Source organism: Centruroides sculpturatus, unplaced genomic scaffold (assembly GCF_000671375.1).
Source record: "Centruroides sculpturatus isolate CEXI.00-Female unplaced genomic scaffold, Cexi_2.0 scaffold1601, whole genome shotgun sequence".
Classification (NCBI taxonomy): Eukaryota; Metazoa; Arthropoda; class Arachnida; order Scorpiones; family Buthidae; genus Centruroides; species Centruroides sculpturatus.
The window spans coordinates 50,217-122,305 of NW_019385956.1; the positions used below are offsets into that span (position 1 = coordinate 50,217).

The 72,089-nt window shown below is 29.5% G+C and overlaps 3 protein-coding genes across 5 annotated transcripts; 1 reads left to right on the plus strand and 2 right to left on the minus strand.

Moving 5' to 3' along the window:
- Nucleotides 1–5,879: 5,879 nt before the first annotated feature.
- LOC111612799 (probable GPI-anchored adhesin-like protein PGA55) lies at nt 5,880–10,205 on the minus strand. Its single transcript, XM_023354059.1, has 6 exons — nt 10,202–10,205; nt 7,181–9,931; nt 6,923–7,111; nt 6,708–6,838; nt 6,426–6,647; nt 5,880–6,122 (listed from the first exon to the last, which is right to left on the minus strand). The coding sequence occupies exons 1-6, from the start codon at nt 10,203–10,205 to the stop codon at nt 6,063–6,065; spliced, it is 3,357 nt and encodes a 1,118-aa protein (XP_023209827.1). The 3' UTR covers nt 5,880–6,062.
- LOC111612796 (transcription factor Sox-8-like) lies at nt 9,998–31,572 on the minus strand. Of its 3 annotated transcripts, none has more exons than XM_023354054.1 (5): nt 13,700–14,170; nt 13,083–13,192; nt 12,755–12,813; nt 12,512–12,681; nt 9,998–12,443 (listed from the first exon to the last, which is right to left on the minus strand). In XM_023354054.1, exons 1-5 carry the CDS (start codon nt 14,007–14,009, stop codon nt 10,213–10,215), a joined length of 2,880 nt encoding a protein of 959 aa, XP_023209822.1. In that variant the 5' UTR covers nt 14,010–14,170; the 3' UTR covers nt 9,998–10,212. The 3 variants fall into 3 exon arrangements, with proteins under 3 accessions (XP_023209822.1, XP_023209823.1, XP_023209824.1); XM_023354055.1 differs by lacking the exons at nt 9,998–12,443; nt 12,512–12,681; nt 12,755–12,813 and adding exons at nt 15,029–15,402; nt 18,711–19,092; nt 31,391–31,572 and having other exon boundaries at nt 13,700–14,763; XM_023354056.1 differs by lacking the exons at nt 9,998–12,443; nt 12,512–12,681; nt 12,755–12,813 and adding exons at nt 15,029–15,402; nt 18,711–19,092; nt 31,293–31,324 and having other exon boundaries at nt 13,700–14,763.
- Nucleotides 31,573–34,292: 2,720 nt separating this feature from the next.
- Nucleotides 34,293–44,769, plus strand: LOC111612801 (transcription factor Sox-9-A-like). Its single transcript, XM_023354061.1, has 4 exons — nt 34,293–34,926; nt 43,641–43,817; nt 43,903–44,030; nt 44,106–44,769. Exons 1-4 carry the CDS (start codon nt 34,679–34,681, stop codon nt 44,516–44,518), a joined length of 966 nt encoding a protein of 321 aa, XP_023209829.1. The 5' UTR covers nt 34,293–34,678; the 3' UTR covers nt 44,519–44,769.
- Nucleotides 44,770–72,089: the final 27,320 nt, after the last annotated feature.

Below are 72,089 nucleotides of genomic sequence, written 5' to 3' on the forward strand. Positions count from 1 at the left end.
TATTTTTTGTAATTTTGTTCTGCTATGCTTGCACTATAAAGAAATTTTTATTCTACAACCGAAATTCTAGGCTTTCCGCTAGAACAATGTACAGACATTCAATATTTACCCCGAAACAAAAGTTACATCACGTCATAAATACGTAGTGAATGAAACTTACATTACATAGTCTCAAAATGAAATGGACAAGGTAACCATTTTGTTCTGAGACAATGTAATCAATTTAAAATACATTAAAATTTATATAAAAACAAATAACTATTTACTAGTTCAAAAGTTTTTCAATACTGTAATTATCTATAAAAGTAAATCCAAAGTACGCGTGTATATTACGTTATGAATTTGCATATGATAAATAGATACGATATCATGAATACTTAATTTATCATCAAAATGAACTCATATCGGTACCTTTACTGTTTGTTTAACTGGAATTTGAATCCTATATTTAAAGTGCATCATTAAACTTGCATTATGATAAAGCATAATCAGAGATGTCTGGAGTTAGCAATTTTTTAAAAGCATTTAACTTGTATCAGATTGTAATGTAAGACAAATATCGCCAAGAAAGGTGTTTTTCCATTCTCCTCTTAAGTTTGATCAGTCCATAATGGAAGCATCCGAATATTAAAAGATAAATCCAACATATAGATATGTCCATCGGATATGCCTATGAAAATTTCTGAGATTTTCAGAAATTTTTCATGGGCATATTCGAATGGGAATATTCCATTTTTTACACGAAGAATTGAGTCTTCAAAGTGGCATATTGAAATCTATTGTACATTAATGGCCATTCCGACATCAAATTTTAATTGAGTTGTAGATCTATTAAGTCAATTAATAAAATTTATATAAAAAGCAAATAACTATTTACTCGTTTAAAAGTTTTCAATACTGTAATTATCTATAAAAGTAAAATTAAAGTACTCGTGTTAAATAAAGATTAAGAAAGGAAATTTGGCATGGTAACTTGTATATTAAGGGCATTGATGCTAGTAAATTTTGGTGCTTAAAGGTCAAGACAGTAGGGAGATAGAAAGGATCATGTGTCATATCTCAAGTAGAGTCCAACTTAATTAAAATTCTATCCGTTATTAGCATTTACAATATTTTTAGAAACTCATCTCTATCGTCAAAATTAAGTTTCATACCTTTTTATATTAATTAATAATATAAAAGCTATTTGTAAAATTAATAAAATTTCATAACAGATGGTGCCACACATTTAACTTCCTGCTAATGTGTTTTAGTGTTTCTTAAACATAAATATCCTTTGCCAGGAAAGTTAGGCAACTCATTGCTGCAATGTTTTTTTAGTGGAGTGTGTATAAAAGTTATTTCAAATTAAGAAAATTTATACTAAAGAATTAATAAAATAATCTTTAAAAAGACCTATTGAAAGAGCATAATTCGGTAATTTCATGTACAGTACATTGATTCTGCAGAAGAAATTTGAGTTGATATCTACTTTAGAGAAGTTATATTAATAATATCTTTATATAATTTGGAAGTAATTTTCCGTTGTCAGATGTTTGCTCTGCAAGCGATTCACTTATTAGAGATATTTCATGCATTTCAGATTGCTTTAATGTAAAGCGTGCAACAATGCGTACGCAATGTGTCAATTAGGAATGCATATGCAATTTGTAAATTAGGTTATGCACATTGATGTAAATGGTAAAAACCATTTTGATTTAATGTTCATTGATCTAAAGACATGTTTAGTAGCCAGTAGATTTTATGATATAAGATAACCATTAAGGACCCAATTATCTCCTATTTAAGAATTAAACATGTGTGAATAAAACCTGAAAAATGCCACTTGGTTAGGCTGGAATCCGGAACCAAGTATGGGTATTCCGTAATTTTATCTACTCAGTCACAAGTAAGCTCATCATTATAAAAATTTAATTGTAGTTTTTTCAGTTATTTTTTAATTGAATTGTATATATATGCATATACATATCGAATTTTATTTTGTTCAAATTTATTTCACTATTTTCGTTTATGTACTTTATTTCACTAAAATTAACTATTTGAGCATTACAACTTCTCTCCACGTATAAACTTCCACTGTACAAACACTTCTGGTCTTAATTATTTTAAAACATATTCACTTTGTAAAATTAAAATTATTTTCATGAAAACATAAAATCTGTTGTCAACAGTAACTACTTAAATACAGTATAATATCTTATTAATTAATAAGTCGATAAAGTCTCTATAAATAATTTAATATATTTCAACGGTGTTTGAGTGACTGAGGCCTTTTTTTTTAGATATAAAGATTGTCTATACCTAATCTGCGATTCTCGATAATTTACAGGAAATTCTCATTTGTTCAAAATTCAAGGGACGAAATAATCGCGACTTCGAATTATCGAGTTTCGAATTATCCAAGATTTACATATTTCTGTATAATAAGCCAAATAGCACGTAACTGATGTAATTTATTAAGAAAACGGAATACGGCTACGTATACAGAATGCTTTTTTTCGTTAATTAATAATTAATAATAATAATATAAATAAACTGCGGGTAAGCAGCACGTGTTCGACGATAACCTTATAGGCACCAAGGTCTATATAAGGTCAGGACACGATTCCGTGATTCTTTGCGGCAGCGGCCATTTTGAGACTGATCGATAGAGTTCACTCCACACGTGGTTCCAGCGTGAGACGACTATGTTATGTATATAAGTACTCAGAACGTTAAAGAATGGGTTATTGTGTGGTACCAAATTGTAAGAGTAAATCTACAGATGTTCTATTATTTAGATTTCCTGCAGATAAGCGGAGGAAAGCAAAATGGGTGCAGAACTGCAGACGGAATAAGTGGCAGCCAACTGAACATTGTAAACTGTGCTAAACTGTGTGAGGTTAGTGTATATCATGTATTTTTCTATAGATACTGTCTTTGAGATGTATACGTGATCTTACATTAAATTATTTGTTGTTCAGCTTCATTTCGAAGAATCTCAATTTGAACTGAGAAGAGCTGACGGAAGGAAGCTGCTAAAACGGAATGCTATTCTCACAATTTTCAATGTGCCCAATCCTCCTAAATCTATTACAAGCAAAAAGAAAGCCTATTAGAGAAAGAAAACTTCCTGAAGAAAGAACAACCAATGGTAAGATTATTTAATTGCTGAACTAGTTCTTTTTTCATCTGAAATAAAGATTACTGTTTTGTTTAAGTATTCTCAGTGTTATATAAATTGGCTGTTATTGAAAATCTTGTGTGTTCAATGCTGCCTACTTTTGCGAGAAATGTTATATTGTACGAAAAAATAATTATTTTAACATATTTTGAATTATAATGTATTTATATAGCTCTAGTAAAGTCTTTCTTGACAGAAAAAACAATTAAAGAAAGTGATGATACTACTTTAGATAAATTAAACAAAAAACAACTTCAGTCAGTAAACAGGAGACTACAACTACAAATGCTTTATTTACATTTAAAACAATTTTAGATCCACATTTATTTTGTAATGTCAATCATGGAGTGATGTCTTATATTATGAATCTGAATTCTGATGTTTGAGTAGAAAACTGACTATACTTTTATGTAATGAAAACAATAAAGAAATCATATATCCTTAAGCTTCTCAGAAAACATTAAATAATGTTTTAATTACGACAGCAAATGTTATGGACGATTGTTTCTTTTAAACTATTTGATCAAAAAGTTACATAAAATTGGGTTTGTATAACCATCCGAAATTATTATGATATTTTTGACTGGAAATCACTGGATTTATGCAATTTTAGTTTAATTAATGTCGTATAAAACTGATTGCTCATACAAGTTTCTTTAAAACATGCGACTCAATAAGGCCCAAAATGGCGGCTCTTCCGCGTGTCCCGACCTATGTATATAGACCTTGATAGGTACATATAACACGTGGCGCCATCTGTTATTTAAATTTAAATGTTTGAAAAATAAAATATAAATTAATACTGGTATTTTTATTTTTATTTATTAAGAAAAGATTATATTTCAACAATAACTTTCGTAACTTTAAATGTGAATTAATATTAACTCCATTGTATAATTTCTAAGCCTTAATGAAAGTAATAGAAAGTATTTTTTATTGCAAGAACACGTAAAAATATGGAAGTAAATTTTACTATTCAAAAATATAATAAAATATTCTATGTACGATAATAAACGGTAAAGTTTACGAGGCCCTAGATTAATATAAACTTTAAAGTTTGCATCACGTGATACTTCGTGCGTGTATTATCTCGTAATGGATACCATGTACTGGAGCAATGTTGTAGCGATATTTGCCCGAGTATGAGGCTACTAAAAGCTCAAGGCCCTAGGCATAAAACTTCGCTAATTGAAATAAGTATAGCCCTTCAGAAAACAAACTTTTCATCAATTATAATATTCATATATCTTATGGATACAGATATACAGTAATAGGAATATATTAGTAACGAGCCCTTAAATGAGGCCCTTAAAAGGACGAAGCTTCCGGCCATGGCAAAGTATGCTCGTGCGTTAATGAGGCAGTGATCATAAATTTCGTTGAGAAATTACATATTCATTCAATTGTAGTGCATTTATAATATTTCTATGCATTGTATTACTGTTAAAATGGCGGACTTTTTCATGGAAATTAAATATTTAATTACAAAAACAAAATTGTTTTAGTAATTAAAATTATTAAATTTTATTGTGTATTTTGTTGTNCGCCGATCGACGTCATTCGTGACGTCATTACAACAATGCAATATTTTAACAATTGTTAACAGATCAACAATGAAATTAAATCATTGTTGAAATCGTCCTCGTCGAATCGTTCTTCAAATTGTTTTAGTAATTAAAATTATTAAATTTTATTGTGTATTTTGTTGTTAATAATAAAAAAATCATACTTTTAAGTTTGGAATAAATTCGAATTTAATTAAACTTATCAATTTTTAGTTTAAGGATTCGCCATTAGGGGATATAGTTTAAGGTCTCACGCATTTAAATTTAGTATCATTTGAAAGAGAGGAAGGGCCTCTTATATATTATAGCTTAAAACATTAATAAAATTTAAATCCAGTTCCGGTTTACAGTTTAAAATTTTCTACTATAAAATTTTCTAAAGAGAATAAGCAGGCCGAAGTAATGATGATATCATCAGGACTATTTGAGCATTTCCCATCTTAAATAGCCTCAAAATTTAGTGTTTTATATAATAATTTTGACATGAAATTGGTATAAATTTACGTTTTTTTTTCATAAGCGGCGAGAAAAAAACAGTTTTATTAATTTCATTCGTGTATTTTTATAGCTTTTAGTGAAAAATGAGGCTTTTTTTATATGTAACTGGCCTCAAATCACCTCTCTCAGACTCAGGATATTAGACCTAAAATATTATACTAATTATACTTGTGGGGGGTACAGGTTTATATAAAATGTAGTGTAATATACTAAATATTTTATATATATTTCTATTTTGTTCTTTCCACCTTGTAGTCTCTAAGAAAATCTTACAGATTAGGCCGACGCCATAACAGCTAGTAGAAACAGCATACTCTTTATAAATCAAATTTTTTGAGTAATATTTTTAAATTTATAATTTTTAGTAATATAATACAGTATATTTTAAAAGAATATATATTAATATATTTTATATTTTGAATAAACGAAAACAATTAATTTAATTTAGTTATTCGAAACCAGATGGCGCTAACTTATTCAATATTTTTTTTGACAATTAACCCGCTTTATATATTTTCTATATTAAAATAACATTTATTTATTTATTTCATAAACTATATTACAATTTTTATTAAAATATAACTATTATTAAATTTATTTATCGTTATTATATTTAAAAATTTATTATGATTTTTACAATTAATCTTCTAAAATTTTGGCACTCGATATCATGTTTCTTATATTTGTATTTTTTTTTTTTATATTACGCCATTATTAAGCGCATATGGTAATTATTTTCACGCTACGATGCTAGAAGAGACTTGTTTACATTTGATATCTTTCCCATATTTGTATAAACTGCAAACAAATGACTAACTTCTACAGAATTTCCTCCATTACCTCCCACAGAATAATGTTCGATCGTCGATGTGCCAGTCTTCTTTCAACTTACGTCTCTAAGAAAATAAAATTAAAAAAATAATAAACAAAATTTTCCGGCAATATATTCACAATTTTTTTAAATTACTTCTACACCAACATAAGTCATATTCAAATGGACATAAATGGGCACCACGAACAGATTAAACAAGACAAATCACTGAAATATGAAAGGTTCTTTTCTTCTTCTTAAAGAAATTTTAACTGAATTACTACAGACAAACACGACAGATTCAAATTACAATTTTTTATTCAATCTACAACAATATAACATCAACAACAACATAGAGATATGTGGATCTTCTTCGTCATCTACTTACAACTGAAGTGGAAGGCCGAATGGATTTCCGAATTTCGGCTTTACTTGGAGGATTATATTTGGCAATTTCGGGTGCATGGAAAACTGGTGGTGAACCCGGTCCTATCCAGAGTCCACTGTCGTAATCGAATTTGCCAGTAGGCTGATTCGATTTAGAGGTAGATATCGCCCATAGTAAATTTTCGTAAGGAATTTTCCGATAAGAAGGAATCGGATTTTTTGTCTGAAAATTAAATTTTTAGAAAAATATATTTAAAAATTATATTTATTTTAAAATGCTTACATCTTCCAACGGTGATAATTTTTGAGTTCCTCTGTACTTTGTCATGATGGCTGTGAACGTTATGATAGCGATCAGCAGCACAATTGCTAAGACGATTCCTAATATAGTCGCTGTGTTATCGGGTGGTGCCACTAGAATATAAATAAAAAATTTATATGCATCGTATATGCTATTTTTTAATAAATAAATACAGTATAAATTAATAAATTTTTTACCTGGAGAGGGTGTAGTAATGGGATTTTGAGCCACTACAATTAATGTTTTTCCATCAAGATCTTTCAGTTTTAATTGATTACTATTAATTAATCTCTTTAAATCTTCGGATGCGGCTCGCAGAACTTCTTCGTCTACTGTGTAACCATTACCCTTACTTGGTACTAATTGAAAGCTTACTTCGATGCTCCCTTACATAGAAAAAGTTTCATGTTCTTATATTAATTTATTAACATTCGAATTAAGTGAATTAAACTTACCTTCCGAGAGGGTTAAATTTTGAATAGAGGTAGGAGGTAAGCGCATTATTTTAGAAAGTTGCGACTTAAATGATTTCTTTAATTCTTCTTCTCTGTTTCCTACGACTTCCTTAAAATCGGCATCAATTCTGAACCACATAGGAATCTCGACGTATGGCACAGAAGTAACGCTTGAAGTCTCCAATAAATATGGAGTGTTTGAAGTTCTAATTTCATCTTTCGAAGGAACAGTTAAACTATGTTTCCAGATTTTAAAAGTTGTTGTTTCTGTAGAAGGATTCTTCGGTAATTTACTCGTACTTGAAATGATGTTTTCTATTTTTCTCGTTGTTGTTTCCGTAGTAGATTGTTTTAACGATTCGGTTGTGTCGATTATTTTAGTTGCAATCGAGCGAATTGTAGTTTCCTTTGTGAATAAACTTGATATACTTTTAATCGTAAACGATTTTGTTGAAGGCGAATTGAAAGAAGCTTTCGTTGAAGTAAATAATTTAGTTACTAAAGTGGGTTTACTTAAAAATTGAGTTGTTTTATCCAGTTCTAAGGCATTAGTTTCGCGATACTCAGGAGTTATTTCAGATTTACTCTGTGTTGGAATTTCGTTATTATTTTCATCTTTTATATTTGCGGTAGAAGAGAGAATACTGGATACTCTAGAAATAAAATGAGTAGCATCCGTTTCAGAAGAAAGAGAATTAATTGTTTGGTATGGAGTAGTAGATTTAATAGTATTAGTTGTCTCATCAGTATGTGATACTTCGGAAGAAACAATGGAATCGGTAGGGGTTGTTTTTCTTATATCATTAACATCAGCAGGAGTTTCAGTAATTACCTCCGTAGAAATTGTGCTAATTATTTTAGAAGGAACACTGCTAATCATTTCAGAAGTTGTCTGATTGATGATAGAAGAAGTATCTGATGTACTAATTATCTCAGGTGATACTGTAGCAGCTGCTTTAGAAGTAGTTCTAAACATTGGAGTAGGAAGTGAATTAGTTTCTTTTGAAGTAGACTTTGTTCGATACCAATTAGGAGTGGTACTCATTATCTCGGCAGAAGTAGAAATAGCTTCGTTTGTAATATAAGGAAATGATGGTAATGTATTAGTTGATTCAGAAGTGATTGTACTCAATTTTTTAGGAGTAACAGCAGTCGTAGTTTTGATTATTTGGGGAATAGCTTCCGAAGAAACTGATCCTTTAAATGTTTCAGAAGAAAGCGTGCTAATTTTTTCAGAGGGAGTTATATTAATCATTTCAGAAGTGAAAGAATCGATTCTTTCCGTCGAAACAGATTCTGTTGTTTTTTCAGATATATCAGGGATAGCAGTCAGTGTTTCAAGAGAAATTGTTGAAGATGAAGGAATATTACTCCTTACAGATGAAAACGTATTAATTGTTTCAGAAGGAACTGTGCTAACTGTTTCAGTCGAAGCAGCCTTAGTAATTTTAGGAGTAACGGTAGTAGTACCAGTAAGCATAGCTCTAGTTATATAAAACGAAGGAAAAAAGATAATGGGAGTTGTATTATTTATCGATGCATCAGTCGGTATAGCAGTTTCTAACTGTGTAGTTTCAAACGTTGAAAGGCCTAGAGAATTCATCTTAGTTGAATCCGTATTCGTTGATTTTCTAGTAAAAGGTTTGTTTGTATAATTTATAACTGGAGTTTTTGTATCTACCGAATTTATTGGATAATTAGCTGAATGTTTTACGGTTTTAATATTCGGAGATACAGCTTTATCTTCATTAATCAAAGTTGAAAATTTAGCTGTAGATAGATCTGTTTTAGAAGTAGCTTCGGAAGAAGAATCTAATCGGAAATTATAACTTGTCGATAAATCTTCTTTTGATGTTAAAGTTTCTATAAAATTGCTCGTTGAATCATTTTGATAAAACTCAGAAAAGGTAGAATTTGTCGCAAGATTTGTAATTGTGGATGCCTTCAGAGTAGTCTTTCGAAATGGCATATTTGTCGATGCTACGAAGGGTTTTTCCGAAGCGTTTTCCGTGTTGTCTATAGAAACTGCTATTGTTTCCGTAGTAGTTTTTTCCGTCACTGTAAGAAAGTTTGGCTCATTACTTGTGGAAAAATATCTAGTATTATTTTCTGTCGTTAGCCACGAAACAATAGGATCGTAAGGAGTAGTAACTCTGTTAGAATTTAATTCTGATTTAACATCAAAAGATTCTGTGGAAGATATAGGTCTCGTCTCTGCAACATACGATGTAGTTTGCTCCAAATCTGTTGTATTTTTGTATAATTCAGTTGTTAATAATTCTGATTGCGTAAGTGAATCATAACTTTTACTTGTAGATGGTTCAAAATTCATTACGATTGTTAAATTAGGCTCATTTTCTTGAATACTCGAAATAGTTTCTTCGTTAGTTGATAAAGAAGTACTTATAGGAGCTTCGCTTGTATCTAAATCCTCACTTGCATAAGATGTAAAAGTTTCTTCAGAGACTCCTATCGTAACTGAATCAGATGTAGAAAGAGAAGAAAATAAAGCTGATTGTGTTCCATCTAAATCAAAATTATCCTCATCATTTACAAGTGACGGAAAATCGCTTGATAAATCAGTAACGCTCACATGATCCGTATTGTAATGAGGAAATTCTGTAGTAAAAGTTATTTCATCAGAATAAACTGTAGAATTAATATTTGAATAAATTTGTGTTGTAGATTCAATAGATTCAGTTTCTCCAGTGAAATATTCTAAGTGATTAAAATCAGTTGAAGTATCATTATCTTCTTGTGCGNTTTAAAGAATATTGCAATGAAATAATTACTATTTTCAAGCTATAATAACGACGATTAAACTAACGAATTCGGTCTAAATATAAGCAATTAGGATGCCATTCTGTATTAATATTAATAATTAGAAATGTCATTTGATTAATTTAGATAATCGTGAAAGAAAATTAGATTTAGGAGGCCATTCATCCACATTCACACTATATGATGAAGGAGCTTATGATTATGATAATCGCTCTCGTAACTCTTTAACAGAACACATACACATAATTAATTCATATTTTTACGTATATACATACTCCCTTACCTGAATCTTCCATAGTATAATAGTGGAAGGGGTGTTTACCAGTACTTGGTTCCTCCCGTTGAGTTGAATTTTCTGCAGTTTTTCCTGGATCAATTGTTGTTTTCGACATTCTATTGTCTCTATTTCTGTCTTCCTCTACCAGTGAAGTAGAGGACGAAGTATTTGAATCAGTTTCTGGCAAGGTCGATATTTGATCGTCAATTCCGTTTCCACTATGATTTAACATAACATTCACACTATACACGGCTGATGAATATGAAAAAGATGACGTAGATGAATCCTCCGATGATGAAGAATCATTATAATACGAATTTAAAGTATCATTCATTTCACCAGACAAGAAAATCTCGCTTATCTCTGATGTGTAGGTGCTGTTAAACGTAGTAGACGAGTTCATCGAGTAAGATGTTTCAATAGGATCATCAGATAGGTGCAAGGAGGTGCGGATTTCATGCGTGCTACTCTCTTTATCGGTGGGAAAAGTGCTGTTTAATGTGAAATTAAGTGAATATTGTGTTGCATTCTGCTCGTTGTTGAAGGGTGAATAGTTAAGTAAATTTGGAGAAATCGTTTCATTCAGTTGAGTACCGATGGAGGAGGATGTTGTAAACTGATCGTTTGCTTCGTCAGAAGATAAAGTTTCATCGTCATAAGCGGGAAAAGTATCACTTAACGTAGGATAATTAGTTATAGATGTGGTGTAAGGTAGAGATGTAGTTGAATTATTCACAGATTCAACAGTGAAGTTGAAAGTTTCGTGCCCATTATCTAATGAAGACGTCTCATTTATATTTGTAAGGGAGGTTGTGCTGTCGGGCATAGAAGTGCTAAAGGAAAGTGTGGTGTCATTTGGGAATAAAGGATTAATAGATAATTGCGATGATGATGATGATGATGATGATGATGATGAATTTTGAATCTCAGATTTATCAAAGGGAGGATAATTAGATGAGTTAGTTGTTTCATTCGTTACATCATACCACACCAAAGTTGCAACGTTATCCTCATCGCGTGTTAAGTTTTTAAATGGAACAAATGCCGTTATGTTTTCGATACTTACATCAAAAACTAAATTATTCTCTTGAAAATCTGTTCGATTTTCAACTAATTCTGTATAATTCACAATCGAATCGTCCACATAAACTCTATCATCTTTCACTAACGTGAATTCTGTAGTGAACAACTCATTAATTTTTGAACTATTACTACCTTTTGTTATATTGTAGTCACGGAATGAGTCTTGTATATTCGAAGACCGTGTTAAATTATCGTAATAACTCGTAAAATTTCTATCCATACCACTACTAACAGTAAAGGAATCATCCAAATATGTCCAATTTCCTATAGTATCGTTAGTAAAGTACACTAAATCAGACTCATTATCTAAATTTATAATTGAATTAATTATAGTGCTAGTGTTAAGTCTGTCATCCACTGTAACATAGGAACTTAAATCATCGACATTTACAGTAATTGATGAACTGTTATTTACATTATTATAGAATCTTTCTGTCAGATTAGATTCTGTGACGTATCTTTCAGGCATTGATGTTGTCACCTTAACATTCGTGCCTTGTATGACATTGTTTAAAGCTGGAAACTCAGCGCCGGTATTGTCCAATGAAGACGTTACAACACTATTATTGTTATAAAAGATAGGCTGACTATGTGACTTATCTTTAATAAAATAACCAGAATTATTCGAGGTATAAATAAACTTTTTGTTTAGAGTAGAAAGATCCTTTCCTGATGTATTTTTTGTGTAATTATTTACAATACTATAGCGGCTTTCACCGAATTTCGATGAAGGAAGTGTTGTTGCTGCTTTATACAAATCAGATTTGGCGATAAATGAATCATTAAATGACGCTATTGTTTTATTTTTGTTCGTATTTGAGATAAATTGTCTCTTACCCGTTATAGATAACCTTACTGAAGGTATCGTGCTTGTATATTTAAGATCTTCACCACCCTTCGTTCTTCTATCAAAACTATCTTCTATCTTTGTAATGTTAAAAACGTCATTTTTTAAAATAAGGCCATTTGTAACGTTTACATTCACATTTACAGGTAATTTTATATCAGTTTTAGTAAATAATGGCGCATTTCTCTTATCTAGAAACCTCTCAATGCCTTCGTACTTCGTCGAATTGGATAACCAAGAAGCGAAGGAAGCGGTAAAATTCACGAAAATACTCCCTACAGAAAAAGAAAATCGATTAGAAAATTGAATTATTTAACTCTTTACGACTTCAAACGTTTATTACCTTTCGTAATCGTTAAATTTTCTATACACGAATTTGGCACTTTTAACACGTTTGATAAACGACGAGTGATGTGCTGAGCAAACCATTTCTCTTTTCCTCGAACTAACCGATCGTAGTCAGCATTTATACGAATGGAAAACTGGTAGCGAACGTTCTCAGAAATACATTCACTGAAAAATAAAATAAAATATTTTAAACTACTCTAACCACACTAATAAATTTCGTCTACTTAACACTATTTACCTGTTGGGCATAATTACATCATTTACTGTAAGATATCGATTTTCTAAACTCCGTTTTATCTATAAAATATGCGAAAAAAAAAAATTATATAAAATTAACAAATCGATCGATAATTATATAAAAAATCTGATATAACCTTCAACATTGCTGCTTATTTAATCAATAAACTCGCGAGTCGACGAAAACGAATCGAAGACTTTTATCGATACGCGCCATTATCAATTGAAAAGAATAAATGATTTTTATAAATTAAACTTTTATTTATGTTAAAATATAATTATTGGCACGGTGTTTAATTAAATATATATATATAAATATACACACAAACCTGCGCCAGGCACCAGTCTGTCCAGCTAGCATACCTTTCTGAAGGACACATTGGTTGTAAAGAAGAGACGAGGAAAAAGTGTAGATATAAGTAAAAAAAATGATATGGACCTAAGAAAAGAATTCCCATTAATCAAATATAAACATTAGTAACTAAATGATGTACGGCTTTATTCTTTAACAAAACTATTTTTCTTTTTTTTAAAAAAAAAAAAAAAATATTAAATACAGAAATAAATCTATCACATTTTTATAAGGGATGGTAGTTTATGTTTAAAAATTAACAAAAAAAATTCGGTTTTTATTCTCCTTTCCATTATCTATTATTAAGAATTATTCAAGTATTCGCCCGTATAAAAAGTAAGAAAACTAAAGACAAAGCAACAATATGGCATTCGGAGAATGTTAACATCAAAGTATCCTTCGTGTAATGAGGAAAAACAGTTCTAAGATGCCATTGACTTATATAGCATTCGAGTTGTTTTTCAAGCGAGGGCATTCTTCTTCTTAAAAGAAATTCCTTAACAAACAAACAATAATGAAGCAACGATACGAAGATATTATAATTAAACTACGTTATAGAATAAGCTTTAGTATGATTTAAAGATGTCTACTCACCAGAAATTCGGTCCATATCCTTTAATATTGCTACATTGATCACGTTATCTTTATGGTCGAGCTTTATCACGTGACAAACAGCATAACCATGGTGATTGTTGTCAACAAAACACGTCTTTGGTACGTACAACGAAACAACATACGCACAGGCCACTTGGCATTTGCCAGGAGAGTTACACGCGATTATGAATGCAACATTAGAGATCAATTTCTTCCCCGAAAACAGGTAAAGAATATTGTTTCCGTGTTTTAAAAATGTTTTTTTGATTAAAAGAAGTTCAAAACAACCGGGAAACGATATAAAACTCATTTAGTTTATTTCAATATATATTTTTTTTTTTATCTACACTCCACACACATATCCATTTAAACATCTTCAAACAGTTTTTTGTGTTGATAAAAGACAACAGACGAAAGACAGAACATAAATAATATCTTCGGTTATCGTCACGAGATAAATAACAAATGTTATTTGGGTGGTAGAAAGTGTCCCAGAGAATGAGAAGCACTATAGGCACACGAGGTGCTAGTGTCAATTTGGCTATTCCGATTGTCACCGGGAAACAATTGCTGTTCTTGATTGGAAGGGACAACGTGGCCGAAAACTGGGCAACTCTGAACACCTATTAACCCCGACGGAGTTGGAAAAGCCTTGGCACAATGAGAAAAACTATCAGCATCCATAAAACCCGCAGATGCTGGTCTTCGAGCATGAAAATCCGCGCCGTATTGATGATTTCGATACAGTTCCAAAGACGGATTGCCTCTTTCTACCTCCTTGCAGCTACCAGTCGCCATGAGTGTATCTCCAGAAAGAGGATGGTCCTCGCGTGGAGCGTGGACGGATGTTAGACATCCCATCCTCAGGCGATCTTGAGGAAATTGCCAGCCACTAGCCGATGTAGATGCCGTCGTCAGATGGGAATACTGTGACGATCCTGGAAGTCCGATGTGAACGTAAGGATCGACGGAAACGTGTGCACTGGTGGGTCCTTCGATAGAAGCATATTTGCACTGGTTAGTTCTGGAGTTCGTGTTACCTAAATTGGTGAGGTCTTGGTTACCTAGAAGAAAGATCAGAACCGACATTTACTCTCTCTAACATCCCTTCCTACTCTTATCTATTACTAAATTCTGCCACGAATTACACGATAAAGAGCACATCTGGGAGAGATGCCTAACACTTGAGTCAGAAGTCAAACTTTTTTATATAAATTAAGAGCTTACAACCTACACACTTTCATCTCCTCGCTCGGAAGAAACATCCAAACTATTAAGCATCTTTCCCGAACTCTCCCTCCATTAAAAATGTCGTATATTGCAACTTACCTTTAACAGTAGGAACCGCGATATCCGGTGGAGCCGAGACTTGATGATCTTCCCTATTATGACCCGTATATCGGGGTGTAGTAGGTGGAGTAGGTGGACTTTGCGGATGCGAACTATATCCAACGGATCGGCTCGAGTACAGGCTACTGTAGTGTTTGGCATCGACTTCTCCCGTTTCGGATATAGAAGCCGATACTGGTGAATTTTTATTAGTTCCACTCACGCTTTCAGAAGGTGAAGCTACGAAAGCCGAATTTTTGGATGGTTTTCTTCTGCGCGGTTGATACTTGTAATCTGGATAATCCTTCTTGTGTTTGCAACGAAGTCTTTCAGCCTCTTCGATGAATGGTTTTTTCTCGTCATCGCCTAGGATTCTAATAAAAGAAAACACCAATTTCTTAATGAGAGAATCATTGTTTGAGGGTTTTAATTATACAAATTGAGGTAGAAACAGTTAAGAAAATAGATTAAAAAAAAAAACAAAGATAATAATCGCGATGGTTCACAAAGATAAAATTACTTAATTAGTTATATTCTCGGTATAAACTTCAAAGGGGAAATAATTAATATAAGTTGTAATTTTTAACGAATTTTAACGTTTCTTCTGATTGATGCGTTATACCGAAGAAACTGGCCATTTGCCATTTTTATAGTCTGTCACGTAGTTCAGATTTTGGAGATAAATTTGGGGAAGAAGTTAAAATTTGTAAGTTTACTTTAACAGATAAGAGGCGCATCCTAAGCCAGAGGTTCGGTTACTTCAACAATAAAAAATTCTTATCTCGTTTTTTTTTTTTCGCGTTAACACAATGGTCGCCGGCGGTTAAGAATTTGCAAAGCAAGAGAGATCGGATCGCAAGACAATCGTATTCTGATGTAGACGAGCTGCAAATATGCCAAAACAAACACATGACTCACTACTTTCACCGACCGAACAATTCGCCACACAATACATCATATAAAATTAATTATTCCCAATAAAATTATAATTATTTGGAGTGTTTGAAACACGTGTTTTATAATTTAAAACATGAAAATGTATTCCCTTCTTTCATTTTTGTTTTTTTAAACTTTTTTAATTGCTAAATTAAGAGTGCCGCATCTGTGAATGGTGAACAAATACGGCATCGGATGGTTATAAGTTTTCATCATTATCACGTTACCGAATCTAGGCACCGTATAAAAATTGAATAGACTCTATATAAATACATATAAAGACGTCATAATAATCAATTCTTAAGCAAAATTCTCCTCAAATTACATTTCGCAGCGTTTATAACTTGCGATTTGTTTCATGTTTAATATTTATATTAAATTACATAATGGTGCTTTGTAATCTTCATCAAATTTAACCTAATTTTTTTTTCTTCTTCTTCTTTTTCTTTATTAGGAATGAATCTTTAAAATGTTACTTATTTCCTGTATAAATTTTAATTAATTCTTCTTACAGATTTTTAGTAATTTGGAAGTAGAATCGCTTAATTCTTCCATCTGGAAGCAGAATTCCAGATGCAACAACTAGTTTCTTGCATCTATAAATGCGATTTTAAGAAAGAAACTGTTGTGTTTTAATCTATTTTTTCTTAAAGATAAGAATATAAAAGTTAATTTATTAATTTATAGTAAAATTTATTGATTTTTTCCTCACTTAAAACTAATTTTTCCTCATATTTCCTTGGCTAAATAGGAGTTTTGTAGAAAGATCAAGCTGTTATATTAATTCGAAATTTGATTCTTTTTTCTTCAGATAAAGGTATAAAAAATAAATTAATGGATTTGTTATATAATTTATCGACTTTTTCTTCACTTCTCTTTGTATATGTTCGACTTTCCTTAGAGTTTCTATGCTTAAATTGGGTTTAAACAGAGAAAAGTAGAAGTCAAGAACCTGCGATTTATAGTGTTAGATATATAAAAAAAAAAGGGTCATTATGAAACTTTATATGAATAAATCGGGGAAGAAGGAATGTAGATAAAAGTAATTAAAAAGTGATTACTCTTCATATTCCGGAAATACGAGATGCTAGATTTTGTATAGAAGACATAAGAAAATTTGATATTTATCGCGAATTATACGAAAAATCTGAATATAAAAGTGAAAAATTCTATTTTATCGATGCAACTTCCCAACACATTTTTCTTTTTAATAAAGATTTTTAGGTAAATTTAAAGTGTCGCCATCTGTTATTCGCATCTCTAAACTCGAATATGATCATTTAACACTATAAAGCTCTTATTTATACTAAATATTTCCTTTAAAAATATATATACTATCGCCTAAATATATCTTTAAATGTCCATAATCACGTTTTTCATGAATTCGAAGAGTTGAAATGGTAAACATGTAGATACGGAATGGGGTAAAAGCACGAAGCGCAATTTACACTCTTTTTTTTATTTTTTCTAGCTAGTTGTTTTTTTCTTCTCCTCTCCTCTCTTTAGCACCTGTTTAAATGAGCCAGTACCGGAAAACTATAAGCATGCATCCAGACATGCAGGCCAAACCAACAACATGCAATCAGTATAAACGCAGTCTGTGACTTTCCCCTCCCTACCTACACAATGAACAGTAATATGTGTTGTGTGGAACGACGGACCGTGCATGTTAGCCCGCAGCAACACGCGTGGCACTTGACAGTGCCCGAACAATGCATCCTTTCACAACTAAACACAAGCCCCTGTGTCATTAGTTTGGCCAGTTCAAGTGCAAACTCCTCATAGTTTCGAACTTCGGCTCGTATTATAAATAAAAGATAAAATATATATATATATATATATATATATTTAAAAATATATATTGTGTCTTACGTGTTTTAAAAAAATACACACAGTTTTCTATGTTTTAAACTGTTCTATTCGTCTATTTAATGAACTTTTAAGGTTCTATACGATGGCTTATAATTATAGTAACCGTCAGCTTGTTAGGTAAGAAAGAATTAGTGGGTCTTTTTTTGCATTTCATGGTGACTTGTTGAGGGAGTGGCAACAACGTCATAGATTGTCGCTTGTTTCTTGATTAATAGGAAGTAGAATATAAAGGCACTTTGTAACCACTTGTTACGTGTGGTGACGCTATGACGCTATTATTGCTTGGTATCACGTCATCTCCTAGACCTAAACCGTTTAGTTTTAGGATATTATTTTCATTAAAAAGGCCCGAATTTTTAATCATTTATATTCGAACAATAGGTAAGTGTGGTTAGACTATACGATACGCTTTCTTGGGTGTTTGATTTATGCTACTGACGCAGTTAAGATACTTGTATCGTTTTACTTACATTATTAGTCAATTTACTAACAATAGAAACGGGTCTAAGACCGAAACAAAAGGCGAAAATGATAGTCTAGCTACCGTAAATGCGTTTTTATGTAGCACTTAATTCTTTAAAACAAGATTGACATATCAAGTAAAGGAGTAATTTTGCTGAAAATTGCTCCTTTCGTCCGACTTGCTCCTAGTTAAAGAGTGTCACTTTTTTATATATGTGTATATATATATAAATCGACACTATTTTGGATTTGAAAAAATCAGTAACGAAACACTCATTTCTTTTTAATGAAGGATCTCTTCGCGTGTCATCATAGAGTTATTTTTAATTGATGTTTTTTTTCGGATTATTGGAGCAAATCGGACGATTTAACGACACGAAAGACGTGTTTATGTATACGAAAATCGACTCACCTCCATAATTTTCCTAATGTCTTACTCAATTCGGCATTGTGTAGATGAGGGTATTGGTCTGCCAATTTCCTTCGAGCGGCCTGAGCCCATACCATAAATGCATTCATGGGTCGTTTCACATGAGGTTTTCTCTTATCCGATCCACTCTGCCGACTAGTTTTAGCTACTAGAGACCAATCGTAACTCTGTAACACCTTCGATACGGCTTCCTGTATCCGCGGGTTCGATTCTAATGCATCCTGTGACGTAATAGGATTGCCAGTGGCGTCACAATCGGGCGAAAGTCCTTCGGGTCCTGGCGAACTGCTAACAGATACGGCATCCAAATCTTCGTACTCTCTGGTATCTTCATCCATTGCCATAACTACAAATCACATACTATCTGCAAGTAAAATGCCTCCATTGTAAATAATTAACTTAAGTTTAAAACGCGGATAAAGTAGCATTGAATAGGGGGACTGTTTGTGTCGTTACTCGCTTCAAATTAGCATCACAAGTATTGTCAGCCGTTTTATAAGTCGAGACAGCTGCATTTTTATTGGTGGAAAAAGCAAAGAAAGCACCGCCTACCATACACGACTGACAAACAGCCGAACAGGTGCAGCCACGCCTCGAATATGTTTGACACTATCTAGGTTGTGTCGAGCAGAAAATTATATGCTTTTATCTTTTCTAAGGGTTGTAATTAGTCAATTATCAACGTTATGAGTTAAGGTAAGAATTACCTGTTTTCTTATCGATGCTATGAGATTATCTATCTCGAATATAACGCCATTAAAACTAAACGATGTAATACGAATAGCGTTGCGAAGAACAGTTTTATTGTATAAAAGATGTCATCTGGAACTCTGTATGTTGTCAGTAATCTTAAATAGACACTCTCTATTGAAATATTAGGTCTATGTTAGTAAACATGTCCCCACAACTTGCTTAAAACTAATGTTTACAACACTTTTTTTTAAAATAAAGTTTGACCTGAAATTTAAATAACACTTACAACAAGCTATATTCTTGTAAATTTTATATAAATATACAAAATTTATTTATTTATTTATTTATTTATGCCTTAAATATGTACTATTCTTGGGTGTCGAGTGAAATAAAAAGTTTAAAATTTTGATAAATTTGTAATACAAATAATAATAAAGTACAGACAAACATACCGATAAAATTTTTAATTAATTTAATGATAATTTATATCAGAAAATTGATTATGTTCATTAAGTTTTATAAGAAAATTCTTATTATTTTCAATGAAAAACTACATTTAAATAAATATAAATGGAAACAATTGTATTATATATTTTATAATTTTTCATTTTTTCAGTAAATTTCTGTATTTTTATTTTTAAAAAAATTTTAATAATTTTTTAACAAAATTGCCTGCTATTTTTAATAAAAATAAAACAACTTTTTAATATAAAAAAAAAAATAATGACAATTTCTATAAGAAAATTGATTAAATTAATTAGTTTACATAAGAAAATTTTATTAAAATTAATTTTTATATGATTAATTAATATAAAAAGGCAAAAGGCTTAATTTTGAGAGTAAAGATAAGTTTAAACAAAAAATTGTAAATGCTAATAATAATTAAAATTTTCATAAGTCTGACCCTACATCAGATGTGATACATGACCCTCCTCTATCTTCCCACCTTCTTGACCTTTAATCACTAAAATTTAATAGCATCAATGTCTACATATATAAATAGTCCTGCCAAGTTTCAAAATATTTGATTCATCCAGTTTACAGAAAATGAAAAATAAGATGTCTCTCCTCACATATATTTTTATAAGGAGTTTATATATATTGGGCCAAAATGTCAAGAAATGCAAAAAATCTGGAGTTCAAAATCTGATCATTCACTATGCTTTCCCTATGTTATATTCTTAACAGCCAAGAAAGTAAGATAATTTTTAATATGCATTTAGAAGAAAGAATTATATCATCATCTCTACCAATAGAATTCTAAATTTTATGATATAGAATTCTTATAGAAAAAAAAACACTATTATATANAAACTGTACGAATTTATTGCAAAAAAAAAAAAAAAAATTGGTATTTAATTCTTCTTTAAACTATTTTAAGAAATATTTAATTGTTTTTAGTCGAAATTATTGTATTTTTTAGCCATTTTCTGTTAGAATAATCTTAAAACTTGCTTAAAAAATTCGTTAATTTATTAATGTTTAGAAGTAATATTTAAATATTTGGCTTCAAATTTTAAGATATTTAAGGAAAAAATACTTTATTTAATTATTTTTAATGGAAATAATTGCATTTTTAAAGCTTTGTTTTAATGGAAATTGTTAAAAATTAGGCCCTATCTATTAAAAATTTAAGAAATATTTGAGTATTTTTTTAATTGTTTTCTATTGAAATTATTCAAATTTTATATAAATTTTTAGAAAAGATAAGGCCTGATATTTAATTATTAGGGCCTACATATTACAAATTAGAAAATATTTGATTATTTTCAATCGAAATAATTACATTTCTTCAATGTTTGAATGGATAAAAACTTAATATTAAGGAAAAAATAAATAAATAAATAAAGTTTAAATAGTTTAAATTAAATTATTAATACTAAAAATTAGTTTTTTTTGGGACATAAAATAAAATTTATAGGCTATTTTAGTAAGAAAAATAACGCTAAAATAGTTAAGGTATGAGCTGTTTCAGGCTTGATTATTTATAACTCAATCTAAAGTCAATGTCTTTTCAGTAGAAAAATAATTTTTATTAGGAAAAAATATATAAATTTTCAGTGGTTAAAATTAAATGAGCAACCTCGAAACAATAGGAACACAGTTTTTTTGCAATTTAAAGTAATAAAGTTTGTCCCTTCTTAAATGATAGTAATTGACTTATTCTTGTTTTTAATGGGATCTAATGTGCTTAATAAGTGTTAAATTTATAAAAATTATAACCCTATAGATACATTGTTTTAATATTTTAAAAATTATTTACATCTATCTTGCTTTAAATATCATTTAAAAGCGTAAAATTATATAGATTCTATGTGTAGGGCCTCCTCAACTTTGCTGTATAAAAGCGTTGTTTACACTAGAAAAAATCTTAAATTTATGTATAATTTCGTATATAAATTAAAGTTTAAATTGTTAAATATATTATAAAATTGTTAATTTATTTATTTTATATTTCATAGAATTAATTTATATAAATGTGGATTAATTGTTATATTAGGTTTCTACTATAGAAGAGTAATTTTATGACTGTTTTCCTAATAAAACAAATTTTAATTTATATTGTTGAATGTGTAATAAATTTATTTTAAATTATATAAAGTTGATTATTCATTTATATAATTGTAAAATTTGTAATTAATGTTAAATTTAGTCATAAATTGTAATGCCTATTTTGCGTGTTTTCTCGCGAAATTTTTGATATTTTTTTAATAGAAAATAAAATATTTTTCTCTAAGAACAAGAATAAATACAATAATTTTTTTTATTTCTGAACAAAAAATATACATTAAAATGCAGAATTTATATTTAAAAAATAAATAAATAAAGCAAGCGTTATATCCAACACTTTTCATAAAGATTTAGGGCCTTATTTCTTATAAAGGCCCTAAACATTTACGAAAAATAAACACTGAACGAGATATTTTTTGGTTTTATACATTGAAAACATCAAATTTTACTTTAATAAATCTCTATATTTTTAATTAAAATTAGTAATAATAATCCTTTTAGTTTTAATTAAAACACACGAATTTGATGATATTTTAAACGCTTAAATCCCGTCTAAAAAATCATTTTAAGTCGTAAAGAGTGTAAATTTAACTTATAACCGACCGTCGATAATTGTAAAATACATTAATTATTTAAAAAAAACGGTGAGAAATCCTCGATGTGACTCGTATTGCTAAACGAGAACTTCGAGTAAAGTAAGACATTAAAGAGGTTCGAAACTTTAATAGGGCCAATGTTTAGTTTACAAACATTTGCGAATCAGGAGTGAACCACTGTGGTAAGTAGCCCGTCTTGAAAATAATAGACTTTTGTAATAAGAAGAGTTACGCAAACCATTTCTATTGTAATGGCATCATTAAGGCTCTGTGGCTTCGTGTAGCCATTCCATTAGGAACTTCAACAATGTGGGACAGTTTTTCCTCCACCGGTAATTATTATTCCATAGATGAAGAAAGAATTTCCAAAAGCTTTTTTTAACAACTCGATTCTCAGAAACATAACGTTATTTGCATATGGAGTGCATATCTACCTGTGGGTCTGACAAGGAGGATGCGAATAATAAACTCGTACATCTTATTTTTTTCCCCTCTACCACGTTTAGAATTTAAGTTTCAGCTTAGTGAAGCTGAAATTAATTTTTTTTTTTTTTTTACCTCTTTGTTTTACTTTTAATCCGTGAGCAATGCGTTTTAAGATAAAAATTAGGGCAATTTTTACTTGAAATTAGCGCGTAAGATTGCTTCAATTTAAGAATTAAATCTTAGTTTTTATAAGCCGCACGTTTTTAAGCAGAAATTATGAAAATTTTAGTAGTAAATCGACTTAAATTTAAAGATTTATACCTTTTTTTTTTACGCGTATATTTTACAACTTTCTTCCGTAAATAAAGAAGAATTTCGTATATTTAAGTATAAAAAATAATTTTGTAAAGTTTATTATTTATTTAAGTTTAAAAATTCTCTCCTTAACGGCTCCTTCCTATTTTTTTTTTTTTTTTAAAAGAAGAAAAAATTCTGATCGTTGCCTTAATTAAGTTGGCAGCAGAACTAATCGAGTCGTGATTTTATTTAGTCTATATTATTTGCATAAGTGTTTTAGGCTATAGATCTTAGCCATTATTGCAGTTTCTTTTAAACTTATCTCACTTTAAAAAGTATTATCCGGCTTTTGACTCAATGGAACTTCTTGGCTCTTCGAGAATAAAACATTCTTTCAATGAAGAATTAGCAAATGAACCCTGAAAGGTCAATGTACTTGTATTAGATAAATAAATTCTATATTGTTGTGCATCGATCGTGGCTAATTTGAGTTTTCTTGGCGGCATAAAGGCGTTTTTTTATACAAAAAAAAAAACGTCACCATTTTTATTTTTATTAAAAGATATTTATATACGGGAGCTACCTTGCAGAATCTAGGCGTAAATTCGTCTTTTTGCTGATTTAAATCTAAACTTTTTGCTTATATACCGAATACAGTGGCGCGTTATCCTATGGGAAAAAAGGGGGGGTAATTGTCTGGGATCCCACCAACAGGGAAACCAAACCAATCTGTTATAAGAAAATATTTTCCCTGAAAATTTCCCTCGATGAAAAATATCTGAAATTAACACTGTACATGGGGCCCCCTAATTCAAATTTGCCTGGCCTAATAAAGCTATAACGCGCACACATTTGCGAAGATTCTCGTTAATAGAATCAGTTTCCAGTGGCGCGTTATAGCTTCATGGGGGCCCCAGGAAAATTTAATTAGGGAGCTTTATATACAGTGTTAGCTTTAAATATTTTAGTTCCAGGGAATTTTGGGGGAATCTCCCAGTATCCTCGTTCGTTTTTTTTAACGCGACCTTTGCGTTGTGAACCCTGCGCGTGAGCCAAACAACCGGCAATTTAAGGCCTCCGGATATGGCCCAAATATTAAATTTCGATGTTCTTACTCCAGTAATGAGTTTATAAAAGATTAGTCTGAAGGCCCCCTTTTAGTGGGACTCCCAGGCAATTACTTTTTTTTGGCCCGTAGTCACCGTCAGTTTCAATGGGAATTTTCGTAAAATGGAGAAATCTTTTTATAGAAATTTAACTATACAAGAAGCTAAACGGGGAGAAAGGAAATGTATTCTGCATAATATCAACCTTTCAAAGTGTAGATGTGGTACGCACGTGTAGAGTTTTAAGTCTCATTGTTTACACCAGAAATACGGGATTAAAAAATAAACGTTGCTAATAGAACATCCAGTGTGCTTTTCAGTACTAACAAATAAATACCCGAGTAGGAATGGAAGATGGCAAAGCGGCATATGTCAAAGGATGCCGCAGCATCGACTGCCGAGCATTACCGTGAAATTACTCTCTCCCTCCCACGTGATAGAAGAGGCCGCGTGGCTCGCAGATGGCTTCTCTCCCTCTTCTTAATATGTTGTTAGAACCGGGCTTGTATGTAGTTGACATCTTGCTATAACACGTTTCCAATAACTGACGGGTTTTATAACCACCTCTGCTAACCTGACGTAGTTTCTTTTTTATTTTTTTAATATTATTCTTAAGATACTGTATATGTGAATGTACTTTTCACCTCAACCGTGCACCCTATTGTTCTAGTGGAAATGACCAAGTTTCGGAAGGCTATTCGTGCATATCTTATATTTAAAAAAAAGTAAAGTTTCGTGATAAATTTGTCTGAAACTATCCAAGTGAGGAAATTATAGCGCTTTTCAGATGGAAAATCGTATTAATCTCTGTCTTTTCTGGATAAATTATCCCTTTATATATATATACATATATATATATTTTAAGAATAGTTTTTCGAAATTTTTGACAATTTCTTTAGAATGAGTCTTGCTAAATATGCGCTGACAAGCCACTAAAAGTGTTAAACTCGAATGAGATAATGAAGATAGTGGCTTTGCTGATATCTAAAAATGAATGATTTATGCAAATTTTGGAAATTTTCCGCTCTTTTATCTTGTCGTCTTTTCAAGAAAGGTCTATTGTTCCAGCAGTTATTCTTTTTTCGGATACTGTTATCAAGGGCAATAGAATGCGACTGCGACAACACTACGATAAGACCTCTACGGTTTATCTAAGTTGGAAGAAGGGAAGTGAAAGGAATGTCGAAACTAACCACAATTAGACATTCTCCCCTGTAAAGGGATGGTACCCAATCCTTCTTCTGCGCGCAAGAACTTAGATGAACCAGGAGATAGAGCACCATCCAATGCAGACAGCATGAAACAGGTGTTGAATTACAGAATCGTTCCCATCCAATCTGATAAATATCCATTGGTGATGTCTTATTCTAAAAACAGAGCAGTGACAATTCTAACTTTACTGTATTAATGTAGAAGAATTAATTTATTAGGATACGTTTAGACTTTAATTGGGATAAGTAGATCCACAAAAAATGACTTTTTTTTTTAAATCTTTCTCGATCGTTATCGCATTTTTATTTATTGTATCCAATCTCTTTGTCAGCAGGAAAATAATGAATAAGGCCTACTTTATTATCTGGTTTGTCAGTTATCATTTAGAAGAGTTTTTTCAAGTAACACTAAGCCGGTAGTGGATAGTAAAAAAACTTTGCTTCACAATCTTTTCTTAACTGATGGGCTGTGTCCAATGCCGAAAACAAATGAGAAATGGTGACAAGTACAGATGCTATATCATTTTATTTGTTGCTGTATCTATGGTTCTTGGAACATAGCCACGATTCTACTTCGAATTGTGTAATAGGTGTGTTATGACACACAGAGTGACATAAGTTTTGCGAGATTAGCATATCTTCCTCCAATGTTATCAAAGTTGTCAACTTCTATCTCCATCCTTATATGTCAGTATAAAAGAATTCGATGGGTGTTATACTTTTTCGACTACAAATTAATGTAGAAATTTCATTCTGCCCATTGAATGTAAGCCATTTTGCAGCTTTAATTGTGGCTTCAATTGCAGTTTCAATTTTTGTGGCAAAACAGTAGCGCATTTAAAAGAATAATCTACGAAGTTCGGTAAGGATTTGAGCAAAGATTGAATCTTTCATCGCCAAACTACCTAAGTAGCAAAGAGGTTTAAAAAATCTGCGAGTTGACGAATGACATCCTATCACGCATCATAAGGGAGTTCAACTAACAAAGGTTTGCCCACAGCCATAAAGATATTCATTAGCACTTGGTGTAAAAGAGAGAAGAAGGCCGTTACAAAAAGGGGAATAAACACGGAAACCCCCCTTAAGCGGACATCGTATGCGTTTTTCGGCATCTCTAAGCCGAGGTCCGGCAGTCTGAAAGCTGTTATGTTTGGTTGAAGTCAAACAATGGAGAACTGTGCCAGAGAGGAGCGCATCATTAAGTGGTGCAGTGTCCCATGCAGTCGAGTGTGGTATGTTATCGAGGTGGATATCGCATTTGGGAGCAGGGCCAGACTCGAGTAGGGTACGAAGGAAGGAAAAGAAAAAAGAAAAAAAAAATTAACGGGGAACCGTTTCTATTTCTTGCTCCCCCAACAAAAAGTATTCGTTGGGGAATCTCATAATTCACAAACGACACTTGTCCAGTTTTCTGCTGCCTGGCGTTCCGAACTGCATAGCTAAGTGACGTTGAAAAGTGTGAAAGTATTGAAATAGTAGAAATATGAAAGATCGCAAAGGAAGTGGAGGATATGTTGCTCCATCTGCGTTCGGAGTCGGTGAGTTGTCACCTTACGACGTACAACAGGATGGATATGACGTGTATCGTTTGTTGGTATTTCTGTATAAAGCAGGGCGATTTGTCACTCGCTTTGACAAACTGCTTTCTTCTGATTGGCGTAAAAGTTCTGCGTTGTGAGCAATTGGATTCGGTTCTGATGCTTTGACACTTTGTCGAAACCGAGATTGCTTGATTACAAATGCTTCTTTGATGATATCTGACTTATATGTGTGCATTTGAATGTCTTCCTTCTTATCGATCACATGTTATCTTTTTCTCTCGCATTTCTCGAATAATTTCAAATGTAAATAATATCGAAAGTATCTCACCACCAAAATGCTTCATCCACTTTTGGACAAGATATTAATTTAGTTAATTATAATTAAATAAATCCGTTAATTATTCCCAGACACTATAAGATACTTAAATAAAATATAAAATAAACTTGAATTTCGATAATATTTCGACACTATTTACCACAAAGTATTAATAATTTATATTGATTTCAAGCCTATAATGCCTGTAATTATGCTCATAAATCTAATATAGTGTACTCTCAGAATAATGCTTATAAATGTAATTCCTATAAATATATAAGCATACTTATTGTTTAATAAGTATGAATATAAAATGAATAAATTAAGCTTTATCTTTTTAATTAAATTTAATTTTTAATGCCTAATCTACTGATCAATTAAATAATAAATAAATAAATAAAAACCTGACTTATAAGAAGTTTATTCACTTAAAATGAAAAAAAGATTATTTACTTTTTGATTATTAAACAAATATTTTTAAATGGATATTGATAATATAACTTGATGTATTTACATCATAGAAATTATAATATATTTTTAATTACAAGATTGTCTTTGATTCACACTTCAAAGAAGGGAAAGGGAGGAAAAAAAANATTTAAGTCTTAACAAAGTTTCGGTTCGTTAGTCATATAAAAATAAAGTCTTTTATAAAAATAAATAGCGCAAACAACCATTCGTTTTCGTGCATCGTGATAGTTCGTCACGTAAATGATAGTCTACAAACGTGCTTTCGAGACATATCAATGAAAAGGCTTTGTATACGCGTAAATTACCACTTCAAAGAAGGGAAAGGGAGGAAAAAAAACAGAACAAAATCAATTTACGTCACTTATTCCTGGAATTGTATCTGTGTTTCTTTAAATAAGAACTTAGTTTTAACAGTAAAATTACTTTAAAGTCATTAAAGTTTACAAGAATAACGTGTTTTCACTCGTAAAATTTGTTTAAATCGTAAATAAATAAATAAAAAAAAGTATCCTATCATTTATTTAAGCTTTTTTATTTATGTAAAATGATAAATCTATGTTACAAAAGCTAATTCATATAACTTATAGCTATGATATGGATACCTGAAGTATAAAGTAATATAGAAAACTAGAGCTGAAAAATTATATAAGTAAATTTATATATTTAAAATGGATTTGATCACCTGTACAGGCCTAAAATTCCATTTATAACAAGTAATTTAATCTATAAAACTGTAAATTTATATATATTATAATCGAAATATTGTGGTATATTTAAATCTATAAGCCAATTTTATATATTTTATAATTTATTTTCTGATTATATAGAGAATTAAAACTTTATTATCAGCTAATTCTATACTTTTAAATCCATATAATGAATATTATAATTTTTAACAAGTAATTTTTAAAGGATATTATAAGTCATAGGCCTCACACAATGCATAATAAATAAATAAATAAAAGTTATAAATATTAAAATTTTAATAATTTTCCTATTTTTGATAGTCTTGTTTATCTCTTATATTTTTTATAAAAATATTAAAATAAATTCAAAATTTTAGAGCTAAAACAATCGAAAATAAAATAATAAGCTAGGCCTACACAATTATAACTCAGAGAAGGCCGCATTTATATAATTTAACTCACTACACGAACCTGTCTAAGTTCATCCGACTTTGCTGACATTCCTGCTTCTAATTACATTTAACATGCAACTATTATACATTATAAAATGGCATAAATTCTCTCTTTTCTTTTTTAAAAGTATAAACCATCTGAAAAATGTTTGCTTAAACCAAGAGAAATTCAGCGCTTATCATCATCTTATATTCAAATTATGTTATTGACATAAATGCAAAGAGGGAAAAGTATGATTTAAAACCCGACTATGTTAAGTTATACAATAGAAAGACACGAAAGAAACAGTATTCTAGAGAAAGTTAACCCCTTTATCTTCGTAGTAAAAAGAAAAAAATTAACAAAAATCATTACTATGAATTATCAGTCAAGACTTTTCTTCCGGATTTGTTTACAAACGTATGACTTTACTACCCACTCTCATAAGCATGCATATAGAGTAGAGAGGCTAATCTCTTTATCTTCAACCAGCAGAATCGCAGACCTAACCACAGTGTACTTACCTGATTTGTATCCCCGCAACTATGCAAGAAAATTATCTCATCCCCACTTGAATATTATACCTTCGTTCAGTCATTGTTCTTGATAACAGTACAATTTACACCGGCCCATAGGCTAACACAGAACCACTCGGTTTTTTTTTGTACTGTACTTGTCTAATATAAGGAAAACCCAAAGGGTTAAAACCATTTATCTTCATAATTGACAATATTGAAGAGTTGGAGTATTTCTTTACCTTTAAAAAAGAATCGATATATTTAAATGGCTTTGATCTCGATGATAGATAAAGTTATTTGTTCCATTTTATTCGCCTTTAAAGGAATAAAATGTCGTTTAAAACATAAGATTAATGGTGAAAATAGCATCTAAAACTGTAAATTTGTATATTATACTAGAAATACTCTGATAGATTCATTTTTATACACCTAAATTGTGGTTCAAAACAATATTAGTGTATAGAAATGTATACTTTTGTACTAATTTAAATGAAAAGATATTAGAAATATTTACTTATATAGGCCTAATATATTATTTAAAACCGGTAATTTATATAAAGGATAGTCTTTAAAAGCATAAAATTATATATTATAATTGAAATATTGCCATATATTCAATTTTATAGACCAAAATTCCGACTTAAAACCGATATTATAACTTAAAGAAGAATCGTAATTATTCAGAAACGAATACTTTTATACCAATTTAAATAGGAAAATTTCAGAAAGATAAATGATATATGCGAAAACTTCTGACAATATTGTCTCGAAGACAACAAATGAAGGCAAGTACAAAGACAGGACTGCGAAACAGCATCTGGTCAATGCCAGGAATGCTCTACAAGAAAGTATTGGCATTATGCCTAACTGTAACAATAAGAAATTAGGAACCGTTGGCAACAATGGGAGTCTGCATACGAATAGATAGCGAGAGATAATATAAAAAGAATTGAATTTAATTACTGTATTACTTTGTAATTAGTCAAACAATTCGTAGCAATTGCTCTGCTAGTCTTAACTTTAATAATTAGGTGAATTTTTCGTACCATCTATTTTCGTTGCATTTATTTTGGGAAAACCACATTCACGCTCTTAAAATTGATGCTCCACATAAAAAATATAAAAAATTTAGAATGGGGTCTAAGACAAAAATCCAATTTCTTCGAGATAAAATATGGCGCAGGACTCGTAAATAATTAATCAAAAAAATGCCTTTTTTTTCTATTTACTTAATGCATTACACGCTTCGTCAATCACAAGATGGAAAATTTGGAAGTTTTGAAACATATCAGGAATTAAATTACTGTAAAAGCGGTACGTAGAGATGCTTTTTTAAAAAAATCTATTCTACAAACAAGAAAAAAAAAATTGGAGTAGTGGAATACAATTGTCGAGACGTGCCAATGTGACACGAGTATCTTCAGAAACGTTACAAAATTACACTTATTTCCTTGCGAATTACTTTAATTTTTTATTTAAAAAAAACACGCCTAAAGTATTTTTATGACGTTAAAGAATATGTTTTTTTTCTATATTTATATATAAATTTTATACAGTTTTAATTAATTAATTCTCAAAATTAAATAGCCCTAAAATCGCAGTTTGTCAAACGTGTTCCATTTTTATTCGAGGAAAATCTTAAATTTTAACTTTTAAAAATATATGTATATTTAGTTATCTTGTTTTATTTGCCCCACATATGAGTTTTTCTCGAGAAAAATCGGTTTATTTTATCGCGTTATATCCACAAAAGTAGTTACCTGAAAAAATGAGGAATTTATCTTGACTCTCTGGTAACAAGAAAAAAAATAAAAAAAAAAAAAGAGGAAAAGAAGGGGAAAAAGAAGTAGAAACGCACCTTCTTGCCCATCTCATTTTGGCAGCAAACTTTCAAACCGTTGAAAAATCATGATGTAACATCCACCAACACCAACTCGACTCGCAAAATAAACAATTAGTAAAATTTCTACCGCATAGAGAGAAACTCGTTGGAGAATTCGCTCCACCACCCATCAACTCCAACATGTTCTGACAATGATACATGCGCAAATGTTAAAGTTCAGGTGAACGTGTCATCATTACTTGACTTAACTCCAGACCGAAATGAAAAGAATAGAAAAAAATAAAAAGAAAAAAAAAAATTTGCGAGAGATTTAGAAACAAATGTTGGCTTTCTGCCCATTTAGAGAAGAAGATTTTTCCCCCTTTTCTAAAGTAAAACGATCTACACAAAAGTTAAAATTTAAGTCTTAACAAAGTTTCGGTTCGTTAGTCATATAAAAATAAAGTCTTTTATAAAAATAAATAGCGCAAACAACCATTCGTTTTCGTGCATCGTGATAGCTCGTCACGTAAATGATAGTCTACAAACGTGCTTTCGAGACATATCAATGAAAAGGCTTTGTATACGCGTAACTTACTACTTATTACTTGTCAATGGTTGTCGTCGCTGTTACGCCAATCTAACACTTTGTAATTGGAGATTATTATAAAAATTTTCGTATTAAATATTCGTTTAATTTAAAGAAAAATTGTAGTTATCTGTGGGATAAGATGTAAAGAAACCGTGCCGAGTTTTTATGGGTTTTTACGTCTATATTTAAATATGCACATGTCTTGAGTAAATGTTATACATAAAAATAAACTACTGAAAGGGTTTAAGTGTTAATGCTAAAAAAAAAAAAATCTTCTGGTAAAACAATGCCGTGTCATACACTATACAAAGGACTCGTGTCGTTGTATAATTAAAAAAAAATAGGCGTTTATTTCCTCTCGAAATTCGTTTTAAATTAAAAAAAAATAAAGAAATATAAGGTTAATTTTATGAAAATTTATTAATCTAGATAGTTCCTAACGTATTTAATTATTTAAAGTTCTCGATTAAATTGACTAAAAATGTAAATTTAATACATAAGCTTTACTTGCACACTTTACATAATTAATGTCCTGTATTATTAGAAATTTAACATTTATTTTCTATTAATAGAACTTATAAACTAATTAAAGTTAAAATTTAAGATTATCTCGAATTAAATTAATAGAAAATCGATTATATTGAGCCTATATTACTGTATTTTAGCCTGCAATGGGCCTATATTGAAAAAAAAATTATAATTTTCTTTCAATATAGCCTCAATTTCCTCGATAATTGTTTCATATTGAAGCTTAATACAGGCCTCATATAAAACAAAAATTTTTCCTGATTATAGATAAACAAATGACTAAATTTTCGAAAGGGAGTAGAAAAACTTGAGCTCTCTTCACGCGAGAAGACTATCTTAAATTATAATCTGGACGCTTGTTTTTTACTAATTCTTCTTATATTCCTATAAAATTTTCTTATCTTCTAGTCTATTTTACTTCTGTAGAATCACTCAACCATTTAAAACAACAACAACAGATATTAGATTTAATTTTATATTCCATTTTCTCACGTGTCTGTGATAGAGCATTTGGGAAATTAATTTAGGCCTATATTAAGACAATTTTGAAATTTTGAAATTAACCATTAGGCCCTATGATTTGTAGGGAATTTTTCTAAGAATATACTTCTTTCATTTGACAGAATGAAATATACTTTTTGCCTTATTTTAAGAGGTTGTTTACATGACAATCTCGACTTGCTTCTGAAGTGTTTTGGCAAGAATTTTTTCATCAGAAGTTTCAAAATCGATGACATTTTTCGTCTTTTAAGTTACGGGACTTCAAACAAAAGATTCTTTTCATCACGTTTTTATTTATTATCAACAGTGATAAGAAGGCAGATCGTAAATTTATATAGCAACTAACAGTTTTAAGCCATATTTACCTTTATTCCAGAATCGAATTACGTATAATCCATTATAGATTTAAAGATCTTGTCAAAATTCGATCGCTTTTAAAAAAATAAACAATCGTTTTTATTAATATTTTCTTATTTATTAAGCAAAAAAAAAAAAAAAAAAATGGGCTCGAATTTGAGTTCTATACGAGTTTATAATCTTATTTAAATGGCATCTCTCGATAATACCGAAGAAATTCTAATTATCAAAGTCTTATTTGATGATCTTAAAAAAAATCCATATAGATTTTCCTTTATAAATAATATGAGGAAATCCACTATATAAATTTTTAATTGAGGACATTTTCCATATTAAAAGAATAGCCTTCGATAATGTAAAATTTTATTTATCTTTCAAGGATATTGAGAAAATTAGCCTATTTTTCATATTGACATCTACTAAATTGTTATTTTTTCCGTCATTTAAAATGTATTTTTAATTAAAAATTTCGTTTATTTTATGTAAATAATAGATCCAAAGTCAATAGTTGTATCAGGTTATCTAGTAAGAACAATAGATTAAAATTATTCCATTGGAAAGGATCCAAAAAAAAAAAACATTGATTTTTTTAAGGTTTAGCTTATTAAATTATCGTTTTTTTAAGTGAAAATAAGCTTAAATTTTATATAAATATTACATTTTTTTAATTAGAATTTATTCAAAGAATCGATTAAAGATTTAAACACCGTATTTTTATGACTAAATGTGTGTAATTTTAAGCATTAACTAGCTGAGAAAAATCAGGATAATAAGCTTAAAAGATGTATCATTTCCATTAATAAAGGAATAAGTTGAAGATTGTTTAAATGATTCAACTTAATGATTAGGAGCCTAGGGGTATTCTGGATTGGAGTAATTCTATTCCAGTGTGCAGCTGCCGAAAGTTTATTAGAAAGTATAAAGTAGAATATGTCATCAATAGCTTACAAGGACGACTGTCAGGATAGGTTAAAAAACAAAATAATAATATAAAAACAAAAAAAAATCAATAAATCATGTCAAAGACAAGAATCGGTTTTAATTAAAACAATTATTATACACCCAGTATTTGGTTTTCTATACATACATCTATCATCGTTACGAATGATAATAATAAAATAATAATGGAACTTTAATAAATTATTCTCGTATTAAAACACACTGACACGAATACTTACCACTACCTATTGGTTCAAATAAGGAATCGGTAGGTGTTGCTACTACGTCATGAATGGCATAGGCTGTACCCAATACTGTAAATGGGCGTGTTGGGAAGGAGGAGAGTAGGACAGTCGCTTCTTGGTCACTGAGACACACTCACTCCACTAGAGAAGAGATAAGTGAAAATGTCGCGTGAGAGTAACGACAGTCGGGAAAATATATGTGATGCAGTCAGTCGGGTCCTCAAGGGTTACGATTGGACTCTCGTCCCTCCTCCGACCCGACACAATGATGCTGATAAAAGAAGACCCCATATTAAACGACCCATGAATGCTTTTATGGTATGGGCCCAAGCGGCACGAAGGAAACTGGCCGATCAATACCCTCATCTACATAATGCCGAGTTGAGTAAGACTTTAGGAAAATTATGGAGGTAAGCGAGCACTTATCTAAATATCCATAATTAATTTTTCTCAAACTCTTACTCCCATGTCTAACCTTAATTATATATTCTGAAATTTAATGTATTTTTTTTTAAGTATAGGGTACGTTTATTTCCTTCTCCTTAGAGTATTATTTGTTTATATGGCCTGTATCTGTGCATAACAGAAAATGTATTTAAAATGCATTTTAAATTATTCCAAATTTCGGGTAAAGATTTTCACCTCTAAACGCTTGAACAATACTCAGAAACTCTGAATTCTCCAGAAAATATATTTAAAAAGCTATTATAGTGCCTATAGTTTAAAATACCATAATTATTGTGAAATTTGGAGGGGGAAAAACTGTTTAAATTAGCCTGATTCTGCAGATAAGGACAGAATACTCACGTAACAATTAATATATTAAACAATTTAAACATTTAAATATAAATTATAACTTGTATACCCTATACAGAATTAAATAATAAGCATGTAAACTTCGGATAAACACGATTTTAATCCAATTTAAACGCATAATTTCAAAATTTCTAATGAATATACTTGCACTTCATAAAGGAACATTAATTAATTAGCTTCAAGTTCATTCAGTTTAAAGGATGCATCCGAGCCTTATTTTCAGTTGTATCATTTTTAGAAGGCTCTTACTGAAGGACCCAACTAGATTTTTCCCTCCTAAAATCCTTAAACTGCGTATCAGTTTCCTATTAAACCAATTATTAGGAACATGCTTAACTTTCTTAGCTTACACTATTGAAAAATATCCTCTTTCAGGATGATACAGTTTATCTGAATTAATAAACCAGGAAGGACATCGATAGGTAATCAGGATTAACTGATAAATGCTTATTACTGATAACGATAAAGTAATAATAGCTCAACAAGTTTACAGTTTTAAATCCTATTAATTAATTAATTAATGCCTAGAACTTAATTTAAAAATATCCCTTTTTAAAATTAATATCTAAGGCTTTTTAAATAGGATTAATGCCTAATAAATTCTGTATAATGTAAGCAATAAATAACATTTATTGATTTTATATAAATTAATATAATATATTTATCCTAAAGAAAAAAATCTTTAGTATAAATTACTTAAATTATTTTAGGCCTATTAACAAGAAATAATTTAAAAAATTAACATTATTATAATTCAATAAACATTTATAATTATTATTATTATTCAATACATTATTCTATTATAACCGAGCTTCTTACGAGTAGATAGGCCTGTTATTTACTTATCTAAGGCCCCAGCATATAAAAAATACTATAACATTTATTTAAATAAAGATTTTTTTCCTTTTAATGTACAAGAAATGCCATACATAGAATGAGTAATTTGTGATAAATATTTTAAAGCCTCATATTATTATAAAATATTCAGGTCCTATACTGTAATAGCTCTACAGTAATAGGGCCTGAATATTAACTTACAAACTACAGGCATTAAATTCGTCTATTTTTAATAATTAATTGTCATTTATAATAAAATCTTTTGAAAATATTTCTTTTAATCTGTAGATATTTATAACTTAAAAATTGAATTGTTAAACAGGTTTTTATTTTTACTTTCTTTTTTATTTTCAATTGCTCTTCATCCAGCAATTGCTTTATAAATGATCAAGCGTAAAAATTGATTGATTTTATTTATAAATAAAGCAAATAAAACGAAAATACAAATTAATTTTATTCTTTAAATCATCTATTATTTATATTTAATTGCATTATTCCCTTCTTTAAACAGTAAACATTTTTATATAAGGAAACTTTTTAAATGATTATATTTAGTAAATTTATAAATATTTTAAGTTTTAAAATAAGAAAATAAGCATAATTTTTAAAGAAAATACATTTTAAAAAGGTTATCTATAAAGTAAGAAATGATCCTTTCGTATAATGATCCGTATAACTCGTTTAAACGTAGATATAATTGAGACGTATGTTTGAATACATTACATTTTTAAAGAGCATCTAGTGTTCCTAATAAGACGATTTCAACAGTCAAGAGCAGTCTTTCCTCAGTGGCTTCGATATTAACTGAAGGGGGGAAAACAATGAGCATTAGGATATGGGAAAAAAAAGCATAGTTGTTGTTCGTGCGTGATGCGTGAAATGCTTGCCTTGTTGAAACTTGTTTCAACGCTTCAAAACAAAGTTCGGCTCCTTTGTCGATCTGCTTCCTTCTCTTTACCGAACACGACATCCTTCATCTGTTAAATATTAAACAATAAAAGACATTTTGCCATATTTGATATCTCTATATAATGTTTAATAGATTTTCTATACGCTTCTTTCTCTCTACTTAACACGATTTCTTTTATGTATTACATGTTATACAATGGGGGAAAAAGTAACATTATTCCATCTTTGATGTCTATTTATGGTCTTCTTTTTATGACTGAACACGACATCCCTCATCTGTTAAATAATATACAACAAAAACATTCTGCCATCTTCGATCTTATATTATTTAACAGATGAAAGATGTCGTGTTCAGTCACGAAAAGAAACCTATGGACAAGTTATATAGAGACATCAAAGTTGAAAGAATGACATTTTATTGTATAATAGGCAATAGATAAGAGAGATCGTGCTCTGTGAAGGCAACGAAGCACATAGATACATTGAAGATGGCAGAATATTGTTTCACTAAGCACGGTATCACATATTATACAATAAAATCTTATTCTTTTACCTTTTTTGTCTCTATACAGCTTGTCTATGGGCTTCTCTTTCACACGACGTCCCCTATTTATGTCCTTTCTTCCACCTTCTATATAGTCTAATAGCGTATCTGTGTGTTTCTTTATCTCCACTGAACATGATATTCCTCATCTATTAAATATTATAAATAAAAACACCATTCTGTTAGTGAGATGTCTCTATATTCGACAACACATATATATCTTCTTACCAAAAAATGAATAAAGTAAAGCAGGTAAAGCCTCTTACATACCAGCTTAAGTCTCTCGATATTATATAAACAAAATATCAAATATTTGTTGGTAAAATAACCAGCTGTAAGTCGTAAATAATCTAACAAGAGGGCACCGCAAATAAGATAGCCATAAATTATTTATATATATATTTTTTATAGTAAAAAAAGAATCTAACCCCGTTACTAGTTTATAGAGCAACTTACGAGTATAAACTTTCAGCAGATTAAAACTTGATTCTCATCCATATTTCTGTCTTTCAACACCGTTTGATTTGAGTCTCCTTTTGAAAAGCGGCAAAGTTTAAAACTAAAAAAAAAAAAAAAACAAAATTTAAAAAATAAGAAGGAAAAAAAAAACAGCATAACTCAGACGGTCCTTCGTGTGTCAACATGAGTGGATACGTCTATCAGTGTATCTGACGCCATTAAGACAGGCGCCGGTTTATCTTATAATTATCATTTCTTGTCTAATAGTAAACTACACAGCTTATTATGAAGATAAGGCCAGAGACCACCAAAAACGTTTTCTTCTCTCTCTTCCCCCCCTTTTTATTTCTCAAATTCAACAGCGGGTTTTTAAAGAGCGCTTCTTTCTCACTTAGTGCTTAGCACTTCCTTCTTACATAGTGTTTTACTCTTCCTTCTTATTTAGCGCTTAATGCTGCTTCCTTACTTAGAGCTTAACGCTTCCTTCTTAGCGCTTAAAGCTGCTTTCTTGCTTAGCTCCTAGCGCTTAATGCTGCTTTCTTGCTTAGCTCCTAGCTCTTCTTTCTTCTTTTAACATCTTTACTTAGAAAAGATGAACTTTTTAAAGATATTATAAATACTGTATATAAATATTACATTCCTGTGAACCGTGGAACGTTTCACACTTGACAAAAATCACACTTTTTGTGATGCGTGTAAAGTTTAATCGCGCGTACAGTTCAGAAACTTTTCTTAGAATGACTTTTCTTTCGCATGATTGATTAATAGTAATATTTCACACTTAAAAGAGTGCTAAAATTTCTATAGAATTAGATTTAATATCACGTGACCTGCCATGTAAGGATTTTTACGGTACGTCACCCCTGAACTATAAGACACTACAGAATTAAAAATAAAACGTGCTAACTACCTATCTGCACCCTTCATAAAACAAAATTTATATATTACAGTCTGATTAATATAGATTCAGACCAGAATTGTTAATCGTGTATTGTTGTAACCTGTATTCAACAATTATTCTACCAGCCATAAACAAATATTCTAATACGCTCCAGATTAAAAAAAAAGGACATGTCCTGCTGAGGGGGAAAAAAATACGTTCTAGACAAAGAATGTTCTTGTATGGGCCATAAAGAATGTTTTATATCTTTAAAATGAAAAAAATAATCCTATAATCTGAGCATTTGTAAAGTTTTAAATGGCCTACAGTCTGCATTTCGACACGTATGTCCCATTCGTGACTTATTATGCAGGTTTCAGTTGAAGGTTGTTTAACTCTTAAACTCTACTACAACCCTTTACGACGTATTAATTATTATAAAATTTATAAATTTTCTTGATTTATATTTTATAATCTGCATAAAATAATTAAGTAAATATTGTTATTATTATTTTATGGGAGGTAGGAAAAAAAAACAACGGTGAATTGACGTTAACATTGTGGTAACGGCCAACTTGACAGCGCTTTAACATATTACCCAAACCACACACATACAAGTCTTCTAACCAATATACAAGTCTTCCATCACGTCAAAAACCAATATCTCACATGGGATACGCCGGAGGACAGTTAAACACACGTTTTGCTACTGACAGTGTGATGGACGGGTGACGAAATGGGTACATCTGAGAAGAGAATTACCTGGTCTTGTGCCAAGAAGCCTCAGAATCAGCAGATTCTTTTATGCTGTCTTCGTAGTTTTATGTCATAAAAATTAATTTTTAGATGAATTTTTATTATTTATTATACTGTAAAACATATTTTAAACATCGTTATACAACTCTAGTTCATGGAATTAATAAGTTTATACATAGATCAAATAGGGAAAAAAAGCTTAAAATGACTATCAATTTCTAAATTATTTACTACCATTTTTGAATTTTTAAAATTATAAAAGTTAAATTTTATAATTGAAGCATATTTATTTTATTTTTTTAAGCTTTTTTTTTGTAAGAAAATGATAAATTTAAGCCTATTTAAAAGTATAAAACTTAGCTAAAAGAAGACTCAAATATAAAATTAATACAGTACTGTTTATAGTAAACAGAATAAGAAAAATTTTTTAAAAATGATATATTTTCTTGTATATTTTTAAATTAATTCGGAGTTTTAGTACACATCTCATCTTCTAATAGAGGAAAAAAAGGAAAAAGTCTTGAGTAAGATGCATGGATATATTATTCAAAAAACGTGTTGGCGTTTACAGTTATTTTTATGCATAACAAAATTTGCGAAAGACCTTTAAGTCATGCGATACTTCTGTATATTTTTATAGATAAAAATTTTAAAAAAAAAATTACACGAAAATCTACCAGTAGACATCATTGAAGTTACCTTTTCCCACAAGCAAAATATAGCTACTACTAATATTGTAATTTATATTTTTGGAACATTTCTCTCCTCATCAGACTTCGAGTAAATAGGCTTTGTGGGTTTACTCTTCTCCCCCCTCTCTCAGTCTTGTGGTTCCCTAAATAAATTTTTGGATGGAAATTAATATTTCCGTGTCTTTAAAGAGTCCGAAAATACAGTAGGTGGATGCTTATTAAAACATTAACCCTTTGCCAAATCGCAGATAGTGATTATTTTTTTGCTCTTACGGGGTTTTGATATATGGGAGTCTCGAATCTCCAAATATATAAACTCATTCTGAAAATCGTCTATGCCAAATCCACTAGAAACAACGATCTCTTGTAAATGCTTATAAATATATGTGCCACCGTAACATCATATATATCAAACGACTGCAATTGACTAAAGTTAATATATCAAATAATACAACGTGGGGGATGGTTTGCCAAATGACTGCAACGCTTTATCTTTAGTGATTCATCCGAAGGGTTATTTGTGCCTTGATAGATTTCTTTTGGAAAAAAATTGTTTCTAAATCTGACCTCGGTTTGTTCTGATGGGGATAGAAATTAATGGCTTATCCTCTTAAATGTAAAGAAAGGTTGGGTAATTAGGGCCAAAATCGAGGTGGTGAGTGGCAGCTTGGCAATGATGACTCAACCACACGTTTCGAATCTATAACGACTGTATAAATAAATGTACAACCGAAGGATATTTCGGATATTTCACCCCTTTTTTCTTTATTTAAAAAAAAATAGGTGTTGCCTCATCCCTATTTTAGTACTGTTTATCGTGAATACTTACCTGAAAGACAAAGTGGATCGTAAACAGCAATTCTCACAATAATTGAAATTTAAACTCGCTTCCAGATTTCTGGCACCATAACTTTCAACGTGACCCTTCATATCGCTGCATTATTAGATCAATGATAATGTCTGTCATCACTACTCATCGGCTCTCTTGTAAATTATCTCACTTAATCCCGAATTTATAAAAAGAAAACTCTCAAATAAGGTTATAAAATACAAATAGAAATATTTTTAGTGTCGAATTTTCTAGCCAAACACATAAGATATTTTTTTTATTTATCAGGAATAACTGCAGTAAACATAATTAAAATTGCACATTTGGTTCTGATACTATACTTTTTCAAGGATTCTTTTCATATTTCAAGTCTCTGTTATGTGCCAAAATTAAGATAAACTACCACAAAAATGTTAAAAGTAATTTACTTAACGTCAATTCACTCACCATTTAAGTACATGAACATTAAATATCCACATAATTCTTAATTAAAATTAGACGTAACCCATTACTTCTCAAAGAGGACTTCATGCAAAGGAGGAAAAAAAATATCATCCTCGTTAGAGACTTAAGTAAAGAAGAATTAAAATTCTAAGATCGAAAAGATGTGATGTAATCTGAGTAAATTTTTGTAACAAAATGACATAAAACTATTTTAGATATTATTAGGAACCGGTTGAATGGTTGCCAGAAACATAATTTCTGGAATCCATTTCTTCTTTCTCTTTTTTTCCACATCTCTTCTTCGGTGAGCTTCAGAAAATGGTGATATTGAAGATGAATTTGAGCTCTTATGATAGGGCCTCTAGATCATAACATAGAACATCTTGATCCCATTGTGAAAGGGCATGTTAACTCTAAAATCCCTTGTGAGAGATCCTTCTGTCTTCTCGTAAGAGGATCCTTGAAAAAACAGTTTTCTTTGAGGCCTGATATTCACGGGGGCCTTCAAGAGCATTTGTTATGAATTGTATTTCTTGTGTATTAATAACAGAACCTTTATTTTTTTTTTTTTGACAAACTTAGTGTTATATTTTTTAAATAATAATTTTTGAAACTACTCGGACTTTTCTCGAATCTGAAAAGTCCTGGCCTCTAACATAAATTTCACACGAAGAAACTTTTAATTAATTTACTTCTCTTCGATAGAAAGTACTGGATTTACTGATAAGACTAGACCTACATTGAAGTTTTCACGTGTTCAAACATATGGTGACATAGAAACTCGATCGCTATACACCCGTACAGTTTTGTATTATTACTTCATGTATAACTTTTTAAATTTATGATTTCACATGTGAAATTAAAAAAAAATTCTCCGAATTTTATAAAATCTAAATAAATAAAAGCCTACATTTTTCTTATGTTTGAGGTAAACATCGTGGATTTACGAGTTTAATAATCATAACATCGCTTAAAATTATAATCAGACATTCTTCTTTGGGTCATAAATGATAGAAAAACAAGAAAATGAAAGCTTAAAATTTGATTAATTTCAGTTTTCAAGACATAAAAGTTAAATTTTTAAATATTTTCTTGTCCTAAATAACTCGAAAAACCCTATTTTTTTGCACAATAAGAGGGCCTTTGATAGTAGAATTATATAGATATAGGGCGTTGGACATGTGCTTGATTAATTCAGATAAATTTTCTGAATTGTTTGACGTTTACGTAAACTTATTAGGATGTCTAAGTACTGTTTAGTAGCCTTAGGTTCATATAATTACACTCCCTTTAGGTAGATTCTGACATATTTAGGTTCTCTTGATGAGTAATTATCCGAAAACAATGGGTTCAAAGGTCGATATAATTTTTTTTCGCGTGTATTTACTTTAATTTTCTACTCTGTACGCTTCAGATTTGGTCAAAAAGTAGGAAAAATTAAATCGGCACATGTCTTTTTATAAAAAAATTCATGAAAAAAAACACACAAATAAAGTTTAAGAATTTAAACATTCTTTTATGTAATGTTTGTTACGAGCATTAATCTTAAAAATAATCATCAATCTTAACTGAGAAAGTTCATCCTCTAAATGGCATAATGAGCACGAAATTCAAAATCTTAGAGAAAAACATTAAGCTGAATTAGAGAGAAGTAAAAGAACAGGAAATGTGTTGTAAATAGACTTCCATCTGTTCCAAAACATTACCGAGCCGTTCCTGTTATGTGGGGAGGTATTTCTGTCACCAACCCACTCCACTGGTATGTTTTGCACGTTTTATGGCTGAAGAATATTTAACATTATACCGACGATGGCTAAGGATTTTGTAAGTATGGCCACATTCCTTCTTCCATTGCTACAAATGCAGGTACACATCACTATGTCTCTATACAAACCTTTCTAACTTTGAAGTTACATTCCCTTAAAAGAAACGTTAATTAAAATCGATTTTATTCTCAGGTTGCTGGGGGAAGAAGAGAAGAAACCTTTCCTAGAGGAAGCTGAGAGATTAAGAGTGGTACATAAAAGCGAACATCCAGATTATAAGTATCAACCGAGGCGCAGAAAGCAAAAATCTGATCGAATCCGTCCGTCTGCACCTTCGTCTCAAGTGCAAGGAGCAACTGTTATTTTTAGGTAGGCCCCGGACAATTTAAAAAGTAACTTCACTAGATCGAATGTACTTTCGTCAAATTAGAAATAAACACTTTTATTTTTTTAGATGCCTAAAATCGAGCAAATCAGATAACGAAGTCCATCCAACTAGTCCACCAACGCCTCCGACTACACCGAAGCAGACAGAAATTTCAAACTCTAACGAAAAACAGAGAACTTCTATAGCTAAACCGGGTAAAAATATACATCATAAACACGATTTATAATTTAAAACACGGGGAATTCTTATAATATTTTACAAATTTTCAGCGGAAACATCCAACCAGAACCATCCGATAGATTTCAGCCATGTTGATGTCGGTCAATTAACGAGTGAAGCCGTAGATTGCTTAGACGAATTGGATCAGTATCTTCCATCTCAGACATACAGATCGACTGCTAACTGGTCGGGATGGTATCTTCCACCATTTACAAATGGCTCGGAACCTAATGGCTATCGTTTCTCATCTTCTAAGTTGGATCCTTCTTCCATCAACGAGCCGTTGGCCTCCGAACCAAAGGACAATCTACAGTCAACCAAGTATTATGACCTGACTAGGTCGTCCAGGTCAAATACCCATTCTGTATACAATGAATACGCCAATCAGCAAGCTTATTACAGTTATTATTCTGATCAAAATTACCAATCGTATCAAAAAAATGGATATTGCGACCAATGGTGATACACGACGATGGAATTCTAAGCTTTATCTATATTTTAAAAACCGAACAGTTCAAATTTTTAATCGATCGTTCTACATATTTTAAGAACTTTTATATTATGTAGGTATGTATCATACATTTATACGACTAATTAGTAATGCTAGTTTGCTACATAAAAAATTATATATGGTTTTTCTTTTTTTTTTTTTAAACTGTTAACCACGTAAATATGTATAGAATCAATTCTGTAAATAAAATCTATTTTCTCACATTTATTCTTTATCTGAGGTAGTAATTTAAGAATAAGGAACATGCCAGTCACCTTCGACTATCTGGAATCTAACTACAGCAAGAGGTCTCATCAGAGTGCGATAAGTCACCGACAGAAACACAAAAGGGAAAAAAGTAGAAGGTCATGATGTAGCGAAGGATAGATTTACAGTAGCTGCTCGGATGAGATTACACATGGCGGCTGAGAACAAACGACTCAATTGTATGGTAACGTCGTATGACATCAAACAAACGACTGCTTCGTAAATAAAAATACACCCTTAACTATTATTCCATATATAGTAATTTCTTTAAAAATCAACTATTAAATTTGAAAAAAAATAAAATAAAATAGAAAAGAGAAAAAAAATCAACTTTGACAGCCCAATTATAAATAAAAGAGATTGGTTTCTTAGTAGTAACGTTCCCTACCTCGGGTTGTTACTATGTTAGTAACTGTTCGAATGCGAAATAGCATTTACGATAGAGGGTCCCTTCCTCCGACAACAGATGCAAAACTGTCGTTCCACATATATCAACTTATATACGGTGAATAGGAGAACAAAATGATTTAACATCCCATTTTTTTTAATGGTAAATTGCACTTTATATCATATGTAACTATAACAGTTTACAAAAACTTTGATTTAAAAAAAAATAACCGTCTAAAACTTTATTTTTGCTAGCTGTAACACGAGAAAAGATGTTTCTAATGAGTAAAGTAATAAAAAAAAGAAAAAAAATGGCGATCGGCATCTGCTTTTATAGATAAACTTACGCTTGTTTCTTCGCAGATTTTCGTAATTTACACAGGAACACGGGTATATAACTAATGGAAACACAAGCTGGAACATTATCTTACCACGAATCACGTTAATTATCGCTAGTATAAGGGTGCTAGAGGTAGAAAAATTGAGAACTTACCAAGTATTCGGGTTCGTGACCAGAAACGTAACTATCGTATGAGGTCAAGCGTGAGCACAAAAATTATTAGATTTAAAAAATATATAAAAAAAATAACCATTTCAGGAGCGAAAATTTGATAAACACTTCTCTTAAGTGTAATTCTGATGATTCGGAATTGAGTTAAAACATATATTTGACGCGTTATAATGTTTACGTCGCATGTTTAATGTGAAAGAAACCATGATCATGATTTATGTTTTTCTGTTTACAAACAAACATCCCACAAACATAGATAAGAGAAATGTGCTTAATGTAAAACATAGAAAATGAAGGAAGTAAATCGTCAAAAAAACGTAAAAGACCGGAAATTTTTCTTTAAATTGAGTAAGGAAAGATGTTCTTGTACGTACACAATTGTTACAAATTCGTAGTAATTGTACATAATGACTGCCTCGTACATGTGACCTCGACAGTTGGACTAAATTACAGGCAAAATACTAAATAAACATAAAGATACAAATCTTTTTTTTCTTAACAGCAACTTTCCAAAAATTTTCTCTTCTCGTACAACATCTGGAAGAGAGCCTACAACAACACCATGGTTAATCTGTTGACTTTACCGCATATAAACCATATCTTTTTTTCCCCCCTTTTATCAATAAAAAAAAAAAAAATTAAACTAACCGTCGACTAATTGCAACGGGGTAAGTACTAATTATATATTTTTAAAATATAAGCAATGAGAACATGAAATTTTTAAGATTTTTTTTATAGTAAAAAAAAAAATTTTTGGAATGTTTATAGAGAAATTTTAACGATGTTTTCAAGTAATTTCTTTTAATTTTTTACGGTTAAAAATAGATTTATTTTTTTTTATGATTTAAAAAGATAAATTTAGCAAACTTACCTATCGAAGCGTTAGACTTGTTACCTTCTTTATCAATAATAATCTTCGTGAAAACGACGAAACGACAACAAAATCAGCTTTCACAATGATCTCAGATATCATAACCATCTGGAAAATCATTGTGAAAACCAGTTTTGTCTAAGAATCTTCATATAAATATATTCCATTCTTCATTTCTTCCATTCTTTTTATTATTATTATTATTATAATCCTCTCCCTTTCTTCTTCTTTATTATATATAAGCTATATATTTTTTTTAAATTTTCGAGCCAATTTCTTCGATAGAATTCTTGAATTAATTTATTCAAAATTCAAGCGGAAGTCTATTAAATAAAAATGGTTTTTATTACGCTGCCAAGTAATTATCCTTGAAATTCGGAATTTCTGTTTAGGAAACTCACTGAATTTTAACAACGTCCGTGACCCTATAACACAATTAAATATATTTTTTGATTGATATTTACATAAACAAGATAAACATAATTCCATTAAGGTCAAGCATCCGGATAATCAAAATGTCTCTCTTTTACTGGATTATCTCACTATTATATGACCTTGATTACTTTAGGTTTTCGATAAAAGACACGAGATGGCGTTCGGGAATTATATTATAACTTTTTATATTTTTTTAAGGATGTTTCTATTCTAAACTTTTAAATAGTAAAATTATTTATAAAATATTTAAGAATTTTTAGAAATATATTGATTTATATTAAAATATTTTAAATATTTTTTAATTATCATAAGTTAAATCTGAAATATTTTTTTAAACACCGTAGATTTCATTTACATAAAGTTCTATAAATATTTTGGTCGAAGCGTGTTAAGATTTTCGTGATTGCTTATTCGTAGCGAGTCCTGATTTTAGATAAGAATAATTCCTACTTAAAATTATACAGTAAGTTCTCTCTGTAATTTCTAAAACATAATCCGTAACTACATAACACCAATTTTTCATTTCTTAACAGATTAAAAGCTGAAGAACTACATTTAGTAAGGTTGCATCTCGAGTTTCATCACCGTAGCGTACAAGTTTATACCTGGTTTCACGCCGAAAAACCTTGAAATCTTAATAAAGGACCAAGTCTCACGCGTAAATTTAGACCTTTCTAAATATCACTCGCAAATATAAGCGTAGGAATTGCCATTAAATAATGCGCTCTTTTGTAGGATGGGGGAGGTGAGAGTAGCAGGAGGAACGTCGGGAGACCATGAAACAAAATTCAACTTACCTCGCTAGTTTATGACTAAGTTTTGAGCAGTTCTTAGTAAAGTAAAATGGAGTCAGAACCACTAAACTGTGGTATGCATACCACTTGATCCACACTTGTCCTAAAGTTCTTGTCAATTGTTCTCTTCACTTCTCTAAAACTATGTTAACTGCAAACAATGTGTAAACATTTTAGTATGTTACTGATATATAAACACTACACTCAAGGGCGAGATATATTTTACATTTTCTAAAACGAAACTGACGATGGCGAAGATTGTGATCCATTGCAATGAAGTCCTTTATAATTTGGAAAAAAGATAAATAAAATCTCGAGAAAATTTCTGCATTTATTTCTTTCATTATTTCAAAGTTTACATAGGATATAAGGAGCCAGCGATAGATTGTTGATAAAAGCTAAACATGTAAAAAAAAAAAAAAAACCTCACATGGCTTCTCTAATAAGCCAAACTCCTTCCAAGAACATGAAATGTCGACGACCTTAAAACTGGATAGATCGTTTTCCTTACGACCACACCCGTAAGAGGTGCGGGGGTGAAGACGTCACGTGACTGTCCGCGCTGACGTAACGATCACCACAATCCCCTAATTCAGTTACGTAATTGGTAAATAACTCGAGAAAACGGGGATTTTAAGTAAAAATTTTCAAGGATTTATACCATTGTAAAATTGAAAACATTCGTGTATTTTTGTGTATGTGTGTGTGTCCATTTACTCCGGTGGATTCATAACATTAAAATGCTGATGTCGGAATGTTCCCAGTTATGGATCGACCTGTGCTGCGGCTATAAATCTCTCTTGTAGTTCGTTGTGTAGTGTTAGTCGGTGCTTTGATGTGGTTTGAGTGCATAGGTAGTAACGTTGCCTCACCTAAAGGCAAAAAGTAGCTTAATGAGATCTTTCTAGTTTTTTTTCTCCCCCTTCTCAAAGTTTTATATTAAATATCTTTGCGTTCAGACGGAATAATAAAATAAACAGTGGCTAGGATTGTTAAGATATTGCTAACAGTAAATAAATGAGTTTCTACTTCAAAAACTCCCATACTTCTTTATTGAATGTATATAGAATCTCATTACCTCGGGCTACATTATTACTTCATAATTTAAAATTATAAACCATGTGGATAATTGAGATTTTGCAGAAAGTTATCTACAAGAAAACTAATAATATTTTACCTTATTTTAGATAATGTAGGGAAACTTTTTTAACTGTTATAATGAGTTCTTCTATTAATTAAGAAGTAGATCTTCATTACAGAAGCAGAATGGACTTGTAAAATTCCATTAAATCGGCTCTCTTTAAAGTCTCAAACGTGCCAACGTCTAGTTTAAAAAAAAAAAAAAAACTATACCAAATATGGCATAAATATGCAAACTGGATGCATGCGACATCTTCCTTGTTTGTTTGTTTTTTTCTACACCGAATTCCTCACTTCTAAATTAAGCTAAAAATCGATATTTATTTACAATTATGGATATTTTTCGATCGTACAAATACGTGTATAAGTTCTCAACTTCTCATCCGGGACTTGACACGGTGACGTCAAAGGATTGACCTTTTCGATAGTTGAAGTGGTTGTGACGCAATGGCACCACAAGACAGCGGATCTGCATCTCCGTAAAGTTATCATCTTACACTAAAGGCGACACGAAAAAACCCTCAGCGAGTATAGTGAGTGAGTTATGTCTGTTGAATCTACCCCAAAAGAGAAATATTTAAATAATTCTACTAGACAGTATATAAGGGTAGAGTGAACTTTAAGTATACGAAACAACCTTTCCTAGTCATATTATCCTGTCACTGACTGTGATCAATGTTATGAAAACACAGCTGTCTTCCCAGATCAGATAACGAACAAGTAGATTTGAGCTTTCAACATAGTTCACCATCTTATTACGTTATCTAGAAAGAGGTAGACTGAAGAAATGCAACTCTTAATCTTTTAGTCAATGACTAGGAAGGAGTTTGCAGGTGACAATTATGTAATACGCCTCTACCGGTGATCATTCGTACCATTCTCTACTCGAAAACTTTCGCAGATATCTGATGCAACGGCCAACTGGTGCGGTGATTCCAATACACAATGGTAAAAATAACAACAAAACACACATATATATATTTTCCAGGAGATAAATAAAAATAACGGCCAGATAAGAATTTTATCGCGCTATTCTATATATAAAACTGAATTCTTTAGTGTTTAAAAGAAAGAAAGAAAAAAAAAACTTGATTTTTCAAACCATGATTAGGCCTTTACAAGATGGCGTCCGAATCAAAAAATCATAATAACCCTTTACCGTTGCGCCATCTAGCGTGGAAGAAATTAACTATCTGTAAAATTCGATACTTAATAGAATTTAAATTACTTACACAATTTAAATCTATTAACCGTGTTATGCTTATATTTACATTTAAATATTGTATTAAATTAACTTAAACAAGGCGGAACGAACCGGACAACAGCTCTTTATATATCCCATTCAGCAATCATTATTAGGAAGTCAACAGGAGCACCATTAACATAAACTTTTATTATTCATATATATATATTCTCTTGTAAGCTTTTAGAATATCATTTGCAGGCATTATAAAGCTTTTATCTTAAGCTATTAATAGTTTTATCCTCCCCTTTTTTTTGTACAGTTAATTTTAGTAGCTGTATGACACTTTTCTTACACGAATAATTGATTAAAAATTCCAATAAAAATAAAAACATAAATATTTGTAAATTTTAAACTAAATTTGGGATTTTTTTACGATTTAAACACGATTTTTATGGCAATAAACAGCATGTTCTTCCTCTCAATAATGACAGTAAATCTGATGATGTCACAGATTTCGTAGATATAAGTTATAGTGCTGCCATCTAGACGTAACAAAACAAAACAATCTCACATGCAATTATTTTTTTTTAATAAAAGTAATTAATTTATTCTATATATATATATATATATATAATCTCAATAATATTTTAATAAAATACAGAATATTTTAAAATATATTTTAAAAACATTAAATAGTATGGAATTATGATTTTTATATATCAATATATAATTTTTACCAAATTATTATATTAAAAAATGTTCTTTCGATACAGTCACTTAGAATAATTACTTTTTTTTAAACTATAATTGAAGCCATATGAAGGGGGAAAAAATATATAATTTACTTCCAAATTAGCATGGCGTATCCCATGCAGGAGAAAAATGTAGGAACAATCCTATATACTCGGACAGGAAATACTTAATAGATGTCATGTGCCTTTTGCCAAACGTTTCCGTCAGGGGGAGCAACTGGAGGTCAGTGAACTCGTTCAAGGTCGTTTTTCCGAGAATTTCACAAGCGCAGCGACTTCCATGGGAGCAACACCGATGTGGGGAGAACACATCAAACTCGTCGCTTTTTATGGACAGAGAGGGGGGGAACTAAGAAGTAAAAAGCGTTCCGACTTACACAGACTTCAGCAAAAAAAAAAAAAAAAAAAAAAAAATCCTCCAATTTCTTCTTAAAATATTCCCGTTCACGTGAGCAAAGAAGAAAAATTCTTATAATTCTCGAAATCTAATCGTTTAATTTTTTCAATTTTCATATCTTATTTTGATTAAAATTTATTTTAAAAATCAATTTAATAAGTACACATTTTAATTTAAATTATAAATGACGTAATGTTTGTTGGACCAATTACGAATCTCGTCTTTTTTTGTTCAAAATTAAAAACAAATTTGATCACTTTTAAATTCGATTTTAAATTGAATTTTTTTTTCTTTTAAATACAGGAGTTTTATATTTATATTTATTATTCACTCGACTGAATTTTTACGTTAAAAGTAAATATTTAAAAAAATAACCCACTCACATCCGTTTTCAAATTTGGAAATAAATGACGTCACGGAACAATAACCAATAGTAGCGGCCTTAAATTAATTTAAATTATCTATCTCCCGTCTTTTTTATTTTTATTTTTAAACAATAGCTTAAGCTAAAATCGCATTTTAATCGATGGTAATACTATCTAATGAGAAAATTATAAGCATAGACAAATCGAAATTTATCTTAAGCATGCAGTTTAGTTACCTGCCACAAGAATTTAGAGAGTGAAGGGGGTGCATTACCCCCACATTCCGCAAGTAATAGGGGGAGAACTGGGAGCGAAAAAAATAGTGAATAGAAAAAAAGGGCAGTAGAAACCGGTTCTTTCTGCCTTCCGATATTTACCACTAGATGGCATTGAGTACGGTAAAGAATCAGAACAAAAGTAACGTTTATCAAAATTGACAATACCGAGTAACTTACCGTTTAAAAGGTAGGTGATTTTGAAGTGTGTTCTTTTCCATGTAAACACTACAACTGTCTATTAAGACTGAACCTATTATTGTTTCGAACTCGATATTATACTTGAGTATGATGTGTGCCATACTCTCTTTAAAGGATAGATAGCTGTGTTTTAGTGACGTCACTCCAACGTCACAATACCGAGAAACTAAATAAGGATGACGCTAACACTTCTGACCTACATTAAACACCACCATGAGAAATTTTGAAATTACACGTAGAAAAAAAAAGTATACCTGGTATTACATGACAATAGTATACAATTGAGTTGGGTGTTGATTCAGTTGTTACTTGTAAATTAACGTTCAATGATATATATGAGACATTGTTTACAACTCTTCAACAAAAAGCCAAGCGTAAATAAAGTAAAATAAACGAATGTTAAAAATACTTTCTACGTTCTTTTTTAAATATTACTGATCTTTAGTACTTTTCAATACGTGTTAAATTAAAATCTTATCCCAATTAGTTAAATTTAAATTAATTAAAAAGTTCCGACATCGTATATTTTTATTCGACGCTAATTGGTCAATTTGAGAAGGAAATTATACATATATTACCATTTATAGTTGTTATGACGACAATTTCAAAATAAGCCAATAATACAATATCGTTCGAAGCACGTGACTCGTAGGCGTTTCTAATTGGTTACTTATTCGACCTATCTAAAACGTCCGCCATTTAATTCGCACGGCCTTGATTTTTCAGTAAAACGTGGGCGAAAATAATGAAGTCGTAATTTGAAATTAACAAAATATATATATATATATATATAAGTTATACATTATTATTATTATAAATATATATAAAGAAATAATATACTGTACTGCACAGTACATATGTTTATATATGTATATATAGAATTTTTTATTCGTGTCGGCGGATAAAATTTTGCAGAGCATGGCAAGTTTTCGATCACGCAAATATCGACTGATACTATTTACGTTCTTGACTGTCTGTCGCCGTACCAGATGGTATAGGGGGTGCTATAATTGTTTGTTGGCTACAGACCCTAAAAGAGGGCCGTGACGTCACAATTCCTATCTTATAAGAAATGTGACGTAAACAACACCATTTTAATCCGTTTAAGGCCTGTTAAGTGCTTTGCTCTTCAATATATGCGGCATATATTTTTAAATAATTCCTATCCGTTAAGCAAATAAAATTAGAAGTAATTATGCTCATTAAATTGATTCTTTTTTTAAAAAAAAAAAAAATAATAATAATTTTTATAAAATAATCTATAGATTATAAATTAATGCGTATTCGATTTCGTCACCGATAACACGCGGCATATTACAGGCTATAAAAAGGCATGTTTTATAATCTATTAATTAGAATATATAATTTTTAAATTATTCATGTATTAAGTATAATGAATAAATGATAAATTTTGTAATTCCGACATTAAAATTTGAATTAATGACTTATTAATATAGCATATAGTTTCTTTTTTTTAAATATTTATTTGAAAAATATTTAAAATAAGAAAACATTTATATAAAAAATTATTTTTTTATTTTATTTTTTAAAATAATTACAAATTAATTTGTTAAAAATATTGTAAAAAATATGTTTATCCAATTCTTAATTGGTTTAGGATTCGTTTAAAACTTTATTATAAGAATTCATAATTCTTATTAATCTTAAGAATAATTCTTAATAATATTTTAATTTTGAATTTTTATTTTTAAAAAACTTTATAAAAATCTTAATAATTAAAGGAGTTAAAAGTGATTATAATAAGATTAAATGAAGCTAAAATAATTAAAATTGTATTCAAACTTTTTAACATTTAACTTACTTTTAAGTTTTAAAAATATATTAAAATAAGCTTTTTATGAAATTTATTATTATATTTTATTAAAATAAATTCAAATCATTTAAATTTTACNAAATAATTAATTAAAATTTAAAAATAAAAACTTTATTTAAACTAAATTAAGTTTATATTTAATTTAAATTTTTAATAAAATTAGATGCTTTAACACACTTTTTTGGTTTTTACATTAATTAAATTTAATTAAACAATTAAAAATTAATTTTTTTAAAAGTTTCTTATATTTAACAATACAATAACTTTTATGTTATATTAAATTTCTTAAATTTCTTATTTAAATAATAATTGCTAATTAGAATCAATTAATTCTTTAGCACGAAAGGTAATAAAAGAATATAACTTTAAAACTAAGTAAAGTTATATTCTTAAGTGTTTAATTATATATAGCCTATATATTAATTATTTGAAATTTATAAATTTTAATTAGAATTTAAGTTAATATATTACAGATTATTTTTAAATAAATTAAAATTAATTTAAAGAAGAAAAGACCCATTAAATAGCTTTGCTTTTTTTCATAAAGTAAAAGGTATTTTCTCCTTTCTTTTATAGGTCTAAAGTAGCTTTAAATAAGTAAAAAATTCTTAAGTTTATATAAAATATTTATTTTATATAAACTTAAGAACGTTTAAAAATCAATTTTAAAAACTTAAAATTATTAAATATTTTATTATAATCTATCTAAAAACTAAGTTTTAATCATTTAAAAATAAAGTATATTTTAGCTGTAAAGAAAATAAATTATCCAATCGTTAAAACTAAAACTCATTTTTAGTCTTAAAAATATAACTTTTTAATAAAGTTTTATTTATATAATTAAAGAAATGTTTATTTTTTAAGTTTTAAAAAACTTTTTACAAACTTTTAAAAGTTATTTTAATAATTAAAACTTATTTTAAAGTCAGAATATGAAGTAAAATGTGACGAAGAACTTAAGATATATTCTACAGAATAAAGTTTATTTCTTACATATAAAAAAATTGATTATTATTATTAAAATGGCTATTTTAGATATAAAATTTTATATTCTTTCCTTAAAATAAATAAATTTTTAATTAGTTTCATTTTTAAAATCAATATGAAGAGATTAATACAGCAAGATCTTATCTGAAACTATTTTACAGTAACTTTTAACCATTTTTTAACTATATTAGCTAAATTTTTATAATTTTTAAAACGAATTATTACTTTTAATTATAATATTTTTAAATAATTTCAAAGTTTGAAGAAATTTTATCGATTTTTTTATAATAAATTCGATGTATTAAGCTCATTATTTGAAATTACAAAACTATTTTGTCACTACAATATCAATCGTGCTAATTATTTGCTTATTATGAAGAAAAATGCATTTATATTCATTAATTTATTTATTTATATTTATAAAATCGTTTAATAATTTATTTTTTTATTAAATTTTTGTTTAAAATTAAAGAATTTTAACTAATATTTTAAAGAACTTAACATCGTAACTTAACTATTCTTAACTAAAACTACTTCAAAATGGAATGTTTAGCGATCGAATTTTAATTTTAATTATAAAACTATATTTTTTATTTAATTAATTACGATTTTAATATAATTTGGAATGTTTTTAAACTTTTTTCCATTAAATATCACATATAATTTTTAATTTTATTATGTTAAATGTGATTGAATTTGCAAAATGCATCGATTTGAGTAACAAAGTTTTTGGAGTAAAAAAACAACGAAATTCTAAATAATTTTTAAAACTTTTACATAAAATTACATTATAAGCATTCTAAATGTGTTAATAAATCTATTTATTATCCTCTTTTTATATTAAGAAGTAAATTATGAAGCATGTAGTTTGGAATATTCTACACTTTTAAATTCACTTGTATCTTCACATTTACTTTAAATATTCTTTTTTTATGTGAGTCTTATATGTTATCACGACTTAAATAAGCTAAATAAATATATTAATTATATTTTAATAATTGAATAATTAACTTAATGAATAGTGAAAACTTGAAATTCTCAATAATTGCCAACATATAAAAGTTTATGGCATTTTTATAATTTTACAAAGTAACGAAACCTTTTTTAAGATTAAAAATAATTTAAATAGACTAAAAATGTTTTAATTAAATTGTTTATTAACCGTAAAAATGCTGAATATGTCAGAGAATAGAATTCTGGATTCGTTTAAAAGTTGAAGAATCGAAATTGAGTTTCTTTCCATAATTCTACAATTCGCATAGATAAATCTCAAAGAAAATTATTTGTAATGAAGAAATTATAGTATAAATAATAAAACTGGAACATTTTTACTGTAAAAATAATGAAATAATCAACAGATTTCAACTCGAATACGAACTGATCTAAGTAAGTTAGAACCAAAGTTGGGATCAATATCATAGTTAAACACACAGAAATACGATAGGAAAATGATAGAAAACTGCTCGTTTTTAGCATTAACGAGTTGTTTGATGATGATAAAACAATTAATATGATAAATAATTGCTAAGTAGACACAAAAAAAGATGTCACAAGTTAAAAAAGGGTGCAGCGTTAAGCCTAAAGTCGGGCGTGTAGAACAGTTTATAACCGATGAACGAGTTTGGATAGGAATGACGTGGCGTTTTCAACGACATCATTACTTTCGCATTTTAATAATAGTCTACATTCTTAATTCATAATTAATTAATAAAATCGGATACAATAAATATTATACGAGCGACTTAAAAAAAATTTTATTTTAAAAAAATGCCCATTATCGTATTACGACTTGGTTTACGTAAGAAGATTTTCGTTTTGTTACGAAAAAATTAAGTTAAATATTAATTAAACATATAATTAAATTGGAAAACTTTAACTAATTTACTTATCAGATTGTTTATCTATATTCATTCAACTTTAACTAACGATCGTCATTCACGATAAAAGTTATTGTGACGATTACCGAATGTTGTATACTTACATACCTGAGTTTTACTGTTATAGGATGGTTTTTTCGATCTTTTGCAGTTTTTTCGAAACTTTAAAGGGGCGTTTAGGGGCCAGACGATAGAATACGTAATTTTAAATGTCCGAAGGTCCTATGGACACTAACAAAGATGGCGGACGAAAGTGTAGATGTACTGATGCAAGGACTTAGAATGGTCAGAAAGATTGCTTGTGCGTCTATACGAAAGGGGGAGGAGAGCAAGTGTCGCACTGTCTACACGTTTTTTCCTTACCATATTTTTAAAAAATTAAATATTTAATAAAATTTATTAAATATATTTTTATCGTAAAAAATTTTTTTAAATACATATTTTCGTATCGAATGTTCTAAATGTTGTTTTAATCAACAACGTAGTAATGCCACACCTCTCTCTTCGCACGACTGGATGTATAACTCCTGTGCCCCACTTATAAATTATATTAAATTGAAGTATTTAGCGCAAATATTAAATAATCTCTGATATCGATTGGATTTGATTCATATTAATGCTGTTAACTCGATTAATATAAATCGTCTAGTTTCATTTTGATGTTTCGATTTATATTTCGTATCATACGCTTCAAATCTCTGCTCGAATTAAATAATTATTATTTAATTTACGCAAATTTTTATCTATATTAACTAAAAATATATTTTAAAAATTTTATTTATAACGTTATAAGAACTTATTCTGCTTAAATTAAATCAAACCCTTTATTTTAGTTAAATTTTGCTTATTCTAACTTAATTTTTGAATAATTAACTTTAAAGTTTTATTCATTTAATTTCAGTAGACTTAAATTATATTTTTAAGCTTATAAAAATGTATTAAAAAGTATAAAATATTTAAAAGTTTTTAAGAAATTCTCATTGTTTGAATGGAACTTTTAAATTTAAATATCATCAAAATTTCTTCTTTTATCACTAAAAAAATAGCCTAAAAATCTATAAATAAACAATATAAGTCTATAAAAACAATATAGTTTTTGATATTTTAAAAAGTAAAGAATAAAAAATAGAATTTATTTCGCTTTGATTAAGGTTTTTAAAAATGTCTCTATAATATTTACTCTAACTTTATATTAAATAATCTTTGATTAATTTTAAAAATTTACGATGTTTTTTAAAATGTTTTAAAGCTTAAAATATATATTATATTTAATATAATGTAATAACTTTATTAACAATTAAATAAAGTTAGTTTAAATAATTACAAATTCAACATTTCATCCCTATTCAGTATGGCTTCATGTTTTATCTATTTTTTTAATAAATAGCGTATTAAATATATAATTATTAAATTAATTAAGATTTTTATAAACAGTTTATGACTAAATAAACAATATTTAATAACCAATTCCCTGCTTTAGATTAAGTTGAACTAATTTAAAACTGCAGCAAAATTCATTATCTATCTTAATTTTTGGAATTAATCTATACATAAATTTAATTTAAATACAGTTTTTTTAATATTAAAATATTATTTTGATAATGGAACCGGTTTTAAAAACCATTTAATTGAGTCTTCAAATCAATTAGATAATTAGTAAAGTCTTTAATAAGGTTAAAATGTATTCGAATTAAAATCCGACTTTAGGCTTAACCTGTTCTTTAGAACTTATTATAATTTTATTTTTTAAGTGTAAAAAAGTTTAATTTTATAAAATTAAATAAATCTACAAGACCGACTCTATCTACTGCATCTCTCATGTGAGACAATAATGCATTCAAGCGGAACGATTGTTCAATAATGAGTATTTTTTCCACACAGTTTCACCTCGCCTCTAACATCTCTTCCATAGCGTATCATAGGCCAACACGCCAAAACTTTAATTAAATGCAGCATTCTGAATGCAAATTTTTCAAAAGTTTACTAATTTAATGCTACAGAAAACCTAAACGAATGTATAAAATAATAATATATTATTAAAAAACAATAATTTTTAGCGTAGAATGTACTAAATATGCATCCCTATTACAGGCCAACACGCTTGAACTTTTAATTAAATGGAACATTCGTGAATGCAAATTTTACGACAATTTAGTCATTTAATGCTACAATACGCCAAAATAAATGTATAAAATATTTTAAAAATGTATTAATTTTAGAGCGTAATTTACTAAATGTGCGCGCTTATCAAAACAGCTTAAAAATGCATATTTTATGAAGAATTTAAGAAATTAGATTTCACAGTTGATAATGTAGAAGTAAAATATTCCTATATAAGTGTTATTTATTAGATAATTATGTATTAAAACTAAAGTGTTGAACAAAATAAACATTTGTATGTATATCCACATACAATGGGAAAGTTAGATGGTCATAACTTAATAATAAGCAACTTCCTGAACACAAATTTCCTGTTAGATCTCTTCTCACAATCGATTCAAATATATGTTCAACTTGATCCAGATTATTGACACATAATCGAAAGTTTTTCACTTAAAAATTCCTATTAATTTCACTCTTATTAATCACAATTCCATCGATTAATCTTAATGTTAACAATCGATTTTTAATATAGTTTAACACAAAACTTGATTTATCAATGCTAAAGATTCATTTAAATCTTCAAAAGTATATTCAATTATATCTTAAACTCTTTTAAATTTTAGTATTTAAAAAGATACTAAAGAGAAAAATTCGTTTAATAAAATAACTAAATTAATTATATNAAAAAAAAATAAAAATAAAAAAAAATCATTTACCAAAAAAATTATTAAAGCTTATCATTACAAAAAATAGGATTAAGCTTATCTGTTTTTAAACTTATTATTGCTTTAAAGTTTAAAAGTACTTAACACTTAACCAGATTTAAACAAGCGAAATGGCTGTTAATAAGTAGAGAAATTAAAAGCAGAAAGAGAGGGGAGAGACCATCACCGGTTTCCAGTTCACATCCACAATTTTTTCGGTGACTGCATACTTTGGGCATTCATGGCTCTAAGGTGGAACTGGAATTTGTCGGCCATCACAAATCTCAAAGAACTTAACACAAAACGCGTGTATAAAACTAAATCAAACATCTTGGAATTTAATAAAACCCAAAAGAAAGCAAGGAAAAAAAAAAAAATACATCTCATATATCGAGTATATGAAACCTGTTCCAAACACGGATTTTAAAGAACTTGGACGCACATTCTAGCACCAATTTTTAATGTAATTTTACACGTTTTATCAACCCGAGTATATATATTAAATGGCGAATATCTTAACTTCATCAGCTGTGTAGTTATGAGAGACGTGTGTATAGTACATCCGGTTACTCATCCTAATCTCTCTCTCTCTCTCTTTGCCCTTTTGCCAAGTGAACTTTTTTTTTTCTATAACGACATATTAAGAAGTTATTCTTATAATATAATATAATAAACTTACCTTATATCTGTATATTTGTCGACTTTTCATCACGTCGGATAGAATGCTAACATCCGTACTTGTCAATCAACAACAAACTTTAGCAATGGCTTGACCGACGCAGTGTAATGTGTTTCGACTCCGCCTTCTGAACGACTCGACCTGTACTGTGATTGGTAGAGATCTTTACATTCTCTACATACCACAGAACTGGTACGAGGCTGCTACCAGTTTATGAATGAAGATGGTTCGACGCATTGTAGGTTAGCTAATTCATAGGTCAACTATGGTGATATCAGTGCCATGCTTGAATTCATTTTACGCCAATTTAGTGTGAAATATGGCGGCTGTTTAGTCGTGAAATATTTCCGCTTGATTGCTGCACTTCTTAATAAATTTCGTATACAAATTTTATGTTTTATATCCACATCATTCACTAAACACATTAGATCATATCCAAAGCGTTAAATCCTCACACTTTTTTTTTTCCCTGAAATTAAATATAAAAAAGTATTATTTACCATAAATTAGAAGAGATTTAAAAGATTATTTTGTAATTTATTCTCTAAACAATTAATTAAAACTTAATTCAGAATTTAAATTGCCATTCTAAACACCTTTAACATTGCTCGAATTCTCCATTTAATTAACTATTATTTAATTAAAAAGTTTATTTAATAATTAAATATTAAAATCATTACTTAAATCTAGTTATACTCTTAAATAAATTTATGTTTTTATATATTATAAATGACTTTAAAAAGACAAATTTATTTTAATAAATTTACGATTAATGTACTTAAAAATAATTAATTACCTAAGGATTAGAAATTTAAATATATAAATTATATATTAATTGATTCTTCGATCCATGAGAAATTCGTTAAAATTTCACACTGTTTAATCGATAATACGATGTAAAATAATATCTAAATTTTTAAGAGGTTCTAATTAAATTAATTTAATCAAAATTTATACATTTAAACGTTGTATATTTATGTTTAGAAAGAATATACTACGAATTTGGTAGTCGTATCTCTTTCTATTTAGGAGGAATTCTTGACACAACAGACAAACTGACGTACTAAAATATGTACATTTAAAGGATTGTTCTACACATAAGAGTAATTATTAATAAAAATATTTGTTAATATTTAAAAGTAAAAAAAGTTTTACTTTATTGTACTGTATATTAACTTATATATAGGCCTATATATTTATATATTAATTTATATCAATAATAAGATATTTTAACTAATCTTATAGCCTTATTACATTAGTTTTACTTATAATTTATTTAATTTTATATTAAAATATTCTAATTATTTTATATCATAGCATATTCGGGACTAAAAATATAAATTTTATAACTAGCTTCTTATGTTTAAGCATTTATACTAATAAAAACCTGTTATAAGTTTATAATTTTTGGAATTATTAGATTATTATTATTATTATTATTATTACTTTTAAATATAATAATCCTGTCTACACAGTTTTATTTCATCGATTCTAGTTTAGCATAAAATAAACTTATTATTATGTTAAATCTATCTATCTATTCTTATACATAAATAAAATTAAGAATTATAGTTAATATTACATGATTAAAGTACTCTAATGTAAATATTAATTTTAAAGAAATATATATATATATATGTAAGTCAACTTACTTCCTTCTAAGAAGAAATTCAGTATCTTCCAACAGGTCGGGAGAACAGACAAACTTACAAGACTGGAAAAAGGGACCAGGAAAAAAACCATGTTAGAATTGAGTGAGGCAGACAGACCTAAAAATATCGCCTTTGCTGACATAACAGGCTGGCCAAAAGCCCACTCCCTGTGCCACTAACTAAACGTAAGTTGTCTGCTAGGAAGGAACGCAGACGGTTCTCAAGGCCGATATCTTTCTGCCTCTTTTTTTTTTTCTTCTTCTTCTTCTTCTTCACTGTATACTATATTCGATTTTTATATATTAATCTGATTTTAATTTACAGTTGTTTAACACAAGAATAAATTATAAATTTCAGTAATAAATCCCAGAAAAGTCTGCTTTCTTCTCCTTCTTATCCCTTCGTCTTAAGGTACTTCTTGCGAGCTTCATATAAACTTTATGAATTATTTTAAGAGGTATATTAAAAGCTTATGAATCACTAAAAGTTGTAAATGACTAATCACATGATTCATTTCAGCGTGGAATTTAGGAAACAATGGAATTATTTTGCATAAGTGGGCGGCGAATAATTCAAATAGGACAAATTCCATCGGAGATTTAACTAATTTTTACATTCTTTTTTCGCAATTTTTGCGATAATTTACGCTTAAAACGTGACAAAATTATCAAAAATTAATCCTAAAAATGAACTATCGAAAGTGTTTTTTTTTAATTAATAAAAATAATTATTTTTACACGAAAAAAAAAGTCAATTAACACAAAAATAATAGGCTATTTTTATTCTTCTGTAATGGCTCAACGAATGAGATTAGTTTATATACACAGGAAAGGAACCATTTGGGATGAGAATGTTTTCAGATCCTGCACTACATGCAGGGCTTTCGTCCTTCCCCACGGAGGATGTGAGAAGTATTTTGTGGGGCGGAGGGATAAACGTTACACGCAGATATCTGAAGATTGTAAAGTTACAATCAGGAAAAAAAAATTCTCTGGAAATTATCGCTATCGAACGAATATAAATAAGAGTCAAAAGCAAAACCGAAAAATGGTGAATGAACAGGGAGGGGGCGGAAGTGATTAGTGCGCAGTCTCCGAATAGTGGTATGCGCGTGCGCTACAAGGTCAGCGAGGTCTCTAGACGTTGAAGCCTTAAGGTTGAATGGAGAAATCTGAATGAAAGGTGGTCGACGTTATGGCCTACGGCATTGCATACCACAGCAATACATCCTGGTTAGCCTGCTTGCTTCCCATTTGTTGTCAATGTCATGAAAATAGCTGTGTGAAAATACTTTTTTTTTTTTTTCCTCTCTCTTCTTCGCTTATTTTGGCACGAAAGAACTTAGTGTTTATTTCCAGTTTTAAATAGTTTTTAAATGTGGACGTACCCATATTATTGTTTACGTATACTCTCCTTTTTATCTACTTATCTGACGAATTATTTTTCGAAAGTCTGATATGCTTTTACACATTTCGATACAGTGCTATACTGTACCAAGACGTATACATACGATATACAGCCAGCTGTTATTTGTTATCGTTGAAAACTTTTAAAACTGACATGTATCAACATCAGATTTTGTCCTTTATGCCCCTTTTTTTTTATTCTATCCAGTTGATATTTCTTATAAAATCTCTTTACTTAAATATACTTTAATTACAATTCTTGTTTTAAAATTAAAGAAGAAAGACCACTTTCTAATAAGATAATTAATCTTAAAAAAAAAATATATATATATATTTTTCTAAGTGTAATGAATATATTTGCACAGTTACTTGATTCGCGGGTGTAAAGATTTGCAGAAAATTAGTCAAATTTATTTCGATTTCTATAGTTAAAGAAGGACGAAAATTTATCAAAGTTCTTTCTATTGCTGGGTCGAAAGTATTTTAAGACAAGGCAATACAAAAAGAAAAATTGTTATGTGAAGATAAGTGACCTGACACATCACAGTCAATTAGTTCAGTTGTTGGCGAAGTTGTTGATGATTATTTAGTCCACAGGATCGTATGTCAAATCTATCACCATGTGCAGCCACCATCTTAGCCTTACCAATAATCAAAACCTTGCTTACAACTTGTCAGATAAGGAGAGTGGTTTGGCTAATAAGGTCTACATTCTTATACAGTATATAAAAATCTAGATATTTATTAAATTTATATAAAATTACATTGAAATATAGCCTATATATATATATAGCATGTAATTAAAAGTACGGAATGATATTTTTAAAAATTCCAATCCGCTTTCTAATGAATGAATATTATTTTATTCATTGAGGTTAAGTGAAAAAGCGAAAATACTTCTCCAATTACGTCACCGGATATCTGATTCACGTGACCTACGTATAATGAATAGTAGTAAGAAATTATATTGTGCACCGAAGAGGTCAGATATCTCCCACGTACTATACAACATATTAAAGATGAGTAAGAATATCATTCAAGGACTCTCTGCATAGCATTTTCAATGGATGACACACTAGAACTAAAGGTTTTGAAAATAGATACATAGCTAATGTTTCAGAAGGTTGTAAAATTATATCTTAACTTTTTTACAAAGAAGGGACAGTCTTTAATTTTAAACTTTTAAAAACGCTTTAATTCGACCCCTTTCTTCCTCTTCCCTACCTACTGTAACACATAACGAACTAGTATAATTATTTGACGTCCTTTACTAAATAAAAACGTAATGAGATAATTTTCCGAGATTTATTAACTGAAAACGAATGTAGTGAAGATAATTAAAAACTAATTTTGCTCAAATTTAGGCGCCATTTACGCCCTTTTTCAGGAGTAAAGAGACCTTGAGGTCGAGCACGTGACTTTAGTGGGTGTTGACGTCATCGAGACGCCCTCATTTTGCTTTCACTGACTCATTTGAAGTGTTTACTTAGGAGGCTTGAGCAATTTTTGGGGTTTTCTAATTGTCGAGATTTCGTCAAGGATTCCGCCTTTATCTATTTAAGAAAAAAGAAGAAAAAAATTAAAGGAGGTTTACCGAATCACGTGAGCGGAACCACAAAACTCATTTTGAGGTTAAGGAAAATGCTTCTCGTTTTTCTCCTATTTAATCACACGGTGGTGTACTCCAGTTAGGAATTTCCTGACGATAACATGATTTCGGTCAGTGTTAATGATGTCAATACAGTAAAAAAAAACAAGGAGGGAAGGGGGAAAAAACGCAGCGAGTGTCGTCAGTCGAACCTTGACTGATATACCTGATACGATTGATTTTGACGCTTTAAACTTAATTGAAATGGCAATTACTGCCATTAAAAATTAAAACACGCCGATAAAAGTTTTAAAAACTGATATATAAAAAAATTACAGTATTCTTTAATGCGGAAATTCCGGACAAATAAACCCTTACAGCTACAAATGTCACCGTGCAAGAGCCGTGCAGTCTGCTTCAATTGCCGAACTTTTTCCTCACTGTTTCTATCCCCCTCAGGGCCTCATCAGATCAGCCAAAGAACCCTTGGTTCCAAGAACTATCGGCGTTGAACCCCCCGAGTAAACAATGTCATGTTAAAATGCCACATTCTTGTCATGCTCCAACCTAACCGAACTTGAACTGCTAGCGTACTTCCTATTAACACCGGATTTATCATTTTTCTTTACAGATAAATAAAATATACTTATAGAATTAATTGCACAATAGTAATTTACAATCGTATTTTCTATTTTTCCCCTCCCCTCTACATTACTATTATGTGCCAATGTTCGGTGGAGGGTTACGATCCGTGAATACCGTAGTTCTTTGATCTGTTAGCTAAGAAAAATTGTCACAGTTAACTGAAGTTGAAACAGGATGTAACTTATTGTTCAACAAAAATATTATCTATAATGGTAGAGATATCTAGGGCTAGATATAAGGTTTTTATTCATTATGACCACGTATAAAGAACTCCATTCATTTGTACTTCGCTCCAGAATGATAGCAATTCCATTCTGTGTGATCGTTGACAATATTTATCGCTTTAAATTATTAATACCGAATCTATTTTCATTATTTCTCACTAGATGGAGTGATTAATTTTTACAGATTAATGGCGTCATTAGCGCCATTAAAAATTATTTATGGAATTTTTTTGTATTAAAAAATTATTTGCTTTTTTTAACAGTATTTTTTTTAAAATATANAATTTAGGAAAGAAATGGGCTAACAATTGTGATAGGTCATCTCTAACATTCCCTTCATACACATATATATCGAACACAATTTACTAAATAATTTTATTTAAAAAATTATGTTATATGTATATAAATTTTACACGTGTATTTTAATATATCCTTTCTTTAAAGATATAAATAAACGATATTTAATGCGCAAAAACAACCTTATAAATTCAAATATTTTTTTTAAGTATTTGAATAATCCTTTCTTATTTAAATTACGTCATTATTCTCTCTTATAAATTTCGGATTTACGAATTTAAAAATGTTAATCCCGAAAGATGTTGATACATTTAACAAAAACTAGAATCGCAAACAAACCGGTGGATCTAGAAATAAACTGTTTTAACATGTTCCTACATATCAGACTTTGTTTTTTTTTTGTAACAAATGATGGTACTGTAATAAAAAAAAAAGATTCAGTAAGTATAATAGATAATGTACAAAAATTGTTGCGACTTGACGAAATATGCTATATGCTATTGGCCGTATTACACGTGAGAAGATGCAGTTAAATGAAGTGCAAGCTACTGGAGCCTTTAAAATGTCACGCAACGACAAAGTAATTTACTTGTGAAAAAATGAATTTGTAATAATTCACCAGAGCATCTTCAATATGCAACATTTTTATGGAGAGAAGGATTTAGCAAGCTTATATATATTAAATATCTATATAGCTTTTATAGTTATATATTTACAGCTACATACATCTTAATATAGGCTATATTAGATATTGAGGTAGACTGAATAAAAAGTATATAGGTAACATAATTACATTTTAAATTTTCTGCTAAAAGAAGATGCATTTTTCTTTACATTTAAGTAAAAAAGATATTTTTTTAATTCTTTAAAAAAAAGGAATTTTATTAAAGATATCAAGACAAGTTTCAAGGTAAGTCTATTATTTTGTAAAAAGAAAAAAAAATTAAATTTATCCATTATTTTCGTAACGATAGTTCTTTAATTTGGTCAGTCAGATGGTCACGCGGTAAAGATATTAGAATATCCGGGTTCGAATCCAGTCCAGACCTTCATAATTTATCATGGTCAATAAGAATCGGGGCGTTCTTTAGCTATTACTTATGACGGTCGACCCACGTATTGAGACATCGTTCCCCGTCTCTTACTCATATTGGTGGTCCCCATTGCGGGTCAGACCCGCCCGTAATGGGCGTAATTATGATTGGTTATATAGTTTACAATGTGTTGATGAAAATGACGTGCCAGGAATTAAATTTGCTAAGAACTACTAAATAAATTTAAATTACAATCGCATTTATTCTTAGTTTTTATTAACATAGACCTCAAAATAACAAAAAAAAAATTACATTACAGGTACAAAAATACAACCGTATTGAATTGAAATTTGTTAAAAAATAAAGTTTGTTTTATTTTTTTATTTAAATTATTCTTGTTTTTGGACTGTTTAAAGCCTTTATCCTCCTTGATTACACCAATGGCTGGAGTGCCTGGCATTCAATCAATCAATCAATCCTTTACTTAATGTAAGTTTTTAAAAATGCAGATATTAATATAAAAATAAATATTTTAAAATTTATTAAAATAAAATTGTTTAAATTAATTTAAAAATTAAGATTATTTTCTAGAATTTAATTTTCATAAATAAGTTAAAAACAAATCAAGCAGAAAGAAGTCTAAAAATAATATATTATTACTTTAATAAATTGAATTTTAACTTAAATTTATAGCAATAAAAAGATGTAAGCCTATAAGAGATCCCTAACATTTACTTCAAGTTATAAAGTGTCGAAAATATTTTTTAAGTAACAAAAAATTATAATTTAATGTAAAAAAGTAATTCAGAAATATAAACGAGTAGGCAAATATAAATATTTTTTAATATTAAATAAAAAAAAATAAATTATGGCAACGTTTTGAAATTCTATTGCCGATAGATGGCGACACATATTAAGAATTGATTAAATAAACTTTTTAAAATTAATTATAATTATAAAAAGATTATAAAATATTTATTAATTACCAATTGTATTTTAATACCATAATATTAATTATAATTATTAAATAAAATAAATAGTAATAATTTTTCTCTTTTATTTAAAAATCAATTTAAGCCACATTAATATGTTTAGTTTCAGGAAATATAATAAACATGATTTATCAAAAATTTAAATATGATTTAAAGAAATTTTTATATTCAAATTTTTATATTGTTTAATGTAATTTAAGTAGAGTTTAAGCAAGTTTTCATGCACAGTTTGAATAGAGTTTATGTAGAAGTTTGCATAGGGTTTAAGTAAGGTTTAAACAAGGATTTGCGTAGAATTTAAATAAGGTTCAAATGTTTCCTTTTTATAAATTTGCAAAATAATTCTTAATGAAACAACGATTTAAACAATACATTTACTGGACGAAAGTGTCATTTAATACGATCACGTTTGTTAATTGTTTATTTTATAAAAATTTTTAAATATTTTTCTATTTATTATTAATAAAATTGTCGTCAATATGTAGGCGATGTTTATAATTTTTATATCCTATTTTATAATTTGAGTAGAATTATTAGGAAGTGTCATGTTTACGTACAGTATATTATTTAGTAACCTTGTCTTGAACCCAATGAGATAATTTAGTAAGAGCCCCAGCCATAGAAAATTTCAAAATCTACTTTCTTTTATGTAAAATAACGTAATATTAAAAAAAAGGCGTATTGTTTTATTTAATTTAGGAAAGAAATGGGCTAACAATTGTGATAGGTCATCTCTAACATTCCCTTCATACACATATATATCGAACACAATTTACTAAATAATTTTATTTAAAAAATTATGTTATATGTATATAAATTTTACACGTGTATTTTAATATATCCTTTCTTTAAAGATAATTCCACGTAATAATAGATAATCACTAAGAGATGCTTTTATCGTTATTATCAATTTAAGTTTATAGAACGGAGAAACTAATTATGATAAATGCTTAAGAACTGACAAAGAAAATTGTCGGCATGTAAATATCTTTGATACAAGTACTTTAAAGCATTATTATTTATCATTTTAAAAATAATTAATTTAAAGTACATGACATGTATTCATTCATTTTGTATAGTTTTGTATCCTTCAACATAATACAAGTAGTAAATTACCCTGTCTTACTTGTTAATAAGACAGGAGGTATTTTTTAAACTTTTCCATGTGTTTTAACGTTTAAATCAAGTAAATATTTATTTATATTTTAATACTGTATATGTATAAAACATTTTGTTTTTTACAATGTTCTATTTATTGTTTTATATAGCTATAAACATTATTTAATTGTTACATATAAAAGAAATATCAATAAAGTAGCCTTTATTCTTTTATTAATTTTTTATTTCTGCTTAGTTTATTTATTAAACTTTTTTTTTTTACAGTTATTGAGAATTTACTTGCTAAATATATTTAATATTTTGATATAAGTGTTATTTTATTTTATAAAAAATCTGTAATAAAATACAAAAATACGTAGTGGACTTGTGACGACCGAGAATAATTTATATATACAATGCCAGTGATTTATGGGTCCTGGAGCTAGGGTCTTCAGGCCCCTCTATACCTTCTGACGTGACTCTCTCGGTTTATCATGTTTATTTCTTGCTTTACTCACTTGAAATTATATAAATTGATTATATAAATTTCATAGTTAAATTTTATTACACAAATTTCCGACATGGACTACAACCCTGGTTTCCACTCCCTCTCGTTGGCTCTATATAAAATTTTATGAGACAAATAAGTCAGTTACTCAAGTGTTAGAATGGTTTCGTATGGTTGTCGTGGTTTCTACCTGCCCCAAGCAGAAAAATGATTTACACGTAGTATAAATTGTTCAGTGAAATCGAATTGTCTATGTATATAGAGAATTACTGGAAGAAAGATTAGTGATGAAATTATTAAGCTAGTACACGAACTGTTTGTGCATAATTCTAAAAAATCAATCAGACTGGAGACTAAAGAACTAGGAATTAGTCGATGAGGATTTTTTGAAAAACATATCGAAGGAATTTCGTAGGGATGTGTGTCAAATCACAGGTGGAGGACATATTGAAAACTTATACAGTAGATACTGACAAAAATTGAAGTGTTACAGCATTCTTCACAACAAATCTCAAACAATTATCTTCATATGTATTTGAAATTTGTTGTGAAGAAGTATTATATCAATAGTAAAGTAAAATCACAATAAAATGTCAAACTTATTTACTACATTAAGAAACACTCTGTATATAATATAATACATACTCTACTTGTTTTAACAGCATGCATTAGTGATAAACAAAACAGAGTACAGTGGTACCTCGGTATACGTTTGCTGTAGAATACGTCCAATTCGGAATACGTCCTGTTTGGACAAAACAAATTTTGCTCGGTATACGACTTTTGTTCGGTATACGACTTAATTTAATTTAATTATACGCGCCATCTATGAACAAGTAGCACTATCGGTGTAGTAGGCCAGACTAAACGTTCGCGGTGCCTCGGTTTATAACTTCGTTAAATTTCTTCTGATTTTAATTTGTAAGCAAAATTTAATTAGTTTTATTAATGGTGAATTGCAAAAAGGCAAATGAAAAGCAACAGAAAACTAAAAAATTAACTAGAATCACAATGGAACTGAAAAAAGAGATTGTTGAGAAATATGAAAGCGGTATGCGTGTTCGAGATTTAACTGCTGCATACCGTATTCCGAGAACGACGATATCGACAATCGTGAAAAATGAAGACATTATTAAATCTGCTAACGTTGCGAAAGGGGTTAAAACAATTTCTAAACAGAGATCAAAGACATTAGTTCGTGTCGAGAAATTGCTTTTGCTTTGGATAGCTGAAAAACAGTGTGCTAGAGACAGTGTATCACAACCATTTAGTTGCAAGAAAGCTAAAAAGATACATGCTGATCTCATGAAAAATCAAGCAGGAACTAGCCAGGAAAGCGAGGTGTTTCAAGACAACCATTTTTTTTTTTTTCACATGAGAATGGATTAATCATTTTTACATTACTTCTTATGGGAAAGGTTGGTTCGGTANAGCTCAAGCCTAGATGGTCCGTCGGTCATATGCTCCAACAGTACGTCCGCCATACAGGCGATAGGCAATACAGTATTTTCCTGTATCTTCTCGTCCCCGGCACTTCTTATCGACATTGCGGACAATATTAGTCAGCATCCCGGACCACGTGGGAATAGGCATTAACGAGGCGGCAGACAGAGCCGCGAGCGCGGATACCCTTTCAGGCTGTTGGCGTAGGTCACTTACGGCCCCGCGATTTAATCCGAGAGTATAGAGAAAAACAAAAAATAGGGATCGCAGAATTGTGGTAAGCGAACTTGCGGAATAAAGGACGAGATCATCTCAGATCCTTCGCTCCCTGGCCTTACAGGCACGCTTCTCAGAACGCGGAGACCCTCTTGGCCCGCCTTAGAACAGACACTGCCCTTCTAAACGGGTTCCTCTGTTCTAGAAACCTACAAGCTTCACCAGACTGTTCGTATTGTGGCGATCAGGATACATCCAGGTTGCGGCCGACGTTTTCAACGCGAAAACGTGTACGTCGGACGTTCAGCGCCGCTTTCCTGAAGGCCTAGAAGTTTGGCAATGGTGTTTGGAATGTCGAGCGTGATTCCACTGACTATTCAAACACCATTGTCAAACTTCTAGGTTTATAGGAAAGCGGCGCTGAACGTCCGACGTACACGTTTTCGCATTGAAAACGTCGGCCGCAGCCTCTCTATTAATTATTAAATATATATTGAATATTAATGTATTTATTATATTATGTTAATAAAAATATGTTTTATTAATAGGCTATATTTAACCAAGAATACCAAGAACCAAGAAGTTAGAAGCTAATACAATTCTCAGGGGCTATCAAATTTAATTCCTGATATTCCAATGATCTAATAAAGTGATTCAAGATAAAGAGAAATATAAA

Excerpts from the sequence above, each read along its gene's own strand:
- LOC111612799 (XM_023354059.1), bottom strand. Across the intron at positions 6,839-6,922 it reads CATTACTACACCCTCTCCAG|TGGCACCACCCGATAACACA; the intron begins GTAAAAAATTTA and ends TTTATATTCTAG. Across the intron at positions 6,648-6,707 it reads AATTATCACCGTTGGAAGAT|ACAAAAAATCCGATTCCTTC; the intron begins GTAAGCATTTTA and ends TTTAATTTTCAG.
- LOC111612796 (XM_023354054.1), bottom strand. The coding sequence starts at position 14,009 with ATGAGTTTTATATCGTTTCCCGGTTGTTTTGAACTTCTTTTAATCAAA. Across the intron at positions 13,193-13,699 it reads GGATATGGACCGAATTTCTG|GTCCATATCATTTTTTTTAC; the intron begins GTGAGTAGACAT and ends TTCTTTTCTTAG. Across the intron at positions 12,682-12,754 it reads GATGTAATTATGCCCAACAG|TGAATGTATTTCTGAGAACG; the intron begins GTAAATAGTGTT and ends TTTATTTTTCAG.
- LOC111612801 (XM_023354061.1), top strand. The coding sequence starts at position 34,679 with ATGTCGCGTGAGAGTAACGACAGTCGGGAAAATATATGTGATGCAGTC. Across the intron at positions 34,927-43,640 it reads ACTTTAGGAAAATTATGGAG|GTTGCTGGGGGAAGAAGAGA; the intron begins GTAAGCGAGCAC and ends TTTTATTCTCAG. Across the intron at positions 43,818-43,902 it reads GGAGCAACTGTTATTTTTAG|ATGCCTAAAATCGAGCAAAT; the intron begins GTAGGCCCCGGA and ends TTATTTTTTTAG.